Consider the following 72,089-nt stretch of genomic DNA (forward strand, 5'->3'; position numbering starts at 1 on the left):
AAATGCTTGCAAAAAATTTATCTCAACCAAAAATTGAAAAATCAAATCAAATCTAGATATAAATCAACAAATAAACTTGATCAATGATGTCTCAAACACTCTGATCATTCTTTCCTAGGCATTGAGCTTCTCCTTGTAAACAAATTTTGAAAACCCCAACAGGCTCCACCTTCAACGCCTTGTACAAATTAACAAATTAACTTGATCAATGATGTCTCAAACATTTTGATCATTGTTTCTTAGGCATTGAGCTTCTCTCTACAATCAAATTTTGAAAACCTCAATTGTCTCCACCTTCGACACCTCCTTCAAGTTTGATTTCTAAATCCCACTAATAAATTCATCTTCTTAGCTTTTTAGATTGGATTTCTTCATGATTGGGGTCCCTAAATAAAATGCAAAAGAAAACCCAAATGGGTATTAGGTTCCTCCTATATGAAAATATGGAAAATAGACAAATTGCATTGAAGTTTCAAAACTCTTGATCTTCATAATGACTCTTGTAATCATTCTTGTAACTTCTCAGATGCTCAATTTTACCTCCAAAAAGGTGGTATGTTTTTTATTAGAGCAAAAACAGGTTTTGAGGGGACTCGAAACCCTATACAATCAAATTTTGAAAGGATCTGGAACCCACAACCAGAAAGTTGTCCAAACATAAGGAACATGAAAGCACAAACAACCAAGGAAAAAAGACTGCAAAAAGAACAACTTGCGGCCAACCACTCTAAAACAAGGCTGCAAAAAGAACAGCTTGCAACCATCCTAAGACCAACCCCCAAACAAGAACCATCAAGATTTACATTTAGAGATACTCTTGTGGGAGCAGAGAGTCATGTCAAAACTAGGCTTAGAGAACTTTGTTTTCTTGCCCTTAACAGATATCCAACCCTCTTCCACTTGCGATGCCATGTCATGCCAAACCAGTGCCCCATTTTCATGTGAATGAAATCCAATAGCCACAGTTGCACAAAAATCATCTATATTCCTCCCTGAAGGTATGACCTTATCGGAAAGGACACCAAAATTAAATGTTGGAGTGTTATCACTAGAATTAGCATCCTGAGGCCCATTCAGTCTCACATTAGGGGTTGCAGCAAAAGCAACCACACCATTTGTGACATTCGGAGAGGATGCCCCAAGATCCTGAGACTCCAAAGCAACCACCTCCGAAAAACTCCTAGGTTATTCAGATTTATTCTAAATTGTATAATGCTGATGAGAAGTGCCTTTCCACGAAGTGGCCGTCATGGCCTTTTTCTCAAAACCATAATGTGCAGCCACATGACCAATTTTAAAACATCTTCTACATCTGAAGGGAATCCCTTCATAGTCCAAAGATTGGACCCAATAACCCTTAGAAGATTTAAGTAAAATCTTAGCAGGCAACCCTTTTGAAACATCCAAATCAACCAATATGCAGGCAAAGGTGGAGTGGAAAATATCATAGGAATCATCATCTACCATCGAAAAATCTCCAAGAGCTTCACCCACTTCCTCTAAAAGAGAATCATTCCATAAATGGAGGGGGGAAAAAGGTGGTATGTTACAACTCTCCCAAACACATAATTAATATTCCAACATTATGTTTGAGCATTGGAATTCATTTTTTCCATTTTGAATTTTTTTAGTACATTAAATTTGCACCTTACACTTCACCAAATTATAATTTTTGATCCAATTAATAAAATATCAAATGCATTGATTTAGCCTTATTTTTCACCCAAAAATAACATTAAAATACTAAAATACCTTGCCAATCTAAAAACAAACTTTTCCACACTCTAAGAGTGCCTGAAAATTGCTTGTATTTGAAACTCACACAAAAAAGAAAAAATAAATCATGTTTTTTTGGAGGGGATGTAGGATTGTTTGACTCCCCAGGATGCCCCTACATCGACATGCCCCATTGTCTATATCTTTGGTTTTGATTTTTATTTATTATTTTTTTATGGCCCTCTAGGTAGTCCCTTTGTTATCGAGGTTCTCTATATGCTTGGATTTTTTGTCTTATGTCCCTAGTCTAAGATATTAATGACCTGGTCATGATGGTCCTTGTGTATTTCTATGTCTTGGTGAAACTCTAAGTCTCTACCTTTGTTAAATATTTTTATTTTGTATTGTATCGAATTTATATTTATTAAGCCTATACAAAATCCCTCATAGCTAATAGTAGATACTTTATCCTCCATGTTATTCCCTACCCAATTATTAGTACACCAAAAAGCTCCAATGGATAAAACTACAAAGTGTGTAGCTTCTTTTATGCATCATGCAGTCATCACATGATCCTCTTGCCTATCATGTGGATGGTGGAAATTATTATTAATTTCAAAGATTTAACAACCACTAGGAGTTATTTGAATGGATATATATTTAGCTTTTCTACTCTATTTTGGTGCCTTCTCTAATTTTGCAAGTATTATTATCTTTCATGCCTTTGTATCCCTATGTTTTTTTTTTAATCTAAGAGAGATAATGAATATCAGTTTTAGATTTGTGAATTTAGTATTAATTATGTACTTGCATTTCTATTTAGTCATTTTGGGGTTTGTGACATCACACACACTGCTCATTCTTAATCTCTAGGTTAGTTTGTCATTTATCAAGATCCAATGGTAGCACTTATCTGAAAATCTTAAATCTCAATTCCTAGAACTATAGCCCATTACTAAATTCACATTTCACATGGTGTCATATATTTCAAATTTAGTACTTTCACATAAGCCTCCATTGCAATCTTTCTAGTTTGAAAGTGACTTGTAGTCATTGACCATATTATAACAAAATACAATGCAATTTACTATTCCTACCTATTACCACTATATGTAGTGCATAATAACTAAATAGGCCAATTTAGATATTTAAGGTTTTGCCTCTATATCCCTTCATAGGCACTAACATCTTCCCTTTAGCCATGTGGTTCATCCTTGATTCCATCACACTAAAGCTAATTTATATGCCTAGCACATAGCATATTATAATCTTAGCCTATTAATCCACTTCATGCATTGCCTTCACCATTGGACAAGTTAACCAATTTACTTATCCTTTAATAATAGTTCTTATCATGTCATAGGGTATGGTCCTAGATTACTATTGGTTGTGTTCCCTACCTAGCTTTATATCCTAGCTTGTGATTTTATCCTACATATCACTTCCTCCTTGGTGCCTATTTTCTTTCTTATATGTGTTGATTTACTATTAGCACCTTGTATATCTTATGGTGAGATTCAATAAATGTGTGTTCGTTTTACTTTTGAAGTATTTTTAACAAAACTTCTCATGTGTATATGTATTGACTATGAATATTCATTTATATTATCACACTTCAAGCTCTTTAATAGTTGCATCTAATGCTTTGTATGGATGTGGTAAGGATGCATATTTACTTGGACAACAAAATGTGAATATTATTGCTTGGCATGTTTCTAAATGAAAGAAATTGTCTAATATCCTAATATTCTAAATAATAGAATATATAGAATTTACTATTTATTACCCAAATTATATTTTTTTAAACCATATGTTTCATTTTGATTTAAATTAGGATGTGCATGTGTATAGGTTAATTAAAATGTGCAATTTGTGATGGGGAATAAAATGAATAGATGAAGGTTGTTTGTGTTGAATCCAAGGTAGGACAAAGAGGGGGGTGAATCAGTCTAAACCAAAATTAATGCAACACATAAATAATTAATCAACAACACCAAACCAACACATCAACACCAAGATTTTCAATGCGAAAAACCCAAACATGGAAAAACCACACTGAACACCTACCCACAAAATATATATCCAATATGTATATCAAATTACAATGAAAGAGCTCACTGCTCCGGACTTGCAGACCAAGGCTAACTACTCTTGGGGCAAGATACATAAATGACTTGCAAACTTGATGCTAACTACAACATAGAAAGATACAACAAATTGATTTGAAAAAAAAGATCTCCTGGTCATGAAGTTGTCTTTGAACTCTACATCAAGCGACCGACAACAACACACACAACTCAGACCTCATTTGTCAACACACTATCTTATGCTTCTGCTATAGTCTCAAAGAGCTTGCATATCATTCGAACATAGCTATTCTTCTTTGCTCTTCACTGAATTTAGCTCTCTATATACACATTGCACTTTCTGCTATGCTCATCTACAACTCAATCACATACATTCTTTTATATATGAGATAGGTCATCAAAACCCGAACCAAGTCAGCTTGAAACGAAAAATACACCTTTCGGACAAAACACACACATGTTGATCCACTCTAGGAGAAAGAGGGGACTAAAACACATCTTCCTAGGTTCAATCCATCGATCCACAAACACAGAAACATAATCTACAACATTCCAACACGTAACGTGTCCATATAAACCATTAACGAGCAAAAAACATATTCTCCAATGCAAATTGCTCTTGTTTGGATCTCCACACTCTACGGTGAGATCCATGACACATCAAATAACCTTACACAAATCATATTCGGACCAAAAAGGTAGGATTAACACAAAATATCAGAACTGGCAATGAAACATACTATAATATCTGGAGAACACAAAGATATTTTTCAGACCACAAAACTAACATATCCATAATGCCAAAAACATAACCAAAGAAGATAACAAACCAAACAACATCAGTAACACTTCCTGGACCCAAACACTTCCAAAACAACCAATAGAATAACTGCAACACCAATACAACAAGATATCTCTGCACCACAGACTTTCCAGACTAACAATTATTTGAAACAACAAGTTTGACATCAATGACAACCATGGGAAAACATACTTCCAACAATCTCCCCCTTTGTCATTGATGGAAACACTTGACCAATTTGAACACTTGACTAATCTACAAAACATACTGCTCAATTTGTTCAATCAAATACTGCATTAACTTTCTCTTTCTCTCTCCCTTTTCCATCAAAGACAAAGGCCACAAAACCAACACATACTCCATTGCTCCCTTGAGAGCAGCCACTACATCAATCTAGAAAAAAAAAATAGTTATGAAAGCTCCCCCTGGAAAGACGCATCCTCAAAATGCACCTAGTCAAAATAAGGAGGGGCAATAACCCCAAGCTTCTCCTGAAGAAACTCAAATGTATCATTTGCCAATGTCTTGGTGAAAATATCTGCAACCTATTCCTTTGTAGAAATATATTTCAATCGAACTTCCTGGCAACAACCTTCTCCCTTAAGTAGTGACATTTGATTGAAATGTGTTTTGTTTTTGAATGCATAACCAGATTTTTTTAAATGTTTATTGCACTTTTATTGTCACACATAATAGGAGTTGCTTAATCATATGTTACCTTGATATCTTTAAGAGTCTATCTCATCCACATTACCCTGAGTACAACAAGATGTTGCTGCAGTATACTCTGCTTCAACAGTAGATAGAGAAATTGAATCCCATTTTTTATTGAACTAGGAGACCAATCTGTCTCCTAAGAAGAAAGCACCACCACTAGTACTCTTCCGATCATCACCACTTCCAGCCCAATCTACATCAGGATAAACTTTCATAAAATCTCCTCCCTTTTTGTACTAGAGTCCAAAATCCACAATACCTTTCAAATATTTGAAAATTCTTTCACAACTTGCTCATGTGTCACCTTCGGATTAGCTTGAAATTTAGCCACCAAATTATTCATGACCAAATTGAAGATGTTAATAAAGATGTACAAGAAGAAATTTTTCCAAATGCAAAGAGTGTAAATAAACAGGAAACTAGTGATACAATTATTTTGCATGGTATAGAAAATATAATAGAAATGCACACGGAAACTATTTTCGAGGAGATTTCACTTGAAGATATTTTAGTACTTGAAATCATAATGAAGTTACACTCTAAAAGAATTTGAGAAGAAGTTTTTGAAAAATAATATCTAATTAGAAGAAAAAAATTATGTGCATAATTATTTAGGCAAAAAATGACTCATGTTTTGAGTTCTTAGGGGTTGATAATAAGAAAAAATAGTAATTGAAAACTTGCAAGAAACATTGGACTATCTTCAAACCAAGAGTCAAACAACTATTTTAAGTTTTGCATACCAAGAGTCAAACAACTATTTTAAGTGTTGCATGTAGAGCATTGATAGCTATAATTTCTAATAAAAAATTAACATATAGAAGATAAGTTCAAACAATTGCACAATTACTAAATGTATTTAGGAGAACCATTCAAAGGTATATTACAAAGACAACTATTTGAGATAAAAAACAAAAAATAATTGGACGAATCTTTATAGGGATTCTTAGAAAGAGAATTTAAAAGACTTAAAAATATAGGTAATTGAATATTGGATCAACCACTCTCATGTTTCTTTCAATAGAAGAGGTTGTATACAAATAATAGCAAAGACGGTACCATTTATTTCATCCAAAACATTTTCACAAAAAATATTTGTCAAAGGATGTTTGAGAGGTTACAATCATGTTTTATGCAAATAAACAAAGTGTGTGAAATTTGTTGCCCTTGAAATCACATTGAATCTCATCTACACCTATAATCATATAAAGAAAGTTATGGAAATAATTATCCAAATATAATAATCCTAGAAGTACAATACAATTTTTTAAGTCTATTGTATTTATAAAATCAAAAGATTAAGATGAATTCAATTTTTAATATATAATGTATAAAAATACATGTATAGATTGTAAAAATTTAAATAAACTTTTGCAAATTGAAAATATTGATCATGCGATGCAAGTTATTTGGAAGAGGCTTGAATATGAGAAATGCTCAACAAAATCAATAATTGAGTCTAAAAAAATTATTCTAAAAGAGAGATTTCCCTTACAATGAGTTTATGAATAAATTTCATAATATCATATATCAACAAATCCAATATTATCATAATGCAAGATGATAGACTAAACAATTTTGCACCTCAAAAAATTGTTTTCCATTGAGTTGTATTTTATCTATTATAGATTTGTTTTTTTTTTAAAACATTTGATCCCCAAGTTGAGATTGAAATTTGATATTATCATTCAAACAAGTTGCAATCTTTGTTTAAGTTTACTATAGATATGCTAAGTTACATGTAGATGATGTAAAAAATATTAGAAATAAATGAATTCTCATCAAAGAGGTTCACTTTATGTCAATGATGACACTAGTTATAATAGAAGCTATGTAACTCATTGTTTTGAAATATTTTTTTGAAGATTTGAGATGATGTGGAATAAATGCTTCACAACACTAGATTTGGTTTGACGGAAATACTTGTAAATGTTGATTTTTTTTTAATTAAATTTATAGATAAATCGATAAGATATACATAATTTAACTAATTTGGTTTAAATAGTGTATATCTTCACAAGACAATTTAGTCTAAAAAACATTTGATTGGTTGATCCAACATGTAAATATAAAATAAGATTTGTGATTTTTTTTGGAAAATGTTCATAGAAAAGAAGAGCATGATGGAACATGAACGTGTGAAGTGTGCAGTTTGCCAACACCATACTAAATGCACATGAAATTATTATTTGGTGGAAAAGTCATTTTGTTGCTCATGAAATAAAGTGTGACTCAATATACCAAAAACACCATTTTTGGGAAATTAAATGTATTGAATTTGTATTTATTTTAAGTTCATGAATTGTTTTCACACTTACTAATAAAATGCTTAAAATTAGACTAAATTTTTCACATTTATAGATATTGATAGTTCAAATATTTTATAATTGTCAAGCAATCACCAATATTAAAAGTTTAAAAGCTTGCATCAAGTGATGAATACAATACATAGTAAACTTCTTACTATTCAAATGAGAAAAATCGTGTGTTTGTGTTGATTTAGTCAAAGCGATGCAAATAATCTTCAATGTGAGAATTTTGGAGATGGATATATTTCACAATGAAAAATAAAACAATTAGTATTAATGTCTCATTGTGAAGATAGTGACATTGTAGATGTTTATGATCTTCTATATTGAACTAATTACAAACATTTATCTAATTGAGTTGTTATAAATTAATTTTAAATGTCTAAATTATTTTAATAGAATATTTATATTTTATCTAAGTTGATTGATAAATATTTGAATGATTAACTCAATGCATGCATATTTATGATAAAAGAGAGTTTTTTTTTCTATGATTGTAGATCCTAAAGTACAAAAGGTGTAGATTACTATATACTAAGATGCATACAATCAAACTAAAATTTGACACAATCAATGATAGATGATCATGAACAAGCGTATCCCACTTGACCAATCATTATTGAAAGACAACTATTATCGATAGATGAACATAATATATTGTTTTATTGATTGTACAATAAGGTAAAGGTTCTACATTATAGTCACTTACTTATAGCAACAAGATTACATTTGAAAACTTTAAAAAAAGAAGACATGACTAACAAAAATGGAGGTCGTCTATTCAAAATTACGAAAATATTTTAGAGAGAATAAATGATAAAGAGGAACCATATCATATGCACCAAGAGCTTTACGTTAACTTGATATATATTACATATAACTTCTCAATAAATTTTCTAGTCATAACATTGTCACAAACCTACTATATTTTATAAGAATGAATTTCAATCAAAATATGTTTAAACAAAGATATTGGAGGTTTAATCTTGTCCAACCTTGCATTTTCACTTTAGATGGTTTTATGATTATCACTCATTAGAATACGCTAAAAAAATGATATATATGAACATTTAATTAACATAACCTATTGTTTTTTTTTATATTATATATTTCACATTAAAAATGAATACAATCTTTTACATCATAATGCTTCTCACAAAAAATGAATTTATTGCCCAACTGCTAACAAGTTATTTGCTTGTATAATGCATATCATATGTGTATTACTTATTTTTTACTTTTGTGAACTAATTATTTTGACAAAGTTTTGATATTTGATAATATTTTTATTTGAATTTATCTTTCATCACAATATGCAATGCATGAATAGTACTAGTACAAAGCCTACAAAAGTGAAGTGTATTCTTCATTTTGAAGAATTATTAATAACTTCATTAATGGTCTTCAATTCAACATGAATAGACCTTTCTATTATAGCGCCCTTTGCTTACAATTCAAAGTTTTATTTTATTATTATTGACCGTACCTATAGAATATTTATTTTTTACCTTGGACATCCATGGACAATAAACATGACCCCTAATAAATTAGGGTCATAACTGTGGTCTCCTAACTATAAAGCATATCTTCTTACTATGGTGTGTACAATAAAACACGACCCTAATAAATTAGGGTCATGGCTGTGGTGACTCCTAATTAATACGAGTAACAAATTCAAACTATCCAAGTGCGTCATAATATATTCAGCTATGATCATATTGAGGAAAAAAACACAGTAGCCAATCTCAACTAATTAAAGATGCTATAGAGGTGGGTGGTATTAGAATGGCGTAAAGCATATGATTTATACAAATGTTGCATGATTGTCATCAGCTTGTGTAGGAAGATGTCTGTTTCCAAAATGAACAATCCAACTCATCCCTGTTGTCCGAGTTCTAATAAACAGAACTATGATATGTTCCTATCCTACATATTTGATATTTCTAAAAGAAGGTTATTTTGTGTTGTGATTTAAGAAAAAACTCTCAAATATGGCTAAACCGGACACCTATGTAAAACCCTTGAATAGCCAAATTTGGCAGATGGAAAAGAACTTGAAATCGGGTTAATTTGGTGCATCATGGTCCCTTAGATGGCTGGATCTCATAGACATCATTAAAATTCCTTCATTCATTCATTCACAAACACTAAAAGATTCCTTGAAAGTTATATTTAAGTAAATGTTTTCCCATCACAAGGTAAGGTCTAATAAGCTTGCATTCCAGAATATTGCAAAACACTAAAAGATTCCTTGAACAATGTGCTTCAGTGATTCCAAGGTAAAAAAAATCCAAAGTATCCCCTCAGAACACTCATGACTGGTGATTTGGGAACTTGGCAAAGTCCATGATAACAATAACGTACAAATACATACCTTTTTCCCATTGATCCAGACTTGGCTTAAGAAAGAAGATGACAAACACAATGTCTTACAAGCTGGTGGTTAAAACCTTAGCAAAGGAAGATGACATCCACATCTCTGCTGAAAATAAAAGGCAACATCCGTTTTGTTCTTGCAGAAGTTGGAACCTCCGAGAACTCCTAAACATGGATATGATTGAACACATCCTATAATTTTCTTGCTATTTAAAATATTTTTAGCTAATGCATGGTATATATTTTTACAACCCCGGCTAAAATATTGCTCGAACCTCTTGAAGCGAGAACATTCGAGTTCACGATTAACACTTAGAACAATTTTCTATTGACAGACTCACTAATAACTTTCGAAAAACATATTGAACAATGCAATCAATGATCCACATATGGACATTTTTAAACTTTTAGTTGAGCATATCCTTACTGTTACAAATCTTTCTATACAAGTTAGCAACTCTTGGAGCAAACACATCATAGGCTTGGTTACAGGAGAGATAGATCCAAAGAAATGTGTTTTCCTTTTTTAACTGCAGTACAACATAGTTACCTCATATGATGAGGTGCAGCTTCACCTTTTTCTTGAAACTCCTAAATCACTTGACTTCAGTGTCTTGAACTGGTTTGCTTTTGCCTCCAAAACCAAATAGAATCATCACAGACGCTGAAGTCTCATAACTAATTGTGCTCCATCCAATTTTAGCATTATACCTCTGCATCTTATAACTAACCACAACCATCTCATAGCCTTTGTCAATGTTAACAAACGTATATAGAATTTGGATTTCTTTAAATGATTATCATTTGCTTCAATCTTGTACGGACATGAAAATAAATATTTACTCTAAAATTAGCTAGCTGAATTAGTTAACTTAAAAATAAGCTCATGAATGTTGTTTATGCTTGAAATATAAATGGGCAAATATCATACCCGTTGCAACACCCATTCCAAAAAGACCCAATGTAGTGCCTTGTGAAACAAGCCCACGTCTCTCATTTAGACACATTTTAATGTAAGAAACATCATGTTCCATTCGTTGCAGCATGGCATTCATCTTCTCTAAATGAGTGTGAGATGCTTCACCTGATATCTGTAACCTATTAAGGTCTCTCAAAACTGATCTTATAAACCATGTTTGGAGAGTTATATCAGGCTCCGCATCTCTACCATTTTCACGAAACAGGCTGGCAAGGAAATTTCCAGTTTGTGATGAAGCCCTTCTTGACTCATCAATTCCATCAAAGAAACTAGGTCTTTCTATGTCTTCAGCATCGAAATACTCATCTATTTCCAACTCTGGTAATCCCTCAGAGGAAAGATTCAATTGCTCTCTGCAGAAGTTAGATGCCATCTTCATCCAGGTAACAAAGGACCTGCGCGCTATAGCTTCCATGAAGGCCTCCACAGAACCTAATAAATAGAAATATGGTTTTAGAAACAACAGACAATGTAAATGTAGTGGAAAGACCACAGTCAGCATTGATCAGTAAGTATCATTTAAAGTTTTAAGGTGCCATTACAAGACAGAAATATAACATTTCTACTTGCCTTCTTTAAGATAATGTTTGCAACATTTGTAAAGTATGATCCATACATGTTAATATATCTACAATTCCAAAAAAATGTTTTAGGTAAGAAAAGGAACATTTTCTGAAATAACTTCTACAAAGATATCTCCTTAAGTCTTGACCAGACTAACGACAGATAAACGCTATACTTTTGTTACATCTACATCAATTTGAATTAAGGCTTGTGGAAATTAATTACATGTGAAGGCTATGCATTTATTCAATCTTTGGTATCCTTGAGCTTTGGGAAACTAGCTGTGCTAGCAGGCATTGCATGTGTTACATCATGTTTCTTGATGACGTATCTACATAAAATTCATGGGATCTTGTTGTATGAAACAAAACCCTTAAACTATGTCGTTATCCATGATTCCAAATTCAAGATTAATTTGGAGTGAAACTTCAAAGACCACGACTTGAATGCAAGTGGAGTCAAAGATAGCATGCAAAACTTCAAACAATAATCCAACTGTAATGTCCCCACTTTGAAATACAATTTAATAATAAATAATAATAATAATAAAATTAAAATACAAAAGAATAAAAATAAAAAAAAATATAAAATATAAAATAATATAATTAAAATTTGATTAAAGTGAATGAATGGTCAAAAAGGCATGAAATGATAAGTTGCGACTCCCCCAAATATGAGGTATAAAAGGGAGAAGAGAACTCATTTGAAGAGGGGAAATTTGGGAATCAGAAGTGCAGATCTGATTGTGAAAGGTTGTGTTCCTTTCAAAGGGCAGAAATAATGAAGAGTTGCACTCTTTCAAAGGGTGCTAATGGTGAAAGGGGGTGTCTCTTGCCAAAGGGCATACATGATGAAGAGGTGTGACCTCTCCCTCACATTGAGAAATATAAAAGAAAGGAATCAAAAGCCTCCAGTGATATCACCATCAATCAGATCAAATCAGAACTGTTAAGTTACAGGGAGTAACATCCTCGTACTTGGTGGTATGCATGGGGATGTGCTTAATATGTATGCTTAATATATGAAGCCTGATAATGTTCTTATGCAGAATTTAATAGTAATATTAATATAGACTGCAATATGTATGACAATCATACTTAATTTCATATACATTAGAAGTTAGTGTACTCACAGCCCAATTACTTAATCATTTCTATTGCCCCCAAGGAGAGGCATGGTGTTGTTAGGGAGAAGCGGAGTAAATCCATCCCAAATTAGGTGAGCCCCAAGGATGGTCTGGATGGACGTTCCTGAAACCTGGGCCCAATTACGGAGGTGGTGTCATCGCACCCTAGACAAGTAACCCCATCTAGGGTTATGGATTATAAAGAAGTAAGAATTAGGGCTTGAATATAGCCGCTATCAATTGTACTATGAATAAATATGGTTATCTAGTTTAATAAATTAATTTAAGGCATGATAATATTAAGTAATGGGTGTTGATTATTAGGAAATTGGCAGCTTCCTAGTAGGGGGCATTACACCAGCAATGTAGCAACTATAGCATGCATGCTTCAAGATGAATTGCAACTCTTCCTTCACATGGGTGCATTGATTGAGGACCAAGGCATGAAAACAAAGGTGGCACATGCAATTTAAAAGTCCCTCTAAAATTTACTCCAAACCTCCTCCAAGATCAACTTCACAAGTGCTTGAATTGCATAAATATATGTGACAAGTGGAGCCTTATTAATGTCCTGGCCACCAATTTGGATTGCTAGACACCAATCACAGTGACAAGTTGACTTCTCCACTTCTATGGTGCCAATTTGAGTGAGAAAAGTGTTTCAAACTGAAATTTGAATTTAAAAGTCCTCTTGAATACCTGATATGCTAAAAGCTAGAGCCAGCATGCTAAACGGAAACAACTATTTTGTTAGTTGATGTCAATTGCTCGATTCCCCACAATGCTTCTGTATCAAGGTGATATGACATTAGATATACTCCTTGAATGGCATCTCTTGGTAAAAACCAAATTAGCTTTGCCAAGGAAGACAAAATAAAGCAATTGTGATAGATAACAACATTTATGCATACAGTTGAGTGCCATCTTGAATTTGCAACATATTGAAAACTTCCCTAGGGATATCATTGCATATCTTTGATAAAATGAACATTGTAATATTTAAATGTTTCTAGATGACCAATGGCAATTTATTTATGTCTAGAAGGACTCCAAGCTGTGGGCCATGAGGAATGATGTATTTGTGTCTGCAGGCCATATTTTATACTTAGAACTAGTCCTTTATGGTTGATTACCTAGCGAAAGTTGAGGATTATATTATGTCTAAAACTCAAATTGAAACTTGATAAAGTCTAAGTGATTGTTCAAAAGGAATTACATCAAAATGTATAGTCCGGTAAAGTGTTTTATGGCCCATGCAAGGCACTTCTGCATATTCAATTTGAATTTTGCACAAGTATCTTATGCCTTGAAATTACAAATCAAAAGGGTGTCCCTTTAATTTGGATAATGGAATAACAAAAAGCTATTGGAAATCATATGATGATGCAGAAGATTGTTCTAATTCTTGCCTCTCTCAATTGGAATAAAGTTTCATATACATGTTGATGCTGCAAAGTACACAATTGGATGCATTCTAGCACACGAAGAGATCCAAGCACAAGGGGACTGACATAAAAACAAACCTAATAGTTGTACCCTTGTCATCACTTGGACGCACAGGAAGTCTTCTACACAAAGCTTTCTCATACTACTAAGCCACATAGCTAAGCACCAAGCAGCGCGACATCAAATCTCAGTGCCAACTCTCTAGTAGTTCTGCATTCTCTTGTTGAGATTTTAGCTCAGTTCAGAGCTTCTCCAGAGGTTCAATGTGAATGAGCAGGTAGTTCGAGTTATTTATATTTTGTAATTCACTTTAGTGGTTATAGTAAAAGTCTTTTATTTAGTTAAATAAGCCTACTAAAATGTAACTAATCACTATTGAATTAGACTTATCTTCCAAGTCATCTCCTATGTGAGAGAAGATTTCTATTTAGGAAGTTTAAATATGCTAGTTGAAAAGTATAAAACTAGATGCAAGATACAACTTCAATAGCTCAAAGCAGTTTAATATTTCCATGCAATCGAAGAACTGGTTGTAGAGGTTGCTTGTAAGCTTTTTAAGGAATGAAAAGCAAATTACAAGTGCAAAATATTTGTCTCGTGTTCATCTTTTTGACTATTTTAATTTCAATGTTTTGTGTGTATGATTCAATGTTATTTCGGAAAATGTTGACCTTAAGTTGACAAATTAGTTCTCGAAAATGGTTGTTGAATTGAAAATTCTACCACCAGACCACCCCTTCTTCCATGCGCTAACTAAGCACTGCAACTCCCAATTCCTTCCTTTGTTGACTCCTTACACTCACATAACCCTTTAATAGTTTTTCCATTCCCATTAGATTTTCTTTGGCTCTTCTTACTCAAGCTATCAAGTTCTCTATTGTATCATCATATGTTAGTGATACCATTTATGCTACCAACTGGAGACCTTTTTAACCTTCTGAAACCCTCTTAGCGTGCTCTAACAAGGTCTCCCTAGCTCTCTCAATCCTATTTATATTTCTTTCCTCTCTTGAGTTTTCTATAATCTTCTCTCTTCTTCGATGCTCATCTTAATTTGCTCAAAAAACTCAATTTAATTTATTCATTCCTAATAGCTCAAACTAGACTTGCCTCAGTAATCACATCTCTTGGAAATCCTTTTCCACTTCTTTTCCATTCATCATCCCCTAGGTGCCTAACCCCCTTTCAAATGGCTAGAACATAGAATTTCGTATCGCAAACCATAAAAATAAGTTCCTTAATAGCTGTTTTCCTTCCTCATTGAGTCTCTTACTGCTGCAAATGATCTATTCATTGATTTGATTTCCATTACCACTTAACCAAGGTCCTGGCTACAAAAACAAATGTTGCCAAGAATGGGGAACAAATCAAGGATCTGAGCCTGAGCGATAAGAATGGTGGATTACCGAGGGTTGCAGCAAAATAAAACATATAAAATTATATACATTCACAAACACATATACATCATGTATCATACCACTTTGGACATTCATTAGATCAATATGCAGCATATCGTATTCTCATATATTACAATATATACATCCCTCGTCTTAATCTCTTTTCTATTCAATTTCTCACATTCAGTCATATATGATCCATCTTAAGTCTTCTATCTTACATTCTATGTACTTTTATTTAAGTACATATGTATAGAAAGGTATGTCTTTTGTACTTAGTATGTCTTTCAGATGGGTTGGGCATCGGCTCAATGTGCTGCATTTCACTTGCAATAGGTTTATCTCATTATGTTCTTCATAGTCGGCTCTATCGTACCAACACTAGACATGAGATTTATTCTTTAATGGATAGTTTTTCTAGATAACACCGAGTACACATAGCCGGAGATGACAAATTAAAGACCACTTTCATTGTGCAAGATGAAGAATATGCTTACAACAGATTGTCATTCAGACTTTGTAATGCTCCACCAATCTTTCAGAGAATCATCCTCCACATCTTAAATAGGATGTCTTCAAACAACTTTAAAGCCTTCCTAGTGACTGGTCAACCAATAGTGACCAAGAAAAATGCTTAAATGCCTTGACAAAGTGTATGTGGCATAGTTAACATCAAGCCAAACTAGTGTAAATTTATGACACCACAACAAAAAATTAACAGCCCTTTTTTTTGCAAAGTTGGATTAAAAAATGATCCAGATAGAACATACGTGGTTTTTTAAGTGGAAGCACCAAGCGACATCATTGGGGTAAGATCATTCTTCAACTATGTTAGGTATTATAGACGTTTCAATAAAAAATTTGCCCAAGTTTGCCACTCTCAATATGTGTGAATAAGGGAGCTCCATTCCTGTTGGTCTAACCATATCAAATAGGAGCAAGCATTTAAAGAACTCTACGGTAAAACTCATAGTTCACCCATCCATGCATATGCACGTTGGGAAAAAGAATTTTTGTAGAGACTTCCAACTTCACAATTAACACTATGTTGGCACAAGTTTGAAGCCAAGGTTTGGACCCTCTATTGTTCTTTGCTAGTAGACTATTGTCAACCACATTAAGGATTTATCTTCCCATGGAGAAAAAGGCTCTTGGTATGGTGTATTCAATACAAAAGTTCTAGCATTACTTATTGGCAACATCATTCACATTCTAATCAGATAACCAAGCACTATGATACCTTATGAACAAGTCCATCATTCAGGGCTGAGCAAATAAATGGCTAATGATGCTTCAAAAGTTCAAGTTTAAAATTATCATCAAACTGGAGAAGAGTCATTTCATAGTGGATCAGCTCTCCTATATAAGAATATTGGGAGTACTTGTCCATTTTTTATGAAGGACATGCAGCTGACGAAGCATAGAGAGCTAGCATTTAAGGTCAAAACATTCCACATGCGCAATAGATTGTTGTAAAAGATGGGGGCCAGCAAGGTATTAAAGTGTGTGATGCATGAAGAAATAAGAGGGTACTTCAAGAAGCATGCAAATGTCTAGCTAGAGGCCACATGAGCATGATGCCACAACATGAAAAGTACTTCTAGTAGGCTTGTGGTAGCCAACCCTCTACTATGATTTAAAGGAATAGGTTACAAAATTCAATACATGTTAGAGAGTGGGCAAACCCTTGAGTATTCCATGCCACTTTGGCCATCTCAATTAGAAGAATAATTTGAATGATGGGGATTGAACTTTATTGGTTCACTGAAGATTGATAAAATGTGTGGGTGTAAGTACATCATGGTTGGCAGATAGTACCTAACCAAGTGGGCTGAAGCAAGTGCTCGTCCAGATAACAATGCTTTGAGTGCAACGTAATTTATCTACAAGCAAGTGATTAGGAGATTAGGCATTCAGATACAATTATAAATCGTAAGTGGCGGAGGAATGCACTTTTTAAGCCATGTGATTAATGATAATAGCGAAGTTCCAGATCTTTCCACTTCATTTCCAGTCTGTACTACCCACAAGCCAACAGCCATGTTGAGGCCACAAACAAAGTTCTTATTTCAGTAATTTACAAGTCCTGTGGAGTTGAAGGCACAGACTGGGAGGAACGTTTTCCTACACTACTGTGGCCATATCAGACTGCATACAAAGTGACCACCAAACATACACCCTTTCAGCTGGTGTATGGCCAAGAAGCTGCAATACTAGCGGAGTACCTCATGCCAAGCTAGAGGATTAAGGTTCAAACATATATCATGAAGAGGTTCCCCTTTGGATCTTACAAGTTACACTTGTGCACAAGGTTCATCCTTCACCAACCTAGAAAATTTTAAAAATGCAATTTGTGATAACAATTCTATCACCCATGCATACAACTTTAGTCAAATCATAGCAAGTTCAATGATATGAAAGACTAAATATTTAGAGAGACAACACAAGATTTATCTCGTGGAAAACCCTTCTGGGTAAAAAACCACGGAATGAATAACCTCTTTTAAAATGGGCTCCAACCCAAGATTACAACAGAGCACCAACTCTTAAATGAGCACCTACTCAAACAACAGAGGCTCCAACCTCTATCTGAGCTTCAACTCAATAAGAACTATTTCCAGATTTTAGAGTAAATTACAAAAGCAAAATCACTGTTTTATACAGCAGTGTATAAAACACTTAAGATACAATACTCAGAATAACACCACCCTCAACTATAGAGATAACCCACAGCATAACAACACCTTAAACTTCCTAGCCATTAATCTGACAAAGCTCTTTGAATGCCTTAGTATTTTCACTCCATCTTGTCTTTTTGTCATACGATATCACCCTGTTCTCTCAACACAAGTTATTCGGCCTTAGAACACACTTGCTATATATATATCCAGAAGTCACACACTTCAAAAAAAATTCACATTTTCAACAGTCCTACACAGATTAAAATGGTTAACTTCAGCTCTGCAGAACCTTCTAAAAGTTCATACAGTCTTCAATCACCTACGCATCAACAATGATGCCAATTTACATACAGTCATACTCCCCCATTGGTCTGCAGCATTCACACAAATTCTTCATCCAAATTCTTCAAACTGTGCCTTCTTAATTTTTAAAATCGCTCAGCCTCTTCACAAACCACAGAGTCGCATAATCTTCTGTTTTTCCCAAATACGATTCCTGTAAAAAATTCATCTCAACTAGATACCAGCCTCTTTTAAAATATATCGCACTCTTTTTAACAGACTTTTCGACCATATTCCACACAATCGATCACACACCCAGCTCATCAACATGCAATAGAATACCTGTATTTTTAATCATTCGAACTGTTACGCCTGAATTCACAATCCGACTGCTTCAGAAATGTGTTATTCGTAACTTATTAAGAAAAGGTTCTGACTTTACTCAGACCCGTACGTTTTTAAAAAACAATGCACAGTTGCAATGAACAAAACAAAACGCCTCCCTTTTTATATTTTAGGAGTTACATAACAAAATCCAATCATAGAGAAAGGCGGCAAAGCAAGACGAAACGACTCAGGACAAAGACTCTGCAACCTGTAAACTCCCTTGGCCACGATTCTACAGAAGGCTCAAGACAGAAATGGGCATCTGTCGCATATTCAGACACAGAAAGTTGACACATAATGAGAATCTCACCCGCAATGAATCAAAGCCAGAAAAAAAGAACGTTTTAAAAAAACGTATCATCATGTTTGATTAAGCAAACATTTTCTGTAGCTACCACTGCACATAAAATACAATGCATTGTATTTTTTTGAAGAAAGAGAATCAAATCATTCAAACAACACCCAGCCAAAACTGACAAAATGAATAAATGTTTAGCTAACCGCCAAAAACACAGATGATGTAGCAAAAACAGCTGACCACCAAAAGCACAGATGAAGTGGCACAAACAGCTGACGGGATGACACAAGGTCATACACTAGAAGAAAAGCTTCCAACACAGTAATACAAATCCTGAAGCACAAAACCATACAATTGACATCAATGACAAAACACAATATTTTCCAGTTATTATGTGCAAAGTTCAGCTGTAAATCCTGTTTGGCACACATGGTCATTCATGGACATAAAAATAATTTATTTGTTTTCTATGAGAGCTATAACCTTCTGATTACATGTAGTAACTAGTGTGATTATGAAGATGATATATCAAATGCTAGAAGAAACAATTAACACTTCACTGACACATATTTTAGAAGCGACAAAAGCACTAAAACGACATTGAAAATGTTGTTCAATGCCATCAAGCCGACACATTACAATAGTCAAGTAACAATTTCTAGTTCTTAAGGATATCTTTTGGGAATTTCAACACAAGAAAAACAATTAATTGAAGATATATCTAACTACCTTGAGCAAATCCTTAAGTGACTACAATTTTGTATTGATAGCTACGGTGGTACGGGAGAAAAATTACAATAAAAATATAATTAGGGAATTCTAAATTAGTTTGAATGGAAATAATACATTGTAACAGTAGCAGAGATATTGGCCTGTTAATGGGCCTGCCGAGACTAATCCAGGCTCCAAAGAGAGTAGAATAGTAGAATGGATTGCTCCAGAGCAAGGATGGATCAAGGTGAACTTCGATGGGGCGTCCAAGGGAAACCCTGACCCTTCAAGTGCAAGATATGTGGACAGAGATTGCACAGGAAGTATCATCGCTTTTGGGGTGTCAAGGTTGGGGGAAGGAACGAATTATGCAGCAGAGGTTCAAGAGGCATTGTTGGCTGTGGTGATGGCCAAACAAATAAATGTCTTCAGCTTCACCTCGAGGGAGACGCTCAGGTAATTATCAATGCTTTGATCAAAGGGGAATTGGTGACTTGGCACCTAAACAGATATATTCAATCACGAGGACTATGCTTTCAATACTCACTGATTTTCGTATTTCTCATATATTGAGAGATGGTAATATGGTGGCTGACAAACTTTCCAAGGTGGCACTGTCTCTTGACGAGGACGGGTTACATGGCATATGGGAGGACTATCATGAGTTGGACTTGGAGAAGTGAGCTTTACCGTATGCCGCCAAAGCTAGACTCAATAATTTTTGGGGAAGGGCATTTATGGTGGCACGCAGAGTGGTAATAATGGGTTGGTGTGGCAAATGACTATTTATGAGGCAGATGGCATTAGTCGAGCACAAATTATTGTGTCATGTTGGGTAGTTTTAGCAATGTCAGATGGAGGCGACATTTACTCTCATCACGCCAAGGCAACAGCTTGCCTTTTTGGGGATGGTATCTGAGAAACGATTGAGAGGTTTGTTTAAGTTTGAGGATCCCATCTTCCTGTAGATCATTGAAATACTGCTTGGGGAAGAATTCTTACAAACAGAGCATCGGTATCAAACGAACATTGACATTGTGTCAATGGTGATGGCATGGGGACTTGAGTTAGGCAAGAAGGAGGAAGTGTCATGGGTGATGGAGCGGTGCGTGGATGCAGACTGGTTGTATGGAATGCCCTCTATCTTGGCAAGGGCTCAGTATAGTGCGGGTTTTCTGCTTGACAATGACGATGCAAATTAGGACAAGGACTCCCTTCATCCACTCCAATCGTTTATCCAGTGGAGTAATTTTGTAGGTTGTGAAGAGCATTGCATGGAAGCCTTGATTGGATGGGATGAATTGATAGCATTCTTGCGCGAGGTAGAGCGAGGTGGAGCAATGGCAAAGAAAGGAGGGAAGGCCAAGGATAAACGGACTTTTGACTTGTCGGACTACTGGGTCAATGGCCCTCTATCGCCCGATGTGGAGAAGTAGTTTGTTTTGCAATTGCAACTATATATCTATAAATATTTGTATGATGGGGTTGGTCTATCATGGCAATCCCTCTATCATTGATAGGGTTTTGTTGTGTTTGGGCAAATTTTCAATGTTTGCACTGAAATGGTGGCATCAAAGTCTTTTTAGCAGAAAAGTGGAAGTATTTTGGTGATAACAATTGGCGGTGTTTTCTAGTTTGTAAGGGTTTTTCTCTCTGATACTTGCAGTTCGGCAAAGAATGTACTTGATTGATTTATAATTAATAAAATATTACTATTATCAACCAAAAAAAAAGTAGCAGAGATACAATCAAGATATTAAAAAATTGCATCCATACTTAATTATTTGTATTTACTAAAATCCCAATTCATAAAGTGGCTTGATACCTTGTAGACCCCAAACATTGCTTTTGAATTCCAAAGAAATGTTAATAGTAAGAAAACATCCTTGGTCTTTTTCTCCAGGAGATAATATCAATTCTCCCCTTGTAACAAACCGCTCCCCGCCGGGAATGTCTATTATGGGATTGGATATGATTGTGAAGCAATTGCCACATCTTTTGTACTCTTGTTTTTCTCTAACCTTTAGTTTGTCAGTACCTACAAGAGATCCAAAACCTGAACAAGTTTATATACAACCAACAAAATATATTTATCTAGTTTAATTTTAACAAAGTCTCAAACAAGAAACTCCTTCCAGATTTTGGTATTTAAAAAACAAACACACAGTAATATGTTTAGAAAAAAATGTCAATCTAGATCTTCTAAGATTATAGCATTTCAAATACCGAACAAGTATATCAAAAAATGTCAAATATTTAAATATACATTAGAATAGAAAATTAAAGAAAATATTTTAGAGAATAAGCAGACACACATGCACATACACACGCACACCAAAAAAGAGAAAAAAACATTTAATGCAACTCAACAGCCAATTGAATACATGAAAAATATTAAAAATAGCATCCAGCACCTAGAAAATTCCTATGACTATCAGAATTGAAGCAAAGTCCTAATCTACACCTGAACTACAACATGCATCTATTTCTGAGATTTGAACCAGATAAACAATATAAAAGGTTAAGATTAAACTCGAAAAAAGTACTTATCATTTAAGAAATTAATTAATGCAATATTTCACACAATAAAGGGATTGTTGAGAAGTTACACATGAAAGGCTTATTACTTCACTAAATTCTAAGTGGAAATGAAATATTGATGAAGTTAGATGCTAATCCAAGGATTGCGGGAGCTGGTAGTGTGTTGTACAAATACGGAAAGGCAACTTGCGCTTTTATTAACTGATAGTTGTAGAACCCATTCTAATAAGGTTGCAAAATCTATCGTAATCTATGTTCCACCAAGTTTCGAGGACAGGGACGGCGGGATGTGTTTCCGGTACGGGGGGTACTTTTGAGCCATTTTTTAGGGGATGGCAGGGGACAGCTGTTAAAAAAAAGAAAGATTTTTTTAAAATATAGAGAAATTTCAAATATGCATATCATAACATTGATAAAGAATTCATCATAGACATTATAGAAGATTAATACATAGCATTAGACTTGAATTGAGATTTCACATGAAAATTGAAAAACAAATTAACAAAATTCAAATGCTTTCATTGTCAATGTGCATACATATTATATTAGAATTATAACAAAAAATGCCCAAAGGCTCCAAGTATCAACTATGAAATGACATAGACTGTGAACAATATACATAGAAGTCCATAATCAGCTGCCCATAATAATGAAATGATAGAAATAAGAAAATATATGGCTGTCCATAATCAGCAGATGGTAGGTTTAAGAGTCTAAATCAAAATCAGACCTCAAGTCTGAGTCACTGCTCCTTCTCTTGCTGCTCTTCTCCTTCTTTACAAATCTGAAAATAAATGTCTTTTTCTTCTTTTTGGGTATTTTATGCTTTAGATTAGGTTTGGTATTGTTTAATGTGGTTTGGGGCCTTGTGGGCCCAGCCAGCCTTTTTTCAAATTAGACAATATATTTTTTTATCTGGCTGTACAAAAATGGCCTGGGATAGGGGATGGCCAGAAGTTCCCGGGATGTCCCGAGGACTTTTGGCTAACCCCTATGTCCCTGCTCACACCCAGAGGCATCCCAGAAATGTTTCCAAAACTTTGCTTGGTTTGGGTACGAGAAGGGTACTTCTAAAAGCCATCCCTGTGTCATCACCGGTACGGGAACTGGGGTACGAGCACAGGGGATGTGTCCCCATGGAACATAGATCGTAATTAAAAGGGTTATATAGATAGGAAAAGAAGTTGGGATTGAATTGGTTTGCATTAAAACATACTCACAAATCCTCATCAATTATCTACACAATGGTGACATCATCCAAACTAGTGATTAGAGACTAGAAAAGCTATTTATCAAAATCCGTCACCTCTCTTGATGAAGAAGTAGGTTGTGGAGTATTAAAAGAACTGAAAGAAAGGTGTGAGAAGTATAATATCCTTTCAAATAGTGAGCAGATTTATGAGAGTTATGAGCATATTATTGAAGATATTATAGCAGATTTTCAAGTGGAGTTTGTGATCACTCTATGGCAGATTTATGATCAGATTTATAGCAGATTTAAGGAGATTATAACAGTTTGAAGAAGAAAATTATAGCAAATTTGTGGAGAAAAAGGTTATCTATAATCTGTTGAAGAAGCAGCATTGATAAAGAGTAAACTTAAATCAGGGGTTGGTGCCTCTAGTGGGAAAGTTCTCACGAATTGAATAAGGGGTTAGTGCCTCTAGTAGGTTGAGCCTATGAAATTTGTAAGAGATCAATATATAAGCAAAGTAATTTGCCATGGTTTTCTCCCATAAGGGTTTCCACATATATCTTGTGTTCTATTTGTGTTACATGATAGTTAGATCTTATGTGAGCGATAATGTGCAATGGATATGCTGCTTATGATATTAAGTTGAACAATTAAAGTATAACCATGTGCTCATCAATGTAATATCAAAATTTACCTAAGGGAGTGTAGATTTTCTTTTGGTTAGAGAGATCTTCCAGATCTCTACATATCTAAATCCCTTTCCATGTCAGTGCTATGGTGACCATTATCCATATCAAATATCATCGTAAGTAGTCATATTCAAAGTTTACAGCTGATCCGAGTTTATTTAGGTGCATTCCTGTATATTCTATATTCTTTCAACTTAATGCATTAAAATTTATCAGATCTATAGCTCTATTTATTTATCAGATTTATCTCTTACTAAGAGTTGCTGCTAATATCAATTCCAGTTCTGATTTTAATTCTTTTTCTGCTTATTTTCCTTGATCTTTCGATGCCTTGCTTGGATGAATTGTTCTTCCTTTCATATCTCTTATTTGGATAGAGTCATACTATTAAAATAATATTAATATCTATTCTATAATGGTCATCTTCTATTCTTAGTGGTCACCTTAGTTGTCGACTTATTTAGCTATTTAGCTTTTTTAGTACGTTAAGTGAAACTATTGGAAACTATTGCTTCTTATTAAAGACGCATAGTTAACTTTTTATTATTAAGCTTTTTAGCTTATTAGTTTTCACTTAAACGACTTGTTCTTAATTTAGAACGTCGTCTTGTAATCTCTATATATACGCTTGTATACCGTTGAATAGATTATCCAATTAATTTGAGCAATCAATTTTTCATGGTATCAGAGCGGGAGCCGGTCTGGGTCTGACTCCCTCACGGGAGAGCTCAGGATTTCGAGAGGGTTTGTGAACTTTCGTTTTTTTCATTAAATTTTTTTTATGAAAATTCTAGAAATTTTTTCTAGTGTTATTTTTTAATGAAAAAAAAAATCATTAGTGCTGGGCGGATTTCTTTTACCGTTTCATGGTATCAAAACAGGATATAAAATTTTGTAGAAAAATTGTAATTCTAAAATAATTTCTTATTGAAATTTTTTTTTTTGAAATTTTTTTCAAGTTTTTTTTTCTGGGCGAATTGGATCCAAGAAATTTTTGCAGCTAGGGTTTGCTGGAACTTTTTTTTAGGGCGCATTTTTGAGCTAGGGGTTTGTGTTATTTGCAGGTTTTTATTTGGGTCACCTATTTTGTGATTTGCGCCACTTCTCTTGCGATTTTTTCACGGTTTTCACTACGCGATTTTCGGGCCTGCAACCTGGAGTTTTTTTAGCAGTTATTTAGCGATTTTTCAGTCGCGATTTTCAAACTTTCTGGCAATTGGGTTTAGGTTTTTCTGCGGATATCGTGTGATTTTTTGGCGATCCACGTCGGCCATTTTCGTGTGCGATTTTCCTGGTTTTTTTTCCGCTGCGAAAATCATTTCTAAGCGCCGCGATTCTGATCCCGCGTTTTTCACGACCTGCGGGATTTTCTGGGCACGCAAAGGGTTTCTGCAGTGGTGTTTAGGCGGGTTGTTTCACTGTTCGCAGGATTTTTTTTGCAGGCATTATGTCATTTGCGTCAGGAAAAATCGCAACCTTCTGAGGGTTTGCCTCAGATTTTTCAGAACCCGTGTTTTTTTTTCGGCTCAAATATTTTTGCGCCGGACTGTTCTTTTCAACAGCTAGGGTTTTTGCCACGGCGACCTAGGGTTTCAATACCCTAATTTTTTTTAAGATTTTTTTTTTCAAATAAAAAGTCATCTGGTTTTTAAAAAAAAATCAGAGGTTCCAAGAAACCTAGGGTTTTGCAGTTTTCTTCTGTGATTGGTTTTGGGTTTTCCAGAATTTCAATACCTTGAGTTCTGTGCCAGCAGACATATTCCTCGGGATTTGTGCCAGAATGTTTTTTTGGCTGATTATTTTCTGCAGATTATTTTCAAAAATATTCCAGGTTTTAAATTTGCAAGAAATTTTCAATTTCTAGGTTTTTCAGCATACCTCAAAGTTCGTGCATTGGTATTTGTGCCTTGAATTCCGCTCTAGGGATTCAGATTCAGTTTGCAATTGCTTATATTCTGATTTTCTTAATCAGATTCGACCTCGATTTTCGTGATGGCATCTTTGAACAACATCATGTTGGAACACAGTCAAAAGTTCAACGGCCTCAATTACAACACTTGGAAACTGCGCACGTTATCGATATTTGAATATCGTTGCCTTGATCAGATTGTTTTGGGCAAGGAATCTCGTTTACAATAGCAGGTGATGATCAAGACAAACATGATGTGAAGAATCGAGAGGCCGTCATGCTTATCAAACTCTCAGTCACAGATGATCAACTCCCTCAGGTGACTTCAGGTAAAACAGCTACAAAGATCTGGAATCTTTTGAAGGATCTTCATGAAACGTTCGACAAGAGCCGAGTTTTCTTTCTGAAGAATATGTTGTTTTCTATCATGACGTATGAGAAGTCATCTATCTAGGCACATCTCACGAAGATCAAGGAGATCCGTGACCAGTTGGAAGCTATAGGCCGAACCATGGTGGAAGAGGGATATGGTAGTGATCACATTGAAAAACCTTCCCAGATCCTACGAGCATTTCATTGATACGCTCAATATCTCGTCTACTAGTGTTGATATGAAGTTTCCTGATCTCTGCAAGAAGCTTTTGCAACAGGATCGATGGAAGCTGCAGTTTGGAAGCAATGCTAGTTCGTCCATTGAACAGGCCTTCACAGCTGAAGTTTTGGATAAGAACAAGGGTAAAGGTTGTTAATGCATTAGTAGCTTCTGGAAGATAAGACTCTCCTAACCTATTAATCTCCTTTGTTCTGTTTTGATTATGCTATCTGATTTATGCTTTCCGAACTGAATATGTTTATCGGATTACAACATTGATCATGATTATGATATTGACATTGATAAAAGAAGGATTAAATCGACGACTTGCTTAACATAGTTAAGCGTCGATCTAATGCTATCGGGCTAGTAACCCGATAGCACATTAATGTCGATCCATAAATGGACCGGCATTAATATGCTATCGGGGTATTAACCCGATAGCATATAGAATGTTGTTGTTATTGAGTTTAGTTCATAAACCTGTTCGGGCCATTAACAAAGCATCTTAACTAAACACCGCTTCGAACAAGAGTTTAATTATTAATGTTAGTTACCAAACATAACATAGATCGGGATGTGCACTATCAAGAGGCACCGATCAATGGGTGCCTTGATCGGTCATATCTAAATGACATGACCGGTTAAGACATCCATTGACCAGTCCTCTAAACATATAAAGCCCGATATGAATCATTTGGAGAAGACATAGAAAACGTAAATGATCTCTCTCCTTCAACCTGCAAACGAAACAATAAAATATTAGACAATATTATCATATATATATAATAGTTCTTTTATTGCAATTGAATATAACTTTACATGGTATCAGAGCCAAGTTGATCGAACTTGAGGCTATTCAATTTTGTGAATAGTTTAAGAACAAGGTTATATACTACATCACATTTCTCCAATGGCCAGCGCAATCAGATTCGAAGACAGACTCAGAGGTGGCGATGATTTTTCAGCCTGGAAGTTCAGAATCCAGATGATCTTAAAGGAGAACAAAGTGGATTCATTTGTTCAAACTAAAAATGATCAACCTGAAAATGAACCTGACAAAACCGCATGGATTGAAGGAAATGAAAAAACAATCAAAATAATAGTTGATGGGGTGAGAAACAACATAATGCCCATCATAAGAAAACATCAGACAGCCTATAAAATGTTCAAAGCACTTGAAAGCACATTTGAGATATCAAATGCAAGTCGAACTCTGACATTAAAATGAGAAATAAATCATATCACCATGAACAAGGAGGAGACAATCAACGCCTACTTTATGCGGATATCAATTCTAAGAGATGAACTAGCAACTCTAGATTACGAGATCCAAAGCAAAGAGTTAACACTCATTGCTCTAGATGGGTTGCCTAGTGGATGGAGTACATTTGTCCAAGGCATCAGTGCGAGGTCCAAGTATCCTAAGTTTGAAAGATTAAGGGACGATTGTCTTCAAGAAGAATCAAGATTGAACAAGATGGGAATAAAACAAAAGAACATAGATGAAGACCTTCAAGTCCTAAATACTAGCACAAATAAGACAACCAAGAAGAAGCAATTTAGGAAGAGGAAGGGTCATCAAGGCAAGAACACTTCAAAGAAAGACCTATCACATATTCAATGCTATAGGTGCGATAAGTTTGGACACTTTGTTGCAAAATGTCCAGAGAGAGCCAAACAAGCCACATTTGCTAGAGCAGGAAGATCTAAAAGAGAAGATGACTCCCAAAACTATGTCCTCTACTCAGCACTTACAAGCCATGCATCAAATAAATCTAACTCCTGGGTGATCGACAGTGGTTCATCCAGACACATTACAGGGTTTAGAGAAGTGCTAGACTCCATGACAGAGGATAATGAAGAGGAAGTAACCATCGGAGATGATTCCTCACATCCAGTTAGAGGAATTGGTTCCTGCACCATCAAACTGAAGACAGGCATATCATTGCAACTCGAAGGAGTACTGTATGTCTTCGGTATCAAGAGAAATCTAGTCTCCATATCAGCCCTAGAAGATAACGGATACAGAGTAACCTTCATAGAGAACAAGGTGTTGGCTTGGCCGAGAAACTCTTCCATCAAGAAAGCTAAAGTCATTGGTCAAAGACGAGGCTATTTGTATGAGCTGTGCACAGAGCCCAATCTAGCCCTAATTCATGAAGCAACAAATGCAAATGAGGTCTGACATAGAAGACTAGGCCCCCTGAATTATAGAGCTTTGTCATCTATGGGAAACCTTGTCACAGGTTTACCTAAGTTGCAACAATATCATTCAGAGGCATGCAAGGGATGTGCCCTAGGTAAAAATATCAAGGGTGCCTTCCATAATAGTACTAGGAAAACAAGCAAAGTATTAGAGTTAGTTCATTCTGATGTATGTGGACCCATGTCCGCTTCCTCTCTAGGAGGATGTTTGTATTATGTAATTTTTGTTGATGACTACTCTAGGAAAACTTGGATCTACTTTCTGAAGTGTAAAGAATCAGAAGAGATCTTTAGTAGGTTTAAAGAGTTTAAATCACTGACAGAGAACTACACAGGTAACAAAATCAAAACCCTAAGGACTGATAATGGGGGGGAATACACATCATAATTATTTAGAGATTTTTGTAAAAACTCAGGGATTAAGAGGGAGTTAACAATACCTTATAATCCTCAACAAAATGGGGTAGCTAAGAGGAAAAATAGGACAATTGTAGAAGTTGCCAAAGCCATGATTCTTGATCAGAATCTAAATATCAATCTTTGGGCAGAAGCAACTAACACTGCTGTGTATATACAAAACAAATGTCCTCACTCTCATCTTGAACATAAAACTCCTGAGGAAGTATTTACCAAACTAAAACCAGATATCAGCCACCTTAGGATATTTGGGTGTCCTGTCTATATAAATGCACCTAGAGAAAACCTCAAGAAAAGACCTCTATGGGCCACCAAGACTGTAGCAGAAGCTCAGAAGTTTGTTGCTCCTTCAAGAACCTTCAGGGAAAGCAAAAGACCTAATAAATTCACTAGCTATGTTGCTCTCATGAATGATCTCTCTAAAAATGAACCAAACAATGTATCAGATGCACTTAAACATCAAGTATGGAAGGATGCCATGTCTGAAGAGTATCAATCCATTATGAAAAATGATGTTTGGGAAATTGCTCCTAGGCCAACCAAGAAATCTGTGGTTTCATCTAAATGGTTATTTAAAATCAAACATGCTGCAGACGGCAGTATTGAGAAACACAAGGCTAGATTTGTGGCCAAAGGCTTCTCACAAAGGGAGGGAATAGACTATGAAGAAACTTTTGCACCTATTGCCAGGTATACATCAGTAAGAGCTGTATTAGCCATTGCAGCAACAAAAGGATGGAAGGTACACCAAATGGATGATAAGACAACATTTCTAAATGGTGAAATCTCAGAAGAAGTCTACCTAGAGCAAGCTGAAGGGTTTGAAATTTATGATGCAGAGTCTCATGTGTGCAGACTCAAGAAAGCTCTCTATGGGCTTAAACAGGCCCCCAAGGCCTGGTATGAAAGAATTGACACCTATCTCTCAGGACTAGGTTTCTATAAAAATGATGCAGATCCTAATCTCTACTACAAAAGAAATAAAGGTGATATGCTAATGTTGATTTTATATGTTGATGTCTTATTAATCACAAGAAATGATCATCTTATAGATCAATGCAAGAATGATCTATCCAAAGAATTTGATATGAAGGACTTAGGACTCCTTCATTACTTCCTAGGATTGGAAGTATGGCAGAATTCTAACAATATTATACTAAACCAAGGAAAGTATACCTTGGACATCTTGAAGAGATTCGGAATGCATAACTGTAGACCTATGACCTCTCCCAAGGAAACAAATTTACATAAACTTAGAGAAGTAGCAACAGAGTCACAATCCACTGATCCTACACTCTACAAACAGATGATTGGGTCCCTGATGTATCAAGTGAATACAAGGCCAGATATCTGTTATGCTGTCAATGCCTTAAGTCAGTTTATGTGTGAGCCTAAGGAAATTCACTTGATTGCAGTGAAACACTTTATGAGATACTTACAAGGTACTCTAAACCTTGGTCTCAAATATGAGAAAGTCAATCTAGACCTACACGGATTTACAGACTCGGATTGGGCTGGGAGTGTGACTAACATGAAAAGCACTTCAAGGTGTTGCTTTAGTTTGGGATCAACCATGATATCTTGGATCAGCAGAAAACAGTCTTTTGTAGCTCAGAGTTCCACCGAGGCCGAGTACATTGCAGCTTCCATGGCTGCTCGAGAAGCAGTGTGGCTTAGGAAGTTGCTTGTGGGACTATTTGGTGAACCTATGAAACCCACTGTCATCCACTGTCACAACCAGAGCTGCATAAAGCTTTCTATAAAGCCAGTATTTCATGACAGATCCAAGCATATTGAGATTCCATACCATTATGTGCGAGACATGGTAGACAAAAATGTGATCAAATTGGAATATGTTAGCACAGGAGATCAGACTACAGATATTCTGACCAAACCACTTTCCAGAGTGAAGGTTGATCACTTCAGAAAAGGTTTAGGTATGATAGAAAGGTAATCTACTTTGTAAATAAGATGTTTAATGTGTAAACTTCTTTTGTCATGTTGAGACATTCTGGGTTTCACCCCCTTTGTTCATATCTAAGAGGTGACGATCTCTCAGATAATGAACACTTGTATACAGAAATCATAAAGTGACGATCTTATGATTCTCTAACCAGTTATCATGTTGGATCTCTGGTATGTCATGGATGTGCCATGATGGTGTTGTGATAAAACATTTGTATAAAATGCTTGTGCACATATCACAACTTGGATAAGATGAGAATTTAATCATCCTCATATGTTTATCCTTAGTATTGCATGTTTAGGCAATACTGATATCACGTGTTCAGGTGATATCTTGTCATAATGAAATAATGAATCTTTTATATCACATGGTTAGAGTGATGTTTTATATTTGTATCTTGTGTCCTGATGATACTTCATATCAGGTGTATTGATGATATATATTTTGGAGACTGACATTATGAAAAAGAAATGTGATGCAAGTTACTTTATCTATCTTCCAAAGCTAAGAGGGAGTGTTAATGCATTAGTAGCTTCTGCAAGATAAGACTCTCCTAACCTATTAATCTCCTTTGTTCTGTTTTGATTATGCTATCTGATTTATGCTTTCCAAACTGAATATGTTTATCGGATTACAACATTGATCATGATTATGATATTGACATTGATAAAAGAACGATTAGATCAACGACTTGCTTAACATAGTTAAGCATCGATCTAATGCTATCGGGCTAGTAACCCGATAGCACATTAATGTCGATCCATAAATGGATCGGCATTAATATGCTATCGAGGTATTAACCCGATAGCATATAGAATGTTGTTGTTATCGAGTTTAGTTCATAAACCTGTTCGGGCCATTAACAAAGCATCTTACCTAAACACTGCTTCGAACAAGAGTTTAATTATTAATGTTAGTTACCAAACATAACATAGATCGGGATGTGCACTATGAAGAGGCACCGATCAATGGGTGCCTTGATCGGTCATGTCTAAATGACATGACCGGTCAAGACATCCATTGACCGGTCCTCTAAACATATAAAGCCCGATATGAATCATTTGGAGAAGACATAGAAAACGTAAATGATCTCTCTCCTTCAGCCTGCAAATGAAACAATAAAATATTAGACAATATTATCACATATATATAATAGTTCTTTTATTGCAATTGAATATAACTTTACAAAGGTCAGTCCTTCCAGCACAAGGGGCAAGGTCAATATCCGCAGTCTTCGAAGAAGAAAAGTGTACAGTGTAACTATTGTCACTAGTTTGGCCATATGAAGAAAGATTGTAGGAAATTGTTGGCATCCGTGCAATCTAGGCTAGGAGGGTCTCAGGAACAGGAGCAGGTTCATGTTGCAAAGCGTTCTGAAGAGGAGTCAACCTTCTATGCTTTGTGATAAGCAAATTTCCTGTTTAGTAGGCTTTAACGATTTTCAACCTGAAAAATTGTTTGTTGGTTTTCACATTTTTTTTCCTCAAAAATTGTTCACAGGGTTTATAATTTTTTTCCATAAAAATTATCATCTATAATCCGCAAAGCTTGTGTGGGATTTCTAGGTTTTCACGATTTTTTCTTCAAAAATTGTTTGTTGGATTTTACGATTTTTTCCTCGAAAATCATCTGTAATACGCGAAGTTCGCATGGGATTTGTGATTCACGAAGCTCTCTAGTTTTGATCGATTTTTCTCCTCAAAAATCGTGCTTTGTTGCAGTTAGTTTGGGTCGCATTGTCAGGGCGAACATCTGCAACCATGGTATCTTGCAGTCTGTTTAGGAGTTGCTGGAGCAAACAATGCTCAGTACTCTTCTGCAAAAGGGTTTGCTGATTTTTTTCCTCAAAATCATGGTTTCAGGCTTCAGTAAATCGCGTGTGCCAGATCTCTAATTCGCGTGTGAGGACTAAATTAGCTTGGATGGCTTTTGGTACTCTTGGTCATCTACATTCTGCAGATCCTAGAAGGGTCTCCGTAGCAGCAGAGTGTTCTTTGCATTTGTGATCACAACACCTGCAGTGTCTTCTGTAGGGTATTGAGTTGATGACCATTAGGGAGGGTGTTAAAATAATATTAATATCTATTCTATAATGGTCATCTTCTATTCTTAGTGGTCATCTTAGTTGTCGACTTATTTAGCTATTTAGCTTTTAGTCGACTTGTTTAGCTTTTTTAGTACGTTAAGTGAAACTATTGGAAACTATTGCTTCTTATTATAGACGCATAGTTAGCTTTTTATTATTAAGCTTTATTTAGCTTTTTAGCTTGTTAGTTTTCACTTAAACGACTTGTTCTTAATTTAGAACATCGTCTTGTAATCTCTATATATACACTTGTACATCGTTGAATAGATTATCCAATTAATTTGAGCAATCAATTTTGAGCATACCTTTTCATAACACCTCTTTCCCTTGGCAAGCATTACACCTCTCCAAAGTTGTGCACTATCCTAACAAATCTAAGTCAGCTCCCTTAAAGAAATTATTATTATTTAAAAATTGCCCTTAATCTAGTCAAACCCCTCAATTAGTTGTATTCGGCCCTCTTTTATATAGTCATAGCCGATTTTAGTTATTTCTATTTTGGGTCAGCCCCCTTTCATTAATTCAATTGCTTATGTTTTTTATTATTTAAAGCTGCAATCATAATCTCCGGAGAGAGAATGACAGTCCGCCCTTCCCAAGATTGCTTGTTCACAAGCAATTCAAATTGTGATGACCAAGAAGGGAGTGCTCGAGATGATCCTCAATCAGAAATGGCTTGGCCTTTGTAACTTCTATTTCACCTTTTATTAAAATCTATCACACAATTTACTTCCGCTGCGCTACTCTAATATCATCTCAAGTTACAAATTTGAACCAGGATATGTTATTGTCAACAACTAATAACTTACCCAAGGCATTTGGAAATTTGCAAGGTTTGTAATTTTAAGACAAGTTTTCTCTCGTCTTACTAAGAGGAGCAAGGCTATCTTGTAAAAGCATTACTGGTATTTGCAAAAACTGATTTGGTGGGCCCTATGAATATCTCTTCGAGTCGAAGCAAGAGAAAACTTTCCACATATTTGTTGATGTTTGTAGCTAGGTTGGATTCCTTCTAGGGCCGACCTAGCACTTGTGGGTGACTAATTGGCCTATAGGCCTTAGTCACATTAATATGCAAAATCAATATGTAACTTGTGTCTTGATCTGGCCCTATAATGGGCAATGTAACTTGTGAATAGGGCTAATCCTATATTGGACATTGTAACTTGTACATGCAATGGGGCTGACCCTATATCGGGTGCCAAGTTTAGAGCATCATATTATTATCAATTGATTATCCTTGTGAGCTGACCTACGATGAATTAGGTGGCTAAAGTCACATATTTATACAAGGTTCATTCATACATCATAGGACACATTTTTGAAGACAGCGAATTACATCCTTCATCAGCAGCGAAGTTATCCAGTCAGCAAATACATCTCCAGGGGCAGCAAATTCATCTCCAAGAACAGCGAACTAAATCTGGAGCAGCGAATCTTCATTCATGGTCAGCGAATTGACTCCTTGATAGCAAATCATCTCCAGTCAAATATATTGCAGATAAGTTTATCATACTGTTGTGTATGCCCTAGTTCGGATTCATTATACTGCTGTGTATATACTGCTGTTCTTAGTGCTTCAAGAGTTGAAGCAGATTTGTAAAGACTCATATTGATTATTGTCTAATATAAGCTGAGATTAATTGTTGGGTTTTTCACCTCCAAGAGGGAGGTTTTCCCAGGGTACTCAGTGTTCATTATGTTCATTTGTTTAATTGCTATCAGTCTGATCTAAAATCTAACAATATTAAGATGAGGATTAGAAGTATGACACACATCTATGCAATGTTCTTTGTCAAGAAGGTTTTGGGGAATTGTCTTTTTGTTTCACAACCTTGCTCGTTTTGTGTGACTAAATTGAATTGACAAGGGGTGTGATAGATCTTGTATTATGTTAGATTAGTCATGTTACCGTGGTAGGGTAATCTTGACTGAAACTCCTCATTAATTTGAAAAATCCAAAATTCATAACCTAGTTACATATGGGATAAGTTTGATTTATTGGTTTGGCATTTGTATTTCAGACTCTCTTTGACTTACAAGGGGTTCTATGAAGAGGTTTTCCCTTTACCTGTCAAGAGGAATTTTTAGGAAATAGATTCTAAGTTGACACCTTTCAAAATTTTGTTCAAACAATTCAATATCCGATATTAAATAGAGGAGATGAAGGCTACTTAAATAGAGATTACATTACAATGTTTCTAAATAGAAACAATCGGTTAGCTGAAGCTAAAATAGCGACACGCTATTCTAACTCTAAAATTTCGCTGCCTGTAGGAAAGTGTGCAGAACACCTAAGCCGCGTCCACAAAAAACGCAGGAAACCCACAAAATCCGCAAATTGCAGAACACAACCGCCATCAAAAATTCGTGCCGCTGAAAAAGAAAAAAAAACGGACGGATCTGAATTAAACAAATTGTGATTTTCCTTGAAGAAAAAAAATGTGATTTCAAACCCTCAAAAAAACGCCTTCCACAATCTGAAAATAGCAACTCAGATTTTTTTTCATAAAAAAATATCTGGAATAATTTCCAAGTAGCTAAGGCACGAAATGTTTTAAAAGACTAGTCACCCGCTCTAATACCATGAAACCAAAAATCAATGTATTTTATTGAATGAATAACAAGTCTTTTATAGACAATTACAAGGCTCCTTAAAAAAAGATTACATGACAATGTTTCTAAAAAGAAACCATCGGTTAATTGAAGCTAAAACAAAAGCTAAAAAAAGTGAAGCTATTCTACCTCTAAGACTCTAAAAATAACTTCAGATGACAACTAAGACAACAATTAAGATGACCATTATACAATAAATATAGTAGCATTTTAATACCCCCCCCTTAATGGTCATCGTACTCACTACCCTACAGACTACAAGTCTTTGATCACAAATGCAAAGAAGGCTGCCCCTTCTCTTCATAACACTTCGATGTTGTTGAGACCCTCCCTGGATCTGCAGAATGTTAATGACCAAGAGTATCAGAAGCCGTCCAACCTAATGTAACCCCTCACACGCGAATTACAAAACCGTCACACACGAATTACTGAGCTGAAAAAAAACTTTGAAACCATGATTTTGACAAAACATCGGCAAACCCTCCAAAAAGAGCAACAAACACGATTTTGACAAAAATCGCAAAAACTTTTGCAAATGAGCACTGAGCACTATTCGCTCCAGCAACTTCAAAACAGACTACAAGATACCACATTTGCAGATGTTCGCCCCAGCAACTCTAGGTGCGACCCAAAATAGACTGCAAGATACCATGATTTTTGTGAAAAAACCGTCATACCTAAAACCTGAAGTTGGAGAAAATGGTAAAAACCCTAAAATAGGAACGCTCGAAAAAATTAGAAACCCTTACAAATAATTTTTTTAGGACAAAAAATTAGAAAAACCTACCAATAATTTTTTTAGGAAAAACTTATAAACCCAAATAACCAAAATCCCACGCGATCTTCGCGAATTATAGATGATTTTTGAGGACAAAATTGAAAAAACCAAACACGGTTTTTGAGGAGAAAAATCAATAAAAACCCAAACCACAAAACACCACATTTTTGTTGGAAAAAAAGGTGAAAAACCCTCCCATGATTTTTTCTGGCAAAAAATCAGAAAACCCTTTCAAAAAATTTTTTAAGGAGAAAAATTATAAAAAACGATCAAAATTTTTTTTTAGGACAAATCGTGAAAACCCAATGCTCCAAAATAATGCCTCACATGAAAACACCTTCATGCGGCAAAAACGGGATGACCTATATTGCAACAAAACCCTAGGCACATGTCTATGATACTTGTCACCAACAAAAGGACTCGTAGAAAAAAACATCACCACAGGAGCCGTGAAACCCATCATTGGCAGTAGAACCCATCGCTATGACAACTTAGGTCATTGCTAAACACTAAAATGCTGGCCCGAAGGAATTGTTGATATTAATTAGGGAAGGGCGGATTCATATTGCCTTGGGCAACATTGGAATCCGCCCAAAAAGGGGCTAGCCCCTTTTCCCTCAAACGTGGCCCTATCCCTCACGCTACAACCCACTCCTCAACCCAAAAACTCAACGTGCTGTCAAATAGGGCCGACCCTATTAAATAAAGGCAATTAAAAGGAAATAATTAAAAGTTAATTATTTGGGAAAGCCGACCTAGCTAAGGGGTTTCGCTCCACATATAAATAAAGATTAAGATTCATCGTTATTCATTCAAGTTAAGGAGCTCCCTTATCTTATGCGAAAATCCTTATGCTTGCATAAGTGCGAACTTCAGTCATCTGCAATTACAGCAACCCTCATCCACCATTAGGAGGTGCGAAATTCATCTTAAGGTATTGGCAACATTCAGTGTATGCACCACAAACTGATTGGAGGTCTACCATTTATACATATACAGCGAATTAATTGAAGGACAGTCATTTATGCATACAAAGCGAACTGTTTGAAGGACTGCCATCTAGGTCATACACAACAAATTCCTTAAAAGCCTACAATCTGGATAAGGGAGCAGCAGCATCTATTCTTCATATGACAGCAAGTGAATGTTGAAGGCAGTCACTTCATACCTCTTGGACAGCAACATCTGAATCTGCAAATACATGAGATAAGTGTTGTAATGATTACATAACTATAATCCATAATCAGATCTAAGGATCTTTTCTGGCTGGGTTTTTCCTCCTAGGAGGTTTTCCCAGGGTAACTGTGTCTTGCTCTCAATTTGTTCATTTCTATATTGTCATTTTCTTTCAGTTAAACAAACTAATTAGAAACTAAGTCTAAATTCTGAGTTATGTCAATCTGAAAGTGCTAAAATTAACAGGAATCGTGCATGGAAAAAAATGAAAAAAATTGAACACGGAAATGGAAATCAATTGCGCAAAAATCACCAATGTCACGAAAAAAATTGTGGAAAACAAAAAACCTGCCACGAAAAAACGATGCGACTCTAAGATAGAGCTAACGCCAAAAAGAAGCACGCAGGCTCAAACCTAGAGGTGAAAAATGGAAATTCTTGCCACTTCAAAAACCCTCGAAATATCACCAATTTTTTTTTTGAAAATTGCAGAATCATTTTTTCATTAAAAAACAATTAAAAAAATTTCTGGAATAAATTCTAGGTAAGAGGTCACGAAAAATTCGCCAAACTCTAAAAAAGCCCATCGACCCGCTCTAATACCATGTTCAGATAATTCAATATTAAACAGAGGAGACGAAGGCTCCTTAAATAGAGATTACATGGCAATGTTTCTAAAAAGAAACAATCGATTAACTAAAGCTAAAAATAGCGACAAGCCATTTTAACTCTAAGACTAAAAATAACCTAAGATGACAACTAAGACGACAATTAAGTTTCCCATTGTACAATAAATATAATATTATTTTTATAAATTTAATGATGAGGAGTGTTTCTAGATCTCGAGGAATTGATTTTATTAAGACATGAGTAAATCTAATTAGTTTGTGACATATAACATTGAACTTTATATCATGGAGTTTTGTAGAAGCCATCATATATGAATTTTGGTGATATTCAGAGATATGCTTGGGTATATCCTACATTACGAGTTTAGAGATAGATTTGACTACTTTGTTTTATTTGGGTAGCAAGCATATATACTCCAAAGTATTTTCACAAGCTCTAAGTGATTTGGAGTTGGCTTTCCATTAGATCGTATTTACCCCAATGATTGTTAATTGTAAAGATCTGGTTTAAAGATATCCTTATAACATATTTGTAGATGTGGCAGCTGTCATGGGATAGTTGTTTCTGATATTGGAAAGACATTGATTTGAGGATGCACTTGTTAGCTTTGTACTGAATAAACTTGTGATATTGAATATAATCTTGTGTATGTACTATGTATTGGGGAAAACTGTTTTTCCTTTAAATGATTTCAGTGTATTGAAAAGCTTTGTCATTAAGTTCGGAAGTGAATCAATGGAGTTTGTTTCAGCAGCTTCAGTTCAATTATGTTTCTTATCTTTAATCTGTTCATCAATCAATGGTATTCTTGGCTCAATTGATTAATTATAATCTTGTTTGAGGGGATGGAATATTAATAAGATGTGAAGATGAAGAGTCAACAGACACATCCCCACAAACACAAATACTCTTCCTAACTAGGTATGTCAGGACCCTTAGATTCCTATTTACTTTGATTTCAAGAATGTGGAAGATGGAAAAACTGAAGGTAATTACTTCAAAGATAAAACAATCATGTAACTTGGTTGGGTTCATAATTATAGGGGAATATTCAATGCAACATGATTAATATCAAAATCTTTAGTTGGCTTGTATAAGTAACCATGAAGGTTGAGGTGTCTAGCTCAAGTTACTTGTTATAATTGGTAAATTTATCATATCGGGCATTAACATTGCAACCTTATACTAACACACATTTGTTATTTGTTGTAGGTTAAGTTTCAAGAAAATATATAGAAATCTCTCATCTTGAGTAGAAATGTTGATAAGCATCGTGCCCTTACCCAAGAACCAAAACATAGGCAAGTTCTTTACTTTGATTGCTATGCATGCTCAAACCATAAGATCTAACTTGTACATATCGTGTAAAACTAGAGATTGTCTTCATAAGTTCTAGGTTTTAGTTTAGCTTTAGTTACAAGGGAGTTTTTTCTTCTAACTTGAAGAAAGGTTTATCCATGCACATTCCATTTTTTTATTGACCTGAAACCAACAAATTCAGGAATTAACACTTGTGCAATGTGTTATTGAGTTGCCAGGCACTTATGGTTCTAGCTTTTAGTAATTGGTAGGTTTGTTTGCAATATATGGATACATTTGATTATTTAAGATTTTGGCCATATCATGGCAGTCAACCCTCAGGTTTATGGTTGTAACACTTACATATAAGTATCACCTTCACCTATTGATCTGCAAGATTGAAAGGTCAATTTTCCCTATTTAAGTCAAGGAGTTTCAAGTTGCCTTTCATCAGTTATGGAACATTGAAGACTTGTATACAAGGTTGTTGGGGACTCAGGGTGAACTGAAGTTTCCTCACGAAGAAGACAACTTATATGCAAGTTTTTAAAGCTTGGTGTTTTTTCTATTTTTGGCAAATCCACTACTTACACAATCAGCAGCTCACATGACACTGTGCCGAACCAGCAAAGAACAGCAATTTTCTCAGATAATAACTATGGTGCATGTATTCTTCTTCAATAGAAATTCTTAAATTCCTTCTGAATAAGAGGACTTATAAAATAGGTAAGACACAAGTTGTCACATACTTCACCTAATTATTTTCTTTAATGCTAATGGGTATAAATATTAGTCAATTTAGAAGACAGGTAACTGGATATCAAAATTTGAGGATGTGGTAGACCCTCAACAAAATGTATCAGAAGATGCCATAGTGGGTAGTCAACATTTAGCTTACGGCCCAGAGCAGAGGCATTAACAGGAATTTAACTGTGGATGAGGAAAGCGATATTAGTGTGGGCCTAACTGTCCACATTTTAGAATAGTTCTGTCATAAACCACCATGACAACATGTAGATGAATATACGAGTCATCAGGTTTTGGTTGATTATTATATGCAAATTGATTTCTTTGTAGTTTCAGAAATGATATTTTCAACAAGCTTCAAAGTCACAAAATGGCATTTTAGGGGAATAAATTTTTTCAAGTACCCGCTAGTCTCTTCGACTCAGACAACTATAATTACATAAGGTGTATATGTGATAATATTATTCATTGAATGTTCTAGTTTATACATTACATAATGTATATATAGTTTAGTCATCAATAGTACTATACATCTGCCTATGATTATTTTGTTGTTTTCTAGGAAAAGTGTCAAACAGTGTTGGTGTAAATAATTATTCATCTTGGATATTATTACACTTTACTTAAGTTTACTTAGGAAATGCAATTTCATAGTAGTTTGGGTATGAGACACTTGGGTGTTTGTGCCACATTGGGATAGTGTGTGTAGGAGAAATTCCACCTTTTATGGTGTTGATCTTGTTGTTACACTCCACATTCAGTGGGTGATCCACCTCATGTGGACTATTATATTATTTCTCCTACCTACCCACACCTACTTCCTACCTACCCTTGTTTCTTATTGAGCCACATGTCATGTTTGTGTGCTCACATATCCCTAGCCTTGCCTATATAAGCAAGCTCATCTACATTGTATGTAATTATTGAATCATTATTATTGATCATTTTCTATTGATGAGAATACAGTTTATTCTTGTCCTATATTGTGTCTCTATTTTGTACATTTCATTGAGCTCTTAATCTTGGCAAAATATCACATGGTATCAGAGCTATTGGGGCTTCATTGATTCGTCTTGAAGAGGCATTATTGCGACGTCAAGAGGCAGATTTGAGGAGCAGCATCTTTTGGAGGCATCCTAGACCAGATATGACCCCGCCATTGTGTCCAGAAGGCCGTTTCCAAGAATTTTGGTTATAAAGTCGGCCTATTTTGGTGAGAAAACATTTTTCGCCAATTTTACTATAATCGTACGGATTTCGAAAAAAATTTATTATATTTTTCGAAAAAAAAATAAAATTATTTTCTGAAATTTTTTCAAAAAATAAAAAATAAAAAAAAATTGAAAAATTTCAAAAAAAAAATCATCAAAGAAAAATTAAAAAAAACAAAAAGCAAGTTTTCGGGGGGTCCGCAAACCCCCCCCCCCCGTGACCCCGTACTGCAGGTCTGTCTGTCTTTGCGCGTACTTGCCTACTGGACTCTGCAGGTCCGGACCTGCTGCAGCGCTGTCAGCCTGTACCCGCAGACCGTCACACCGCCGCCGCGCCGGACGCTCCCGCCGGCCACTCTGCACATCCCGCGCTCCACTCTCCGGCGCCCGCTCCTCCTCTCCGGTGCCTGCTACCACACGCCGCCCGAGCGCCTCAGCTCCCCCGCCGCTGCCGGCTTCCCTCGGCTCCGGCCGCTTCCACAGCCGGCGGTCAACCAGACCGGAGCACCCGCGCCCACCACGTGGCAGGCGGCCACTAGCCCGCGGGTACAATCCGTACACTGTGACACATCAGCCCGTACGCACAATCATCTGCCACGCTGACGCCACGTGGCTCACCCAGTCAGCAAATCCTTACGGTACGACCTGCACAGTCATTTGCCATGTCAATTGTCCGTACAGTACAGACGCCCAATCAGCAGGGGGCGAAGTTTTTGCGACGGTCATACAGCCGTCAAATTTAACCTAGTGACTTGCTGACGTCAGCGCCACATCATCATTTTTCAAAAATTTTGCAGGCCCCTCTCATTTGCATTTTTGATTTTGCAGTTCAACTTCAAATGGCTATAACTTGCTCATTTTTGCTCCTTTTTGGGTGCAATTTTTTTTTAAATGGGCTAGAATTTCGTGCTCTCTGCAGTGGTGAAGAAATTTTTTGATTTTGATGCACGGATTTTTCAGAAAATGCAGTTTTTGGTGACTGTACCTGAGTAATCCCAGTTTTTGCAACTTCAGAGGCTTCGTTTGGGGTCATACGACCTCCTTTTCAGGTGCCGTTTTTTTTTAAAGTGCGTATTTTTTCGTCTACTTTTACATGATGCTATTAGATTGATGCCATTGTAAGTAGAAATTGTACTTTCAGATTTTGGCCATTCTTGGCTCTCTTGGTACTTGTATATTTGCTTGAATCTCAGTTAGATTCATTGCACTATTGATTGAAGTCTCTTGTATCTCATTTGAGAAGTTGTAAAATTTGCATCATAAGTCCACTTTGCCTTGTTTTGCAAGTGGCTCATTGTAATCGCACTAAGTATAAAGTGCCAAAATCATCACTTTGGGGGGGTACTTTGATTGATTGAATTTGGGGGGGTGTCTCTTGTGCTTTTGTGCTCTTGTGTTCCTTCCTTTTTGCTGCTATGGGTTCTTCTAAGTTTCCTGATCCTCTCTTAACTCCACATAATTATGCTACTTGGAAAATTGATGCATGGAGTAAACTTACGGAAAAAGGACTCACTCATTATATTGATGGAACTATTGTTGCTCCAGCTGATCCTAAGGCTGATCCAGTTGGTCACTTGGATTGGCTCACTAAAAATATCATGGCAATTGGTACCTTAAGAAAGTATGTATCAAAGGATCTCATTTTTCATATTGAGAAATGTGCTCTAATCAAGGATGCTTGGCAAAAGTTTCAAGACTTGTATGGTCAAGTTGATGAGATTAGGGGATATCAAATTGATAGTGATCTCACCATGTTAGATCCCAAGAACTTTGATACTATACAAGATTATGTCACTAAGGCAAATGAGTTGAGGGCACAACTCAAAGATTGTGGCATTGATAAAAAGGATACTCAATTGATATTCAACTTGATGGGCAAGCTTCCACAAGAATATGCAACATTTGTTTCTAGTTTCCAAACCCATAGGATGACAATGGGTTCAAGCTACAAAATGCCTACATTTGATGCTTTCAATGAAATGTTGATGATGGAACAAACTAAGTCGATAAGCATGGGCATTCTTAAGGCTTCTAAGTCTCAAGCATTAGTGGCAAATCAAGGGAACAAAGGAAATCAAGAAAAGGACAACTCAAACAAGAAGAAATGGCAATCAAAGCCTAAGGATGAAGCACCATCTTCTCCACAACAAGGAGATTCATCCTCTTCCAAGAGAGATAATTCACCAAAGAGAGAGAGACCTACTTGTGCTTATTGTAAAAAGATTGGTCATGAGGAGCATCGTTGCCATTCTAAGAAGATTGATGAGCTCACACATATCATCAAAAAGCATAACATTGATTTGCCTAAAGTCTACAAGAAGGATGATTCATCAACTTCCACTTCCTCACATTCAAAAGGAAAAGGGCAAGCATTCATGGCTTCTACAAGTGGAAAGACTCACTCTTTTGGAACAAGAAAAGGAAAAGCTCTATGTGCTACTATCAGTCATGATTCAGAGAGATGGCTTCTAGATTCAGGGGCTTCTCGTCATATGGCATCTTCACAGTCTATGTTCTCTACATTTGAGCCTTGCACCATGCCACAGATTTTGATGGGCAATCATACATACATGGATGTGATTGGGAAAGGATCTATTGACATTGGGGATAACTCCTTCAATGATGTGTTGTGTGTACCCCACTTGACAAACAATCTCCTTTCTATCTATCAAATCACACATGGCCCAACTAAGAGAGTTGTGGAGTTCACACCTGACTCAGTTTTCATTAGAGACTTGGAGACTAGAGCTATCATTGCGACTGGGGTGGTTGATCATGCATCTCGGTTATACTCCTTTTCAGATTTTGTTGATGATGATGATTTCACATTTGATGATTCTATACATGATGATCACACTTCTTGTGATGGTTCAGATTTTGAGAACTTTGGACACTTGAACATGGGGATTCTCACATGTGACCCCATTTTTGAGTCTTGTATTTCATCTCCTCATATTGATATCACATCACCTATTGCACCTGATGATGCGGATAGTGCGACAATTTTGCCTTCATGTGATTCAGTGCAGCAGGATATTTATTGTCTTCCAACTTCAGATTCATGGGATGATTACTTGACAGATATTACAGGTTTGTTTGTGGAATCCTACATTGCAGATTTGGGAGACATCATTGATGACATTCATCTTCTCTTTGATGAAGGTGATCCTTCTTCGATTGTTGCGAGGGCACACTCTGACCCTCTTGTTCATTCTCTACATGATCATTCTTTCGAGGTTGACATGATTGTGGATACTTATGTACAACAGTTGGAGGAGGTCTCTTTATTTTTTGAGGAGACATGTGAGTCTTTGGGACATGTTCTACATCCATCTCCACTAGATCTTGGAATGCCTTTTTCAGCAGTGTGGCACAGTTTACCACCTTTGGAGGGGTTATCTTTCAGCATCAGCATGGGGACACTTGAGCAGTTTTCAGAGATTCCTTTCATCATGAGTTTTCTTCATACATCTTCCCTTCATGATTGGGGAAACTTCATGGATACACCTTTGGTTTTGTTTCTTCCTAAGGGGAGGAATGTTGTTCGACGTTCATGGAGCAATTTCTTCATACATCGAGCTTCTATCATTGGTGCAGATTCCACATTGAAGGGGGGCTTCCTAGCTTCTCTTCTTCTCTCATATGGGGGGGACTTTTTCCTCACATGGGGTTTTGTTCCTCACATTCTTCTATGAGAGTTCTCTTGTATGTTTTTCATCTCTCTTTTTGGGGGAGGGTTTTTCCCCATTGGGTTTTTCTCTCTTTCCCCACTTTGTGAGAGATTTCATTGCATTGGTTTGCATGCATGTGCATTTGTACATGGGTACCTAACATGGCCTCGTAGCCGGGACCCATCTTGCATTGCTTAGTTGCATTGTAGACTTAAGTGCATTCCCCTAAGTTGCACTTAAGGGGGGGTGTTGGTGTAAATAATTATTCATCTTGGATATTATTACACTTTACTTAAGTTTACTTAGGAAATGCAATTTCATAGTAGTTTGGATATGAGACACTTGGGTGTTTGTGCCACATTGGGATAGTGTGTGTAGGAGAAATTCCACCTTTTATGGTGTTGATCTTGTTGTTACACTCCACTCTTGTTGTTACACTCCACATTCAGTGGGTGATCCACCTCATGTGGACTATTATATTATTTTTGCTACCTACCCACACCTATTTCCTACCTACCCTTGTTTCTTATTGAGCCACATGTCATGTTTGTGTGCTCACATATCCCTAGCCTTGCCTATATAAGCAAGCTCATCTACATTGTATGTAATTATTGAATCATTATTATTGATCATTTTTTATTGATGAGAATACAGTTTATTCTTGTCCTATATTGTGTCTCTATTTTGTACATTTCATTGAGCTCTTGATCTTGGCAAAATCTCACAAACAGCAGTCTGCTAACGTGCGTAAATGTTCACTGCAAGGAGTGAATATATTCTGTTACAGCAACTATATGATTAAAAAAGTTACTTATCAAAAAAAAACTTTATTGCTTATAATAGTGTTAAACTTGTTAGAGACTTTTAGAAGTGTTTTGGAGTGTCCCTTTAACCTCCAGGCTGGCAAGATCAAAGCTTTGATACCAACTGTAATGTCCCTTATCGGGTTATTCCTAAATTTTGCCCTAAAATCACAATTTCAACTAAAAATAAGAAATGTAATATAGTTAAGAGTATAAATTTACGAATTGAAAAGCCTTTTAACAAGATTAATCCTGGTTTAGGTCTTACACACAATATTAGCCAATTGGAAATTGAGATTAAATCATAAGTCGATATAACATCTATTTTTGTTTAATCATTAATATACATCATAAAGTCATATAACATTCTCATGTTAACATCTAATTAAGGTATTAGCCATTCCAATGTGGATTCCCATAACAACCTCATTAAGAATTCGTTGAAACGTTTGGAAACCGTAGTCTCAAGGTTGGTTGCCCTTGTCCTGAGAGGGCATGGAAGGTGGACCACCCTTCCATCCCTCAGTTCACCTTGGAGGCTGGCCATCCTCCTTGTTCAAGCCCAAGGGCACACTAAGCCCCTTGCCCATGAACATCTATCTCAGGGTGGCATACTTGATGGGATCTCGAGCCCAAGGGCACACTAAGCCCCTTGGCCCACAAGCATAGCATCTATCTCAAAGTAGTGTACTTGATGGGAACTCAAGCCCAAGGGCACACTAAGCCCCTTGGTCTACAAGCATAGCATTTATCTCAGGGTGGTGTAATTGATGGGATCTCAAGCCCAAGGGCACAGTAAGCCCCTTGCCCATGAGCATAACATTCATCTCGACGTAGCGTACTTGGGTCTCGTTAACTTTGAAGGTCGGACGTCCTTCCTATTTGCAATCCGTTCTCTAAATTCCAAATAGATTATTAAACGAATCCCTTATCACATATTTATAGTAAAGATAAGCATTTAGATTACTTGCAAAGGTTAATAATTTCTGCAGGGATCTCTATTGCATGAACACATATGTATAGATCTATAGTTCTATTTATTTATCAGATTTATCTCTTATTTAGAATTGCTGCTAATATCTGCTTATTTTCCTTGATTTTCCGGTGCCTTTCGTGCATGAATCGTTCTTCCTTTTATATCTCTTATTTGGATAGAGTCATACCTTTTCATAACACCCCTTTCCCTTGGCAAGAGTTACACCTCTCTTCAAAGCTTAGCGCTAACCTAACAAATCTAAGTCAGCTCCCTTAAAGAAATTATTATTATTTGAAAATTGCCCTTAATTTAGTCAGCCCCTCAATTAGTTTTATTCAGCCCTCTTTTAAATTGTCATATCCGATTTTAGTTATTTCTATTTTTAGTCAGCCCCTTCCATTATTTCAATTGCTTATGTTTTTTATTATTTAAAGCTGCGATCAGGATCTCAGGTGGGGGTATGACAGTATGCAACCCATATTCACACTCATTATATTTGTGGTGGACTACTGCCTTGAAAATTTCATGCTGAAAATTCTTTTCCTACCTTGAAAATAAAAGCTCATTCTATGACTTACTTGTACTCACTATTTTATACTCCCTGTATTCAATTAAAATTGGCAATCCATTCAACAGGACAATCGAGAAGCATTTCATTTCATTAATTTAATAAGCTCTGTTATATGATAATTATGGAAAGTAAAACCTTGCTCAATATTCATTTCTGCATGTTCCTGCCTAGAGTAAGAATCCGAAGCATAAATCATATACAACATGACAACATGTACAACAACAAACCACACATATCTGATATTCTTATATGCCACTAGCAGCAACAAATCAGATAAATTATAATTAATTTCCATACTCAACTTTACCTTAAAAAGTAAAGAGCAATAATTACTATACTTCCATAACAACTAAGCATATCCAACAGGAATTTTCCCTACCAACAGACTTTAACACTTAAGAAAATCCCACAAGACTGTTACCAAGACCATATGAAATCCTAATTCCTTCTTGTTGAATATTTTCGTTATGACAAAAACTCAATGACACCAACACAAAGGCAAGACAAAAGGGTCCCATAAAATCGACCAAGATGGGTTTTTTTTTTTTTGAGAGATACAAAATGGCACATTTGGAAAATGGAAGGCAATCAGAGGCACACTAATGGAATCCTTGTTGAAAAGATCATAACATCTATCAAAGAGAGATACTCCAGTAATTGATGACAAGTCCTTTGTTCCAACCACAACAGTGTCATGCATGACCTTGTAGGCCTGTGTCTAGAGCCTCATAACAGCAATGCTGAAATGCATGATGATATCACCATTACTCAAGATGTCTAGCCAGATAAAAAAAATTTGGTATTGAGAGCATGTTCCACTAATGCTAATGCTAGAAAACTTCTCGAAGCATTCACTAGGGCTAGGCACATCAAGGTCCATCATGATCCAAAAACATAGTGCCAACACTCGTGTGGTAGCTACTATGCCAAATAATTGAGGGAATGAATTGAATTAAATGGTAAGTGAAATTACAAGAGTGTAGAAGCTGTAAAAGTCATGGGCATTGCTGCCAAACTTGATGCGAGGTTTGAGCTTAAAGGAAAAGGACCTAAGCTCGCAACCATTTTTTACCTCCTTGGTGCAATAGGTGATAGTGATGGGGATGCCCACTAGTGTGAACACATCCACCAAATCTCCTATCACTCTTCTCATCATCAATGGATCTCGAGACATTTTTCAATGTTGCTACTTTGCTCTCTATTTTCTTTTCTCTATTGGGGTACAATTGTAATGTCCCTCTTAAAAGTTAAACCTAGGCTAACCCTGCAAATCAATTTGCTAAATTCAGTTTGGGATTACAATTGGGTTTCATTTAATCCAGTTTGAAGATTAATTAGTCAACTGTATTTTAATATCTATAGGACAAAGTGCAAGGTGAATTCATCAATTAACAATCACAGAGAAGACAAAAAACAATTAAGTGATTAAGGTTAGTTGCAACATTCAAGGGATCAGTTGCCACATCGTATCAAGAATAGCTCTTCATTGAAATCATGACTTCATGAAATAGAAGGAATCGAAGGAATTAGAAGACATGGTTCAAAGGGTGAAAACAATCAGTAATTCAAGGCAGCCGTTTCCAAAAAGGGGTTAAATAAATCACTAAATGAAATTATAATCAAGTGTATTAATTAATAGGCATTTGAAGAGTTAGGCGTATTGGAGGAAAAAGGCATTTATGAAAGACCAAGCAAAGACAAGGAGCATATTGAAAAAACATTTTATTATCCAATTTCTACTCCTTGTGGAGCATGGAACTATAGTTCGATTAACCTGAGGATGAAAACCTTCTAGGTTTGGAATTGGAGGACAAAAACCCACAATTCGAGTGCTCTCACCATTGTGTAGATTCGATAAATTTCAATTTCAATTAAAATATACTTTCAACCAGCAGCTGGTCGTGGCATTCTAAGGTGGATATCTAGCAGATTTGGGGGCATTTCATTACGAAGTAGACTGATGCAGATTTAGAGATAGATTAGCAGCCACTGCAGGAGATAAATTCAGTCTTTCTGAGCTATATTCTAAACATTATATCTGATTAGAGGATAAACTATTAAACTGCAAATTCTGGGTTGATTTCATCAAGAAGTAATAAGGATTTCATATTTAATTGTGCAAATTATTATGAATGTAAGATAGGATATGTTATATTTTACAAATAAAAAATAAATGAATAGAGACTCAAGTTCTGGCGATGGATAAAAAGCAGAGAAATGGAGAGTAAGTTGGTGGGAGAAGTAATGAATGCTAAGATTTGATCTGCACTAAAGATATGATATGTGATGATGGCATGGTAGATTGCTATAAATTTTGTTACCGCCACACAACTGAGTAGAAGGTAGTTCCGATCATCTCAAAGTTGGAAGCCAATACGAGACAAATTTTCATAGTGAAATTTTCCACACAAAATATCGGCCCATTGAACAAGCTCTGGTGGTGATGTCTCAACGTACCTGACATTTTGCCTCTTCATTTCAATGCAATTTTCCAAGGTGATGCTGCAATGGCCGATTTCTGCTTAAATGAAATTCAAAATGGATAATCATGATAGACTTTGAATGCAACCTCGTTTGGTGAGGAATTAGATGCCATATGCTAAACTAAATTGCGCTCACTACTTTAGACTTCGGTGCAATACTCTACGTCGGATTAAGTTTATATCTATGGGTATACTACCAACTTCAAATGGTACGGGACGATTTCTTCCCTGGGACGAATTAAATTTGCCGGTGATTTTCGCGACCCGGTTTACAGGTCTGTGACAATTTACCAGCTGTAAGCTTCTATAAAATATCGCCTGCTAATCAATTAAACTATTTGATTTTACTCTCCTCTATGCATGTGAATATTTTCTTTGATAGTAATTTGCGTTGGTTGTTTGATGTTGTGAAGCACATTTTTGCTATTTTTACCCAAAATTAGATGTTGGTAACACATAATTTAATCATTTTTTCCACAACAAATATAGTATTATATACAAACTCTGGATCTGAGACAACAATTAAAAAAAGCACCTAAAATTTCTCTATATGAAAAGCTAAAAATAATGAATTCATATCAAACATAAATTTGACTGGAATTAAGAGGACCCCAAAGCTGCTTCGCATGATAAATTCAGGAAAAAGAAGCAAATGAATTTAGAGTGGAATAAAGGGGGCCCGAAAGCTGCTTCGCATTACAAAAAACATAAATATGAGTTGAATTAAGGGAACCCAAAATGCTGGATTGAGAGGAGAAGGTTTGGAAACACACCTGCAACCTTCAATATGAAATTGGATGCCGAGAGAGGTGTTGTATATCTCACTTCCCGTGTTCCATCCTCACTCCAGTTGCTCGCTTCCGCATCATCATCGCCATTTACTTCACTGTGATATTTTTTGAAGAACCTGTCGTCCCCAAACAGAAACGAAAATGCAGCCTACATATGCAAATTTGAGTTTAAAAATCAAATCGATTATACCTCCAACGCATGAAAAAATAAATAAGATTGAATTGAATTACCTGAGGTTCAAGGAAATTGATTGAGTCCTTAATCTGCAATTTTCTCACCATTATTGTATGCTCCCTCGCACCTGTACATGATGACTTGAAATGATGTGCAAAGAGGGGCAGGAAAAGAGGAATACGTGAGGATGAGGTGTACCCTCTCAGTGCATCCCGAATCTTCTTGTATGATCATTATGCCTTATCACTGCCTGCTTCCCTCCATGCACATGAATAATAAAAGCGTAGGTTCACTAGACTTTTCGGCCCTCTTTTCTGGTCTCGTGTGTCCTCTAACTAGCAAGTGGACCCCTATATATAGGTTCCGTGGGACACACTAACTAGCAATTGAATTTATATAATTTTTTTCATTCCCATAAAAGTTGTAAAAGAAATGAATGAATGTTTTTATAAAATCTACGAATTCAGATAATTTATGGGACTTTCAGATAGCTAGCAAAAGAAGCATGTAAAGCTTAAATTAAATATTGTGATTGCTAAACCTCCCTTTCCTTCTACATCTTGGATCTTCTACTGCATATCTTGATTAGGAAATCAGCAACCCTTGTTATCTTTTATTTGTCAAATAGGTTAATCAAGGTGTTTTACATTTAGTGACTCAACATAGTTGATCCAAATATCATTGTAGGTCGGGCACTCCATGATGTAATGTCATTCTATCTCCACCACCCCTTGAGTGCAATATCTACATCTTTTATCTTCCCATTCCTCTTTAGGTATCATCCATCTTCCTGTTTCGCATCTAAGTTGATATGAGTTGGTCCTTATTTGTGCAATCAACATTTTTGCCTTCCATTTTATGTCCATTCCTATGTAGTTCTTTTGTGTATGGTCATGTGTGGGATTGAAATGTTCGATATAGTATTCCTTTCTCCTCCCTATTTGACCTGCCCACATGTTTTCTTTGAATTTTTCTTACACTTACTTTTTTATTTCTCCATTTTTATTTAAGCAATCTTTTATGTTAATATCCCACTTATTCATCCATTTAATGTTTTGTTTCATCCATGTGCTCTTCCTTCTATCTAGTTTCTCTCTTGTTGTCATTTTTGGCCAGCAATGTATCTCATGTTTTCTAACCTTCTTAAATAACCTAGCAACTAAAACATAGTTGATGCCTCAATAGGAAAAGCCCCTACTTCCGCTAGGATAATCTCATATGGGATAGATGATTTAATCTTGAGGCTAGTTGTAATTAAATGTTTTGTAATCTCTTTATTTGTCTCTCTTTCCTTGTTGTAGTGTTGTTGCCCCCATACCTCACATTTGTATAGTACCACAGGAACCACAAGAATCCCAAAAAGAGTTTTCTTAGTTTTACAGTCCCATAATTCAACTCTTCTACATCAATTTTGGAATGAGTATGAGGCTTTCCATCCCCCTTGGATGCTTTTTGCTCTACGTGTTTCCTAGTTGAGTTTATTGTGGAAGTCCAAACCAAGGTACTTATATTCATTAACCATTTGTAAGAGGTTGCCCTCAAAAAAAAATTCTCTATGGACCTACTTTCTCTTCAAGGTAAAGATTATGACCTTGGTTTAGCTAGTTCACCTGCATCCCCACCTCATGGAAAAAATGTTCTAGAGACTTCAAGTGTTTTTTCAAATCTTATGTTGCTTTTGCCATTAAAATAAGATCATCAACATATAGAAGCAACTTTTATACATAATTGGTCAAATGAACTTCCCCACCACCAGACTCGTCTATACATTCCTCTAACTTGTCAATGTATATCCCAAATGGAGTAGGAGATAATGGGCAGCCCTACTTGAACCCAATGTCACTTCTGAAGCATTTTAAGAATCCCTATTTGGTTTGTATCTTAGCCCATACTTGGTCATACAATCTATGAACAATAGCTCTATATTTTTTTTGGAATTTCCAACTCTTCCATTCTACTCCACAATTTGCTTTTGGGTACCATGTCAAAAGCTTTTTTGAAATCAACAAAGCAACAAAAGTCTTCCCCTCCATGGGTGTCCCATACCTTCTCAATCAAATGTCTGAGAAATATATTCTCCATTAGTTTAAAGTTTAAAATATGTTGATAGATCAAATTTTAAAAATAAAATTAAAGCAAGACTCGACTTTGTGGAGTGGAATGATGCCACCATTGGGAGTTTCTTCAGTCCTTAGGGTTTTCGATTACTTTTGAGGCTACAGTGCTGACTCTATGAAATGGAGAAGGCCATATAGTGGCCCAAGGTTTGCAAATCAATATAGACATTTGGCAACCAAGTCTCCTTTGGTTTGTAAGAAATAAGTACTTGGGAGAGGCACTATCAAAAGCTCTTCCCCTTCTATTATAGGAGAGCGGACAACCAAATATGGACAAGAGGGAAATAAGGTGTGGAGTGGGGCACGGTTGGACATGAAGTTTCAATATAGAGGAGGGCACACAACAATGGGGTTGAAAGGAATGGATCATTCCACAAGTGCAGAGCGAGGCCTTCTCTTGGGTGCATCAAATGTCAATAGACTAACGATTTGTCTAGGTGATGAGATAGCTAATGAAGCTTTTGAAAATGACTAGTATTTTGCAAAAGATAGGCTTGATAGAACGATTTCAACAGTTATGGCAAAGCTTGGGAGAACTACACAAGTGGATAAAATAATTTTGGAGCCCCATTCTAGAGGAGGGTGTGCAAATATGCCCTAGAGCCTATGGATTTTTGTGGTGGTTTTCAATTACGTACAAGATAGGAACAAAATCCTATGCGAGTATCTTTAGAGCTAGGAGGAGAAACAAACACTTATGTTGAAACCTTGGTACCCAACTTTCAACCCCACCCCTAAATCCTTCGACAAGATTCCTATCTAGGTAAGACTCCCAAATCTCCCATTACAATATTGGTTTGAATCTTATTTTGAATTTGTAGGAAATACATTGGGACTATTCTTAGGGGTGGATGAGAGATCCTTAAGTTTCTTGCATACTACATATGCGCGTATTTTGGTTGAGATGGACATATTGAGGTCTCTTCATGCATATTTAGATTTGGAATCTACTAAGGGAAGTTGGATGCAGTTGATGGATTACGTAGGCATCCCCTTTAGATGCAGACAATGCTTCCAAACATGACATGTAGCAACTAAGTGTATCAAATGGAACCATAACAAACATGCAACTTGGTAGAAGGATGTCTCTACCCACCACTATTCGGTGGGCAAAGGAGATGAAATCACCCAGAAGGAGTTAAAGGGAAAGAAAGCTACTAAAATTGCAAAGAAGAAGCAAAGTGAGGATCCCTCAAACTTAAAGAACATGGGGGGACAAATAACTTTGAATAAAAGGCAATGCTAATGCTGAGTGCGGCGAAGCTAAAGAAAAAGATGGTAGGCATGCTAACTCACATGGCATGGATGATAGGGATAGATTTTCTACATGGGAACTGGGAGAGGTAGTGTAGGGTGCAATAAAGAAAGAGGAAGGTTGGAAAGTGGTGAAGGAAAAGAAGGAGAAGCGAGCAATGAAGGAGGGAACATTCAATAGGCTTTTTCATTCACAAGATAGGGAGGAGGAAAACAAAAATTATGATTGACTAACTTATTGATGGGTCTTTGCACTTTGGTGCTTTATTATCTAAGGAGGTGGCTCCCTAGTTGTAGCCCCACCTAGTTTGAATAAGGCCTAGAATCTTGATCTTAAATTCAAAAACTATTTTATCGATAAAAAAAGAGAGAAATAAATCAATATCTAGCATAGCCATTTGCTCTTTTTCTTAAAATTTAAGATCAAGATCATGTGCATAACAAATTTCATAAAAATAAAATAGTTTAATCTATCTTCTAAACAATTAACAAACAAAAATTTAACCATTTAAATAACACTCTAAGTGAAAGGAAAGTTGTCATTTCTAATTGGATAAGGAAGAAAACAATAGTCTTATCCTTTTTGTTTTTCTTTCACGGATAAGAACGGTGGTGCCACTGTAGAATTACGCTTATCAGTGTAATTATTTAAAGGGTAGAAATTAGTGAAGTTAAATTTATTCTAAAATATTAGAAAAATAATTAGAATTAGAAGTCATTTATTATAATTGAAATTCTATTTCATCTATAATTTATTATTAATTAAATTATATCATGTCTAAAATTTTGGATTTGGTATCATACTAATCTAATTATAGATGCATTTTAGAGGTTGTGTTAAAATTGATATGGTTTTTTACTGCTTTGGTGCATTTTGCACTACTATGGCTTTGTCACCCTCCTCACTCCTAATTCCCATAGATTCTTTGTGCTCTTATATGGTGGCCCTCAACACTTGATGGGATCTACACCTGTGGTAGCATCAAAGAGTATGATGGGTTTACCTTTTGATGTTATGTATAGCCACAACTTTCATAACATCCATGTCCATGCATTTGAATAATGAGAGTATAGTGTCAAGTTATAAGATAAGTTTGTGTATGATTGTAATATCATCTTACATCCATTCCTCGTGTTGAAGGTGATCTATAACTATCTGTGGTATGTATTTGAGGTCTATTCCTCAAACAATGTGGAAAAATTAGCAATTTGTTATGCTCTAAATTTTGCCTGTCTTGAGTGTTTTGATTTGTGATTTGGAAGTAGAGTATGTATACACTTGTTCTATTAGAGTCTAGAGTTTTTGGAGTTGATATTTTATGGTCAAAGAGTTTGAAGTGACAAAGTGGTAAGTGTGCTACTTAATCAATCAATCTGTTGTTATGGAATTATGTGCCAAAGTTTTGTAATGTGTGCTCACCAGAGATAGCATTGGAAGGTACTCTTCCTACTTATATTGTTGATCCATTCAAAACATCCTCAATAGATCCTCAAACACTCCCCCCTCTAGATATAGGTCATCATTGTGGCCAACTTACAGATGCAATCATCTTTATTTTAGGCTAACATATAAATGTAATTGTAATTGTCATGCATATATAGTTCATCTAGGATCCGTCCTAAAATGTTGGAAAACTATGGTATATAGGCATCAATGTGATTATCCGATATGTGTTTGATGTGCGAGTGTGAGGGCGATGTTCTGTGAGTTGCAATCCAATCATTATGTGGTTTCATCAAAATATCATATGTAGTGTAAGAAAGTGTTTTGCAGGTTGATTAGATCAAGTGCAAGTTGGGTTTTTAGTTTGAAGGTCCACGATTCATATCTTTGTATTCTAGTGGGAAGTTGTCTCGTGTGCTAAGTTGGTACTCAAATCTTGGAGAAGGTGATTGGTGTCTCTTATAGGTTGGTGCCTACAAATGTAATAAGGGATTGATGCTTCCATATATTATGTTCCTTTCACCTCCTTTCGACATGTTGTTGTCCATGGCAACTTGAATAATGGGGTAAAACCTTGCTTGGGATGTGTTGCCAAAACCTGGCCTGAAATCTTTAGACCATTTAGATGTGTTTTAAGTTAAGCCCCAAAAACACAATTTATTTCAAAATAGTTGTTTCCTTCTTGATTTTAGTGTTCATGGAGGGTTTGATAAAATAATCTATCGAAGGGGAGAAGTTTTTCACTGCCAATGGTTTAATTAGTAAACCTAACCGATGCTAGACTAAACTCTCAAAATCACATAGTTTGATCATTGATGCATGGAAACCTATGCTGAAAGGTAATTTGGAAGTTTATCCTTGTGCACATGGTTATTTTTATTGTGGTTTTTTACTATAAGCAGGATCAAGATATTATTCTTTGTTAACATTGGTGTTGGGGGAAAAACTTGCTCCTCCTCAAACCTTTATATCTAGAGTTTAACCCCCAAACTGAATCATTCATGGTGAAACCTATTTGGTTTCATCTCCCAAATTTACCATTACAATTTTGGTTTGATTCTTATTTTGAAGCTATCAAAAACTCCTTGGGTCATTTTTTAGCAACATATATAGATACCACCAACTTCACTCACACCGCCTTTGTCTACATCCTTGTGAATATGGATATTTTTAAGAGATCTCCTAGCTGATATCACCCTCAAAGTCACCAACCATAGTTGGTAACAACCTTTGGATTATGAAGGTTTTCCCTTTTGATGCCAAAGATGTTTTGAAATAGGTCACGATGGTAACAATTGTTCCAAGCTCAATCCTAGGAATGATTATCAAAGTTCTTGGTAGATCAAACCTCCTCCACAACATTATACTATGGATTCTTCCTCAAAGATTTTAGAGAAGGTCTTTTATCATTTTCCCACTTCTCTACAAGCCTCATATGTATGGTAGCTGAGAAAATTTGGAGCAACATGCAAATTAAGAATGTGTTTGATTCTATCTAGACTTAAGAGGCTTCAAAATATAAATGGAAAGACAACTCCAAGTCTATAGGTAATATTGCAAATTATTTTGGGCCTTTGGCTTTCCCAGTGATGGTTGGCTTGGGGGAGAATGATATTAGCATTAGAAAAAAAATAGAACAAATCTCTAAGAACCTTCCTCAATTAGACCAAGAAGTGATAGAAGTTGTGAGGAAGAATATTAAACCTTCTCATCAAATGATGCTTAGATCTTCCAAGAATGGGAAGAATCTTGAAATTTAAATGTCTTTAAGGTTTCATGCTTTGACAAGTTGTAATTTGTTTACACGTTATTTATGAGGAGGTTTGAGTATTGAAATTATCCTAATGTGCCATTATTCATAAGGTATGCACTTTTATTTTTCATTGTTTAATAAATTTGTATATGGGGTATGGCTCCCTTCTGCCTAGCTCTTATTGAGAAAAAAAATATACTATAATTCTAGTAACTCATAAGGATTATTTTAGATAGTTTGCAACAAGACATCCAACATCGTATGGCTCTGCGTTTGCGTGGCTGTCGTGATAGGGCCGACGTTCCCTAGCCTGTGTCCTACGCTTTTCTTGCTTTGTTCCGGGGGGGTTCTTGCTTGCTGGGGGTCAGTTTTTGCTTGCCCATGGTCAGGTTTTTTGGGCTACCGCAGGGTTTTTTTGCAACCCTTTTTTGTTTCTTCTACTCTGGATTGTTGTTGGGGGTGTGTGGGGTTTTGGGGTTTTGGGGTTGGGTTTTCCGCCCCTCTTCTTTTTCTTCTTTTGGTATTTTCTCTAGGTCCATGGAGAATAGAGGATTATCCTCTTCTCAAATGATCTCTGGAGATCTGGATATGGTGGATCCATCTCATTTGATGCATGCATGTGGAAACGAACACATTAGTCATTCCCAATTAGGGGCAGGCGTGTCTTCTTCGAAAGAGCCTTTTCACATGAAAAGGGTGAATGGTTGTTTGGAGAGATCCCAAGATCGTCCAATTTTGGTTATTCAACCTGAGCAAATTTCGGAGGATGTTGAATATTGGTGTAATCATGTCTCATATGCAAATTTATTGGTCTTCGCCTCTCTATACCTGTTTTAGAGTCTTGGGCACGTCGTGTCTAGAATCCTGAAGGAGACATGGAGCTACTTATGGCAGCCAATAGCTATTTTCTGGTTACTTTTTCCAACCTGGCAGATAGGAACAAGGCTTTTGAGGGTGGCCCTTATTTTTTCAACCAGGTGGGACTCTTTATCAAACCTTAGCATATTGGCTTTAATTCTGTTGAGGAGCTTCCCTCTCGTGTGCCCGTGTGGATCCGATTGTCGAGACTTCCGTTGGTATTCTGGAGAGAATATATTCTTCACTCAATCTCACTGCTTCTTGGTAAACTTGTGGATTCAGCTTCACAAACTCAAGATCGAAAGGTAATTTCCTACGCTCGTATATGTGTAGAAGTTGATTTGAATAATCCTTTGCTAGACTCTATGGAAATCTGTTTGGGGACATCTTCTTGGATCCAACAGCTGGACTATGAGACCCTACCATTTAGATGCAGAATTTGTCATGAATATGGTTATTTACAGCGGAGATGTCCCAGAAATAAATCTTCTAAACTGGTTGTTTCCGATCCTCCTCACTCAGTTCTGAGGGAAGATAAGGGGAAAGCCCCTATTTCTAATGGTCCTGCTGATAAACATGGCTTCATTCCTGTCAAACCTTAGAATAAAGACAAAGGAAAGAAGAGAACCTGGTTTGATAGGCAAAATGATGTCACCCTAAATAGGTTTGATGTTCTAAATGATTTGGTCCAAGAGGAAGGAGTTCCAGTTGAAATGTCCTTGGGTGCCCAATTTCAGCATGAGGTGTTGGATGGGGATTCCAAGAAAGAGGGTCGGGCCCTATCTTTGGATAATCAACAGGATGTTCAAATGGTTATGGATTTGCCTTCCCATGTTCAGGACAACAGAGATCTTAGTGGGTCACAGGTCCCTGAAGGTGCAGTGGTCATGGCGTTTACTCCTCCTTCCACTATAGTGGCCTCAGGTTCTGTGAAGAGTAACAAAGCCCCACCTGTTTTAGGCTTGCAACAGAAGACCCTCATAAAGGGTTCTTTAGAGAAACCTTTAAGGAGTGGACGAAAAACGGATCAGGAAAAGGTTAAGCGTATTGGTGATACTTTGGTTGAGTCAGGGTCTGTGAAGCCCATTGATTCCCACTTCTCTCAACCACATAAATGATTGTGCTATCATGGAATGTAAGGGGGTTTAACAACATCCCTAAATAAAAGGTTATTTGTAGATTAATTGACTTTGAGTCTCCTGATGTTGTTTTTATTCAAGAAACCAAGCTTTTAGTAGATGGTTTGGCCAATTGTGCTTTGCGTGTTTGGCCCCAGGGCGTTTGGCAAGGAGTGAGCTCTCATGGCAGTTCAGGGGAGATTTCTTGCTTCTAGAACCCGAGGAAAGTTTCCCCTTTGTGGTGGTTTTCTAGCAGGTCTTCCATTTCTATGGTTGCTTCTAGCTTTGAGACTGGAGAAAGATGCCTCTTCTCTAATATTTATGCTCCTCCTGATCTTGTGGGTAAGTCACATCTTTGGGCTCACATCAATCTTGTTCGGGCTCAAGATCCTTTTCTCCCCTGGATTTTGGTTGGAGATTTTAATGTTGTTACTAGTTTGGAGGAAAAGTGAGGTGGGTTATTCAGACTTAATCCTTCCTCAAATTTACTTAGAGACAATATTGGTCTCTTGAATCTCATTGATGTGAAGGCAATTAATGGTGTCTCTACATGGAATAATAGGAGGAGTGGTGTTGAGGCTATCTCTGAAAGGCTTGATAGATTTTTGGTTTCCTCCTATTGGGTGCATGATAGGTGGTCCACCAGTTCAGAAATTCTTGATTGGAGGGGTTCTGATCATTGGCCTATTAATCTCTTTATTACATATTTTAGAACCTCCAAAAATCCCTCTTTCAAATTTCAATTGATGTGGCTTTGTGATCAGTCGTTGAGGGATCTTATGGTTGATTGGTGGTATGAAGGGGTGCCTACCCACGAGCGGGCTATGTACACCTTTGGGAAGAGATTACAGCATTTGAAATACAGGTTGAAGAGGTGGAATAAACAATGTTTTGGGAATCTGCATAGACACAAGATGGCAGCTCAATCCAAGTTGGATGAGGTTATGCGTCAAATTAGGGATTGAGGGATGATTGTGGAGCTCAGTATGGCCGAGTCCCTTGCTCTAAAGGACTTAGAAGAGTGGGAGTTGCCTGAGGAGATTTTCTGGAAACAAAAGTCTCGTGTGGATTGGCTCCAAGAAGGTGATAGAAACACTTCTTTTTTCATAATTTTGTTAAGGCTTAGAGGTATGGTAACTCTATTACCTCTCTCATATCTTCAGAAGGGGTTCATCTTTCATCTAAAGAAGAAATTGCTACAGAAGCTGTCAGTTTTTTTTCTAATTTGTTTACCAAAGAGGATCCTGAAGCTATGGTGGAAGAGAGGGCCATCTTGATCTATATTCCCCCTCTTGTCTCAGTTGAAATGAATGATGCTCTCTTGTGCCCCATTTTGTTGTCTGAACTTGAGGGGATTGTGTTTCAAATGAAAAAAGGCAAGGCTCCTGGCCCTGACGGGTTTCCTATTGAGTTTTTTCAAGAATTTTGGGAGATTATAAAGTATGATCTTCTAGATGTGGTTTAGGAATCTCATAGGAATAAACAAATGCTCAATTCTATGAATTCTACCTTCTTGTCTCTCGTTCCTAAGAAGGAGGGGGCTAATAGCTTGGATCGGTACATGCCTATTGCTTTATGTAATGTTGTCTATAAGATAATCACTAAATTGATTGTTGAACGACTCAAACCTCTCCTTTGCACTTTGGTTTCTAAGGAGAAATGTGGTTTCATTGATGGAAGATAGATCCTTGATGGAGTTGTGATAGCTTATGATAGGGTGAGTTGGGATTTCTTATAGAAGATCCTTTTGGCTTTTGGTTTTGGAGAAGAGTGGGTGAATTGGGTTCTTAGTTGTGTGACTTCTACCTCTTTCTCAATTCTTATTAATGAGGAACCCTCAGAATTGTTTAAGCTTCGCGGGGGCTTTGGCAAGGGGACCCTTTATCTCCCTATTTATTTATTCTCATGGCTGAAGGTCTTGGAAGATTTCTCACTTCCCAAGTGAGACATGGTCTTATTCAAGGCTAGAGTTGGAGCAATTCTCTACCTCCCTACTCTCATCTTCAGTTTGTGGATGACACAAGTTTGATGGGTAGGGCCAGAATCAATGAGGCAATGAATTTCAGGAGAGTTTGGATATTTATTGCAAAGCCTCAGGTCAGAAAATTAATGAAGATAAATCATCCATATATTTCTTTAATACCCCTCAGCTTATTCAGAATAGGATTGCCAGGATCCTCAGATTTCAGACGAGGTCCCTTCCTTGTTGTACCTCGGGATTCCTTTAGATTTGGGGGTTCAGCGCGAAGATTTTTGGCAAGAAATTTTGGATAAATTTCATTGCAAGGTTAATCATTGGACTTACAGGTGGTTATCCTCTGCTGGAAGAGTGATTCTTCTTAAGACTATGGTGCAAGTGCTTCCCATTTATAGGTGTTTTGTGTAGGGTCCACCCTCTAGCTTTGTGAGAGAGTTCGATGCTTTTTCTCGTCAATTTCTTTGGTCTAGTAGTTTTCTTTCTTCTAAGTGAAGTTTAGTTAAATGGGACTCTGTTTGTAGACCGAGACATGTTGGAAGTCTTGGCCTCAGATCTATTGCTTTGGTTAGCAAGACCTTGACGGCTAAGTTGTATTGGAGGTGGTGTAACAGTCATCATCAGGACTGGGCCAAGATTTTAACCCACAAGTATCTCCCTAGTTCTAATGATCATGAGGTGCCTCGTCTTAGTTTAGTCGGCAGGGGCTCTTGTATCTGGGATACTCTTAAAAAAGGTGCCCAACTTATTAAAGATGGCCTTTTCTAGATTTGTAATAGAGGCTCTAAAGCTCTTTTCTGGCAGAACTCTTGGGATGGTCACCCTCCTATTCTGTCTAGTAATACACAGCTTCAGCCTCTTGTAACATTTTCACTTATGTTGGATGGGGTAAGGTGGAGAATTTTAAAACGGTTAGGCACATTGGACAGTTTGAGGTGACTTGTTGGAAGGATCCTCTTGAATGGCCCTTGGGTGGCTCAGATGAAGATCATGTGGTGTTGGTTAATATCTTGGAGGGTAGGTTATGTAGTTCCCTCAAGGAGAGAGATATTTTTGCTTGGGGTCCTAACCCAAAAGGCAAGTTTTCTGTTGCTGAAGGTTATGCTCAGCTTGATAGGCAATTGCATGGCCTAACGAATGTTCCCTAGTGGAAGAAGGTTTGGAATAGCTTCTCTTGGCCAAAATGTATTTTTTTCTTATGCCTGGTTGCTTAGAGGAAATGCCTTATGTGGGAGAATGTTCGTAAGAGAGGCTTCCAGGGACCATCTATCTATTATCTTTGTATGCATAACAAGGAAAATGGCTCCCACTTATTTTTTCTATGCCCTTTCTCTAGGGAGATTTGGCACAAGTGGTGGGAGGCTTGGCAACATGCTTGTTTTCATGCTACCTCCCTAATTGACTTTTGGGATAGCTTGGGAAAACCCCCAAAAAAGACCTCTTTTCTTCAAGTGGCCTCGACTATTGGGCCAACCCTTATTATCTGGAATTTGTGGCTGGAAAGGAATCAAAGGGTCTTTTGTGATTCACATATAAGGAGTCCTCAGTTGTGGCAAAAGATAGTTAATAGGCTTCAGGAGACAATCTCGGCTAAGTGCAATTTGTCTAAAAATGTTGATCTGGGTGATTATGCTATTGTAAGGAATCTGCAATTGGAAAACATTAAAATGGACTGTGCTTCTAGAAATAGATCTCAACATGCAAAGCAACATATAAGTAGAGATGGAAGGTGGATTCCCCCTCCTGTTGAAATCTTAAAAATTAATACAGATGGCTCTTCCCGTGGGAATCCTGGACATGTAGGTATTGGAGGTATAGGTAGAGGTGATGATGGTTGTGCAGTTTTTTTCTTCTCTATTTATATTGGGCAACACTCTAACAATCTTATGGAGGCCCTAGCTATTAACATTGTTGTTGAGCGAGGTTGTTCTTTAGGATGGAGGAAGATTATTTGTGAGTCAGATTCTCAGATTGTTGTGGACATTTTGAACAAACAAAATTTGAATGATGTGAGTTGGCAATTAGCTTCTGTGGTCAGACATATTTTACAACTGTGTAATACATTGGACTTTGTCTCCCTTTGTCATTTTCTAGGGAGTGGAATAGAGTGGCTAATTGTTTGGCCAAGTGGGCTTCAAAGCATGTTGATGGTTGGGATTTTAGTGGAAGGGATCGTCTACCTCCTGATTATCTTGAAACTTTAGACAGATTAATGCTAGAAGACAAGATGATGCAAGAGCACCCAGTGGTGTAGGATCAATTTCCCTTTTATGTTTGTTTCCTTTTCATTGTCATTTTTTAGGTCCTTCGAGGCTCCAGATGAGCCTAGTTTTTTGTATAATATCAAACTATCTATGTCATCTTTCTAAGGGCTTTCTCAAAAGGTATTATCATTGAAAATATGACAGTTGGATCTAATGCTATGGTCATTGGACTTTGTAGTGGTGGTGTTGGTGGTTCTTTTAGGTTCCTTTTAGTTTTTGTTGCTGTCTTGGTGGGCCTAAGGCGTGTTCTTTGTATTTCTGTGATTTCTAAATAAATCTTTGCCCCTTTTTTCAAAAAAAAAAAAAGGGATTATTTCAATTAATAAATAATAAGGATCCCAAACAACACATCAACTATGCTTGAGGGTCCCTTGGCCAAAAATAAAAAATTTAAAATGAAAATAACTTGTTATAAATACAAACTCTCTATAGGGAGTTGAGCTAGCCGTTTCTCCTAAAAGATGTATCTATTCAGAAAACTGCTGCCATCCCAACTAAGGATCTCAGAGAGGTTGTTAATGTAATAACCTCCATTAGTTAAAATATTAAATTACATGATTACACTTAATCTCGCTCATAATTAAGCACACATTATAGCAATCTGCTTATATATAAGAATATAGACATTATAATAGTTGTTGACAAAATGTCAAAGTACATAAACTCAATCATAAGCAAAACATAAGTAAAAAGGTACCTTTACAATAGACCATAAGGTTGAATACATAACTGATGATAATCCCAACAGGAGCTCCCGACATCTATCTCCCTCGAGCACACCACGAGTGAGAACATTGTTAGAGTGATTTTCCACCCAACCACGAAGCACAATGCTTCATCAGAATTCTTCCTGACATGAAGAATATCCTACCCTGCATGAGGATGCCTAGCAACTTGAAACTAGCAGGGTGATGGAACCTGGTGCAATATGATGCATCTAACATACTATTCCACACACATAGGAAAAGATATGCATCTATCATCATGATATGGCAGAGAATAAAAGAAATGCAATCATTCACAAGATGATTTCAATAATATTTGGCCAAAGCATCTTTTTAGGCCGACTACTAGAAAATATATCTAAGTGGAGATATACCCTTCTCTATTTACCCATATTCAACACCCATCCATACTTGAAAACAATACTCATTGAACATGCAAACAATGCATATAAAATCTTTCAACAACACAAATTAGCATGCATAGTCATATGAGAGTCCACAATAACAATCAAGAGCATTCAAGAACACAAAATTGTAATTAGAAGCTCACAAGGAAATAATATTGCATATCTAGAATAATTCAATTACACAACTTCCAAGAATCTTTTTTTTGTAACCCCTTTTAAATATGAAGATAATGTATTTCTCAACTTGTTTTCTTATGGATAATCTATGCTTTATCCTACTCTTCAAGAAGTCAACTATACTAAACATCATCGATTTACAAAATGTCAATGACCAAATCACTCGTCATCATTATGTTTAAATATTATTAATATTGGTCAAATAATAATATTCTTAATTAAGGGATAGAAAACACAATTAGTCATATGCTCAATCTAAACTAGATCCATATTACACAAGAACCTAACCATTTCCTTAGTATACCATGAAAACGTTTTACTCTTAAAGATTCTTGTGCTATGTCATCCTAGTCAAGAGAATATTCTTGCACCAAGGTTTATGGAAACATATATTAGGTAGAACAAATGTCTCAATAAGTGATAAGGTTTCTAAACCCCAAAAATGGTTTATAAGGACAAATTAAGGGTACAACAAGAATTCTATCGCTATATGTACTTCCATCCAACCCTTCTAAAATATTCTTATTTGTACATCCCTCAACATTAAGATATAAAGATCAATCAACCCGAAGTTGTAAATAATCATCCTATTTATTTATTTTATATCTGTTAGAGTAAAGGTTTTAATTTAATCATGTTGATTAAATTACCTTTATTCCTCTCTTAAGATTTCACTTTAGTTTGCATTTGTGACATTTAATAATTATATTAATTATTAAATGTCTACCTATTAGGGTTTCTTTTAGGGTTGCACAATATCCTTTTATAAGGATTCATCATTGTAATTTATCTCTCTCTCGGATGAATACATTTTTCAGCTTTCAGAGCACCCTTGCTTGTTTGTCTCCATCTCTTCTTTCTGTGACAGGTTATTTGCATGCAGGTGATCTTCGGGGTCTATGAAGTTGGCTTTCTCAACTTCTACATGGTATCAGAGCTCCAGACCTGCTGCTTCTTGTTCGTCTTCTGAAGAATTTGGAGCTACGAGGGTTAGATCTGATTTTCCGGTTTTGGTTGCATCAGATCTGTGTGTCTTCTGTTTTTTATTTTGGAATAGGGGTATTTTTTTTCGGTGCACTTTGAGCCCAAACGGACCTCACCGTTGAGCTCGTAGCGCCCAAAAACCCCTATTTCCATATAAAATTCATCCGATTTGGACACAGTTGCACCAGAAGGCAAATTTTTTTATGCCCCAAGGTCGTACGGCCCCAGGGCACGCAGACCGAGGCAAATCCAAAAAAAACAAAAAAAAACGCTGTTTGTGTTTAACGGCGGGCGCAGCCAGTTTAAAATGCAGCGCCGCCCAGCGGCCACTGCCCGGCCGTCGCCGCCGGCGGTCACCACCGGTCGCGGCCAGGCAGCTCCCGCCACGCCGCAGGCGACGCCCACAGCCGCCGCACCACCCGCGCTCCGCCGCCCGCGCCCAGCCCGCGCCTCGCCCACGTGCCACCGTCGCCGCCGCCGCCCCCTACGCCCGCCCCTGGTCGCCCAGAGGACCAGGGGCTTATTTTTTTTAAGCCCTTGAGGGCTTAAAGGGCCTATTTGGGCTCTTTTGGAGCAGTTTTATTAAATCGGGTATAACTCGGGCATTTTAGCTCGGATTTTCGAATGAAAATAGGCATTGGAAAGCTGGTTCTGAGCCCGATCTTTGTAGTGTTTTTTGTAGTGTTTTTTGCCAGTCGAAGTCAGAACAATTTTTTTGCACTCCAGGAGCCATATCTTTTGCATACGGACTCCGTTTTTCGCAAACGAATAGGCATTGGAAAGGGGTTTCTGTGCTCTTTCCAGATCTATCATTTATTTTTCCAGAATCTACACCAGGTACATTTTATTCAGTACTTTGTGTTTTCACACATCTGTCACTTACTTGGACGTTTCAGACTTGGAAATGATTTGTTTGCATGGGATGGCTTTATTTGATCTGCTTTATCAGTATTAAAGTCATTTAGTCTCAGATTTGTTAATTTGAAGAGTTATCATGGGTTTTTCTACTCACCCTTCAGTTGTATTTCTAGAACGGGGTAATTATGAGTCATGGGCAACGGGCATACTTACACACTGTAGGTGCCTTATTATTTTGCCTTATTTGTATGATCTCATACCTGAACCAGCAACTTTAGAGAGAACACTAGCTTGGGATATCATTAGAAATCACATAGTAGGAATTATTTTGTCTAGTGTTGATTCTGACACTGTGTGGGCTATATCGGGCATTGATTGTCCTCACTCACTTTGGACACGTCTTTGGGAGATCTATGGAGACCCCAGTCTTTCTCCATTCCCAAAGGATCCTGCTTCAGATTGTCTTGTACCCATTGGTTGGAGAGATAACACACCTTTTGATCATGATACTTTAAAGGAACTTCAATATTTAGACACCCTTACATATTCCGATGAATCAGAGGATTGTCTCACAGTTCCTATTCTTCAGACTGAGATTATACATGTATCAACATCATCTCTTTTTGTTCCTGATCAGTTTGATCTTGCCTCTTCTTTGGCTCCTATTGATTCAGCTAAGCAGGACATCACACATCTTTCAGACATGGCTACTTGGGATTCTTATCTTGCAGGCATTTCATCTTTGTTTGTAGAGTCCTATATTGCAGACTTGGAGGATTACTTTGAGGATTTTCAGCTCCTCTTTGTTGACAGCCATATTCCAGCTGTTAGCCCACCATCATCTGTGCATTCAGAGGTTGCAGTTTTTGAGTCTTCAGTTCAGTTTGGATTTGACATCTTTTGTTTCAGTTCAGACAGAGGGATTCTTCAGCATCCTATTATGGCACACATCTTGAGACAGATTGATTCTTCTCTCTTCACAGGGTTTCTTCATCTTCGTCCTTTGGATCCATTTCTTCCCAAGGGGAGGAATATTATATGTCGCTTCAGGATCTCTTTCTGGCTTCTACCTTAGGCATCCATATGTGCGATAGGAGTTTCTTCATTGTGGGGGGGGCTTCTAGCCTCTTTCTTTTTCTCCTATGGAGACCATTGTATATGTACTTATATGATAGGAGTTGTCTATGGGGGGTATCATGTTATCCACCTCCTATCTTTCTGTTATTAGTGCATTTATTTCTTTCATCTCTTTTTGGAGTAGAGTTTTTCCCATGAGGTTTTCTCTATTTCTCCACTTTACAGAGATTTGGTTGTAATTGGGTACCTGATCAGGCCTTGTTGCCGGGACCCAAGTTTACTTTCTTGCATTATAGTTACCTTTGCTTTCTTGCACATGTTTGTAACTGCACTTTTGCTCATCTTAAGGGGGGGTGTTAGAGTAAAGGTTTTAATTTAATCATGTTGATTAAATTACCTTTATTCCTCTCTTAAGATTTCACTTTAGTTTGCATTTGTGACATTTAATAATTATATTAATTATTAAATGTCTACCTATTAGGGTTTCTTTTAGGGTTGCACAATATCCTTTTATAAGGATTCATCATTGTAATTTATCTCTCTCTCGGATGAATACATTTTTCAGCTTTCAGAGCACCCTTGCTTGTTTGTCTCCATCTCTTCTTTCTGTGACAGGTTATTTGCATGCAGGTGATCTTCGGGGTCTGTGAAGTTGGCTTTCTCAACTTCTACAATATCTACCCAACATATTTCGAGACTTTAACTTCTCCCCCAATTACCATACTTGAAACTAGATAACAAACTTAAGTACATTTAATCTTATACCATCTCCAATAAAATAAACACACAAGTATTGATAAATTTCTATGTAGTCTATTGATCTATCATCCAAAAACCATCTCATTCATGATATATACATGCCATATAGCCCCAAACAAGCCTTAACTATTAGAAGTTACCCTATCTTTTGGTTCATCAATTTTGTTCATCTTCTAACTAATTAATATTGTCAATAAAAGTGTTTTCTAATGAAATAATTCAAATAAAATCCTATAGTTTCATATGCATGCATAAAACAAAGTTTAATTTAAATTTTTACCACAAATAGAAGAATAATAAAATCTAAACATTAGTCTTAAAACAAACCATACTCAAATAAATATTTATAAACCTCATAATATAGTCTTCACATTAGGAATACTCATGTATTTACCAATTTTATTACATATGAATATAGATACAATTAATATTTCCTTAATAAATATGATGGCCATTACCATTTTTATAAAATTCAACCTATGGTAGTCAAAAGGTATGTACTAACAAATAAAACTAATACAATTAAGGTTTCCTTATTAAATATGATGACCATTACCATGTTTTATAAAATTCAACCTAACTCTAGCCACATTGACTATTAGTTTTCAACAAATAATGTACTTCTCGACTCCTCATGGGTCAATAATATAAAACCACTTGATAAGATAAAGACATCCAAATATATATATGATAATAACCAAGATCATGAATCATGGTTTTATAGTTTTCCCTTGAAATGATACATTAATCTATGTCCCCTACCTTAAAGTCTAAATGAGTTGTCATGAGGTACTCTTGAATCAAACACTAGAAGAACAAATTTGACATAAGTAATCCTATATTTATTTATCTTTGTTCTTAATATCCATACTGAACCAAAGGAAATCATGCAAGGCGTTAGAGGGTTAGTTTAAATACAAATAAGCATATAAAACCAAATGAGAGCAATAACTAAATAATTTATACCTCGTAAGAGAATATCTCTCTTGTTCCTCCGATTGAGCGAATGATGGAGTGGAATGCACCCTATTGTTCCACTTAATTGGATGTGCTCCCTCATTCGATTGTGCATGGCTCTCCAATATTGCACAACAATGGTGAATGAGAGATTGATTGATGGGTGCAAGATGGATGGATGAAATGATTAAGTAATGGAGGATATGGATTTGGCTATAATGTAGATACTTGAGATTATTTCTAGGCTCAAATTGACAACATAAGATTGCACAAATTGGAGATATCAAATGAGGAGATGGAGACCCCAAGTTATAGAATTGGATGGAGGAAAATGGACGGTCAAGATTGAAGAACAATGGAGGGCTAGGATTGAAAAGAAGAGATCACGTGGATCAATGGACAATGACATGACAAGGGGGTTGGAGACCAAGAGATTTGTCATAAAAGAGATTTGTCATAAAGGCATTTCTTGTCTCCACCCTACTCAAGGTACATGGGGAAGAGTTCCCAATGCACCTAGGAGGAATAAAAGGAATTAAAAATTCCTTGGAGGATGCACAAGGAATTAAAAATTCACAAGATATTGTGTGCATGGGGATTGGAAAAGGGAAAAGGAATTTTAAAATTCTTTGGGAAGATGAGAAGCATGGGAGAAAAAGGGGGCATTTAAGGTGGAAGGTGAGAGGGGGACAAAGAGGATTTAGCCATAAATGACTATAGTTGACTTTTGTGCCTAATCATGGGGATTGGGTGCTAGAAAGGGATTAGGGGGATTATTTAGAATAATTAGGCGAGGATTAGGAGCAAGTGGGATTTGTAGGAGGATTTGACTAGGAGATAGAACAAGTGGGGGGATTTAAAAATTGAAGAATAATGCTAAGCAAGATTAAGGGAGTTTCTAGAAGAATTGATTAGACTAATGATGGATTAGGACAAGGTGATTTGTAGGAATCACCTAGATTAATTAATTAATTAATTGAAATTAATTAATTAAAAGGGAAATTAAGAAGAGTTAATTTTTTAGTACTTTAGAGGAAGAAAGGGAAAATTGATTTATTAAATAAATCAATCACTGGACTATAGTGACAATATTAATTAGATTAAATTTAATTAATATTGAGAAGAATAAAGATTAACACAATTAAATTAATTAATTATATAGGAGGATTAAATTATCTAAATATTATTTAAATTAATTTTAGGTTAAGCATATAAAACCAAATGAGAGCAATAAACTAACTAATTTATACCTTGCAAGAGAAGATCTCTCATGTTCCTCCAATTGAGCGAATGATGAAGTGGAATGCACCCTATTGCTCCACTTGATTGGATGCGCTCCTTTCTTTGATTGTGGATGACTCTCCAAGATTTCACATTAATGGTGAGTGGGAGATTGATTGATGGATGCAAGATGGATGGATGAAATGATTAAGTGATGGAGGATATGGATTTGGCTATAATGTAGATACTTGAGATGATTTCTAGGCTCAAACTAATAGCATAAGATTGCACAAATTGGAGATATCAAATGAGGGGATGGAGACCCCAATTTATAGAATTGGATGGAGGAAAACGGACGGTCAAGATTGAAGAACAATGGAGGGATAGGATTGAAAAGAAGAGATCACATGGATCAATGGACATTGACATGACAAGGGGGGTGGAGACCAAGAGATTTTCCATAAAGGAATTTCTTGTCTCCAACCTCCTCAAGGTACATGGGGAAGAGTTCCTAATGCACCTAGGAGGAATAAAAGGAATTAAAAATTCCTTGGGCGATGCACAAGGAATTAAAAATTCACAAGATATTGTGTGCATGGGGATTGGAAAAGGGAAAAGGAATTTTTAATTTCCTTGGGAAGATGAGAAGCATGGGAGAAAAGGGGGGCATTTAAGGTGGAAGGTGAGAAGGGGACAAAGAGGATTTAGCCATAAATGGTTATAGTTGACTTTT

At 36.3% G+C, this 72,089-nt stretch overlaps 1 protein-coding gene across 2 annotated transcripts; it reads right to left on the reverse strand.

The window, feature by feature from the left end:
* Positions 1 to 9,779: 9,779 nt before the first annotated feature.
* On the reverse strand, positions 9,780 to 51,732 carry LOC131080018 (uncharacterized). 2 transcript variants are annotated; one of them, XM_058018089.2, is made up of 4 exons: positions 51,465 to 51,727; positions 51,216 to 51,381; positions 21,704 to 21,916; positions 9,780 to 11,418 (listed from the first exon to the last, which is right to left on the reverse strand). In XM_058018089.2, the coding sequence occupies exons 1-4, from the start codon at positions 51,513 to 51,515 to the stop codon at positions 10,892 to 10,894; spliced, it is 957 nt and encodes a 318-aa protein (XP_057874072.2). In that variant the 5' UTR covers positions 51,516 to 51,727; the 3' UTR covers positions 9,780 to 10,891. The 2 variants fall into 2 exon arrangements, with proteins under 2 accessions (XP_057874072.2, XP_057874073.1); XM_058018090.2 differs by lacking the exon at positions 21,704 to 21,916 and having other exon boundaries at positions 51,465 to 51,732.
* Between the last annotated feature and the right edge of the window lie 20,357 nt (positions 51,733 to 72,089).

The sequence above is a fragment of the Cryptomeria japonica genome, chromosome 3 (assembly GCF_030272615.1).
Source record: "Cryptomeria japonica chromosome 3, Sugi_1.0, whole genome shotgun sequence".
In the NCBI taxonomy this organism is placed as follows: Eukaryota; Viridiplantae; Streptophyta; class Pinopsida; order Cupressales; family Cupressaceae; genus Cryptomeria; species Cryptomeria japonica.

Bases quoted from the DNA above. Each gene is read 5' to 3' on its own strand.
- LOC131080018 (XM_058018089.2), bottom strand. From the start codon at position 51,515: ATGGTGAGAAAATTGCAGATTAAGGACTCAATCAATTTCCTTGAACCT. The intron at 51,382-51,464 runs GTAATTCAATTC...TTGCATATGTAG, and splicing joins TCAATTTCCTTGAACCTCAG to GCTGCATTTTCGTTTCTGTT. The intron at 21,917-51,215 runs GTGTGTTTCCAA...GATCTCTTGTAG, and splicing joins TTTCATATTGAAGGTTGCAG to GTACTGACAAACTAAAGGTT.